At 35.4% G+C, this 66787-nt stretch overlaps 12 protein-coding genes, 1 long non-coding RNA gene and 1 other non-coding gene across 22 annotated transcripts; 9 read left to right on the plus strand and 5 right to left on the minus strand.

The window, feature by feature from the left end:
* Nucleotides 1-1773: 1773 nt before the first annotated feature.
* LOC116163509 (sulfite oxidase) lies at nt 1774-5843 on the plus strand. 2 transcript variants are annotated; one of them, XM_031477472.1, is made up of 11 exons: nt 1785-2204; nt 2254-2414; nt 2464-2584; nt 2628-2809; nt 2859-3018; nt 3948-4137; nt 4188-4316; nt 4475-4667; nt 4713-4913; nt 5437-5609; nt 5658-5843. In XM_031477472.1, the coding sequence occupies exons 1-11, from the start codon at nt 2188-2190 to the stop codon at nt 5784-5786; spliced, it is 1656 nt and encodes a 551-aa protein (XP_031333332.1). In that variant the 5' UTR covers nt 1785-2187; the 3' UTR covers nt 5787-5843. The 2 variants fall into 2 exon arrangements, with proteins under 2 accessions (XP_031333333.1, XP_031333332.1); XM_031477473.1 differs by lacking the exon at nt 5658-5843 and having other exon boundaries at nt 1774-2204; nt 5406-5542.
* A 2136-nt stretch (nt 5844-7979) lies between these two features.
* Nucleotides 7980-9104, minus strand: LOC116163511 (protein preli-like). The gene is made up of 4 exons (XM_031477476.1): nt 8746-9104; nt 8463-8676; nt 8263-8418; nt 7980-8217 (listed from the first exon to the last, which is right to left on the minus strand). The coding sequence occupies exons 1-4, from the start codon at nt 8835-8837 to the stop codon at nt 8041-8043; spliced, it is 639 nt and encodes a 212-aa protein (XP_031333336.1). The 5' UTR covers nt 8838-9104; the 3' UTR covers nt 7980-8040.
* A 207-nt stretch (nt 9105-9311) lies between these two features.
* Trnaq-cug lies at nt 9312-9383 on the plus strand. Its single transcript has one exon. It is a non-coding gene; the product is annotated as a tRNA-Gln (tRNA).
* A 3690-nt stretch (nt 9384-13073) lies between these two features.
* LOC116163512 lies at nt 13074-22079 on the plus strand. 6 transcript variants are annotated; one of them, XM_031477479.1, is made up of 5 exons: nt 13074-13256; nt 13311-13529; nt 13587-14020; nt 18604-20190; nt 20272-22079. In XM_031477479.1, the coding sequence occupies exons 2-5, from the start codon at nt 13340-13342 to the stop codon at nt 21907-21909; spliced, it is 3849 nt and encodes a 1282-aa protein (XP_031333339.1). In that variant the 5' UTR covers nt 13074-13256; nt 13311-13339; the 3' UTR covers nt 21910-22079. The 6 variants fall into 6 exon arrangements, with proteins under 6 accessions (XP_031333339.1, XP_031333338.1, XP_031333337.1 ...); XM_031477482.1 differs by lacking the exon at nt 20272-22079 and having other exon boundaries at nt 13075-13256; nt 18604-18859; nt 18916-19046; XM_031477478.1 differs by having other exon boundaries at nt 13299-13529; nt 18604-22079.
* Nucleotides 22080-22267: 188 nt separating this feature from the next.
* On the plus strand, nt 22268-22844 carry LOC116163518. The gene is made up of 2 exons (XR_004143753.1): nt 22268-22631; nt 22685-22844. It is a non-coding gene; the product is annotated as an uncharacterized LOC116163518 (long non-coding RNA).
* Nucleotides 22845-24066: 1222 nt separating this feature from the next.
* On the minus strand, nt 24067-24756 carry LOC116163517 (V-type proton ATPase subunit e-like). Its single transcript, XM_031477488.1, has 4 exons — nt 24580-24756; nt 24484-24531; nt 24344-24431; nt 24067-24290 (listed from the first exon to the last, which is right to left on the minus strand). The coding sequence occupies exons 1-4, from the start codon at nt 24672-24674 to the stop codon at nt 24258-24260; spliced, it is 264 nt and encodes an 87-aa protein (XP_031333348.1). The 5' UTR covers nt 24675-24756; the 3' UTR covers nt 24067-24257.
* A 995-nt stretch (nt 24757-25751) lies between these two features.
* LOC116163515 (probable proline--tRNA ligase, mitochondrial) lies at nt 25752-27715 on the plus strand. Its single transcript, XM_031477486.1, has 7 exons — nt 25752-25970; nt 26020-26197; nt 26245-26318; nt 26374-26635; nt 26877-27061; nt 27107-27322; nt 27375-27715. Exons 1-7 carry the CDS (start codon nt 25833-25835, stop codon nt 27678-27680), a joined length of 1359 nt encoding a protein of 452 aa, XP_031333346.1. The 5' UTR covers nt 25752-25832; the 3' UTR covers nt 27681-27715.
* LOC116163513 lies at nt 27671-30947 on the minus strand. 2 transcript variants are annotated; one of them, XM_031477484.1, is made up of 7 exons: nt 30753-30944; nt 30572-30689; nt 29292-29489; nt 28948-29245; nt 28689-28902; nt 28434-28643; nt 27671-27928 (listed from the first exon to the last, which is right to left on the minus strand). In XM_031477484.1, exons 1-7 carry the CDS (start codon nt 30863-30865, stop codon nt 27685-27687), a joined length of 1395 nt encoding a protein of 464 aa, XP_031333344.1. In that variant the 5' UTR covers nt 30866-30944; the 3' UTR covers nt 27671-27684. The 2 variants fall into 2 exon arrangements, with proteins under 2 accessions (XP_031333344.1, XP_031333343.1); XM_031477483.1 differs by having other exon boundaries at nt 28689-29245; nt 30753-30947.
* A 437-nt stretch (nt 30948-31384) lies between these two features.
* Nucleotides 31385-32813, minus strand: LOC116163516 (protein ARV1). The gene is made up of 5 exons (XM_031477487.1): nt 32681-32813; nt 32072-32191; nt 31869-32019; nt 31588-31815; nt 31385-31538 (listed from the first exon to the last, which is right to left on the minus strand). Exons 1-5 carry the CDS (start codon nt 32780-32782, stop codon nt 31417-31419), a joined length of 723 nt encoding a protein of 240 aa, XP_031333347.1. The 5' UTR covers nt 32783-32813; the 3' UTR covers nt 31385-31416.
* Nucleotides 32801-36663, plus strand: LOC116163514 (O-phosphoseryl-tRNA(Sec) selenium transferase). The gene is made up of 9 exons (XM_031477485.1): nt 32801-32946; nt 32990-33119; nt 33164-33307; nt 33356-33514; nt 33569-33833; nt 34119-34240; nt 36087-36272; nt 36319-36450; nt 36503-36663. The coding sequence occupies exons 1-9, from the start codon at nt 32833-32835 to the stop codon at nt 36658-36660; spliced, it is 1410 nt and encodes a 469-aa protein (XP_031333345.1). The 5' UTR covers nt 32801-32832; the 3' UTR covers nt 36661-36663.
* Nucleotides 36664-38253: 1590 nt separating this feature from the next.
* On the plus strand, nt 38254-46859 carry LOC116164207 (WD repeat-containing protein 34-like). Of its 2 annotated transcripts, none has more exons than XM_031478350.1 (10): nt 38254-38447; nt 38533-38662; nt 38715-38799; nt 38852-39198; nt 39253-39365; nt 39416-39623; nt 46003-46187; nt 46238-46392; nt 46438-46637; nt 46684-46859. In XM_031478350.1, exons 2-10 carry the CDS (start codon nt 38604-38606, stop codon nt 46775-46777), a joined length of 1446 nt encoding a protein of 481 aa, XP_031334210.1. In that variant the 5' UTR covers nt 38254-38447; nt 38533-38603; the 3' UTR covers nt 46778-46859. The 2 variants fall into 2 exon arrangements, with proteins under 2 accessions (XP_031334210.1, XP_031334211.1); XM_031478351.1 differs by having other exon boundaries at nt 38254-38393.
* A 5385-nt stretch (nt 46860-52244) lies between these two features.
* Nucleotides 52245-53443, plus strand: LOC116164950 (NADH dehydrogenase [ubiquinone] iron-sulfur protein 2, mitochondrial-like). Its single transcript, XM_031479208.1, has 3 exons — nt 52245-52918; nt 52975-53138; nt 53320-53443. The coding sequence occupies exons 1-3, from the start codon at nt 52259-52261 to the stop codon at nt 53441-53443; spliced, it is 948 nt and encodes a 315-aa protein (XP_031335068.1). The 5' UTR covers nt 52245-52258.
* Nucleotides 53444-59978: 6535 nt separating this feature from the next.
* LOC116164843 lies at nt 59979-62105 on the plus strand. The gene is made up of 2 exons (XM_031479069.1): nt 59979-60679; nt 60740-62105. The coding sequence occupies exon 2, from the start codon at nt 61263-61265 to the stop codon at nt 62088-62090; it is 828 nt and encodes a 275-aa protein (XP_031334929.1). The 5' UTR covers nt 59979-60679; nt 60740-61262; the 3' UTR covers nt 62091-62105.
* Nucleotides 62106-63684: 1579 nt separating this feature from the next.
* LOC116163733 lies at nt 63685-66025 on the minus strand. Its single transcript, XM_031477825.1, has 5 exons — nt 65076-66025; nt 64801-64983; nt 64607-64744; nt 64458-64538; nt 63685-64395 (listed from the first exon to the last, which is right to left on the minus strand). Exons 1-5 carry the CDS (start codon nt 65261-65263, stop codon nt 64047-64049), a joined length of 939 nt encoding a protein of 312 aa, XP_031333685.1. The 5' UTR covers nt 65264-66025; the 3' UTR covers nt 63685-64046.
* Nucleotides 66026-66787: the final 762 nt, after the last annotated feature.

Raw genomic sequence — 66787 nt, forward strand, 5'->3', positions numbered from 1 at the left:
GTGATGAGGAAAACAATTTCGCACAACCTCTTCTGTCCACATACGTAAAGCTTGGCGTGATGAAAACGTGAGGAAATAACTGCAAGAAAGAAAACAAAAGAATGACATGAGCTACAACTGACCTGGAAATCGTTTTCAAGTATCATCCAGTGGTACCAATGCTACATTCATTGGTACTAGTAGGTAATAAGTGTATGATTAGAATGGTGTACATGGTGCAAGAAAATTGGATCGTCTAATATGGCTTTTATAGTAGAGTACAATTCGCATTTTGATGTACAAAAAGTTAATTTTGCTATCAACAAACAATTTTTTCAAATTTCAGGAATCAAAATCCTTTGATAAGTCAGATGAATACGACGCTCAAAACGTCGTTTTTGGAGAAGGAGAATTTTAATATGTTTTTTGAACATTTTTTTGTTGCCGCGCTGTACCACTAGTTAACTTTGCGCCCCTGATACAATTCTAAGTACAAGAGGCATCATAGACGAGATGTAAGCCAACGATCAGTGACATTTCGACCAAGAAAGAGGCACCAAAAGTGTTAAAAGTTTGTAATTATATTTATTAACACTTCAAGATAACAACTAATGGACATAATAGCGAAAGTGATACGTTTTCAAGTTTTTGGATTTGACTTTCAATTTTTGGAAAAAATGAAATAAAAAAACAACTGCAAACCATTTATTTTTTATTTAATTAATGTTGAATTACTTATAAATTATAAGAGTCAATAATTAAGTGGCACATGTTTTAAAGTTTGAGTTATACCAGTTAGCAACTGCAATGGAAGGGCATCTATTATATGGTGCCTTAAGAGCACGGACCCATCTTTCCCGGAACCTCGGTATGGTTACATAACACTAGCAAAGACCTACCTAAGTATGTATAACATTATTATGACGCTCAAGAGTTGGAAAAATTTGTAGGAAAGACTTGACACCCTCTGGGACAGCCTAGAGACCTTTAAAAAGACTACATATACCAACATGCGGTCTGAAACGTGCTTAAAAGACTTTAAAATTTTGAAGCTTCTGAAGGAACTTCGTTCCATTCCTATGTAGGAGTCCATAAAAGCCTGGACAGTATTTAAAATTCCCTGACAAGTACCTATACACTTTTAGAAGGGACTAAGCTCTCGAAAGGGCCCTGTTAGGTGCCTAAAAAGGTACAGAAAAAGTAATAATCGTAGGTACAATGAAAAGGCGTTATAAAGCATTAGCAAAAGTGTAAGGAATGTAGGAAAATCTAGGAGAGGCTCTGAAATGGACCTGCAAAGTGCTTTAAGAAGGATTTCTTTATCAACGTGGTTGAAAAAATAGTAAAAGCCGGACTCATACAGTCTGAGTGTAAAGTCTGGAACTATCACAACAAGTCTTAAGTAAACGTTTTTGAAAAAATCAAGACTCTTAATTAAAATTAATGTAATTCATATTTCTGACCTTTTCTTTCCCATGGAACAGTAAGTACGGTTGTCACAATTCGTGACGTGCAAAAGAGAAACATGTGTTGTTCCGTGTGAAAGAGAAGGACGCAACGTAATAGCTGATGGTGTTGGTGTACGCATCGAATGTAAGAGAGTGCGCATGATAGAAGCAGATAAAAATATCAATTACATTAACTTAATTCACTTGACTTAATTATTTTTTGGCAACCCATTTCCAATGTGTTCGTTTACACATATACAATGCTTTATGTAAAGATTTATTGTGGTAGTTCCAGTTTTTACACTCGTACTGTATATTTTTCTTTTATAAAAAGGGAAACAAAAATAGGTTTGAGTTGAGTTGAGTCATTGAATTTTTACAAATTCAATGGTTGAGTTTAAATAAATTAATTAATTGTGGTGCTCCCGTTGCGACACCACTGGATTTGAAAGAAATCAGCTGTTTATTGTTTTGATCTTGAACCTTAGACTGAATCTTGAACAACAAGAAAAAGTTTATTATTTATTGATATCGCAATTTGGGCGCTTTCAACTTCTGCCTTAATGTTTCTTAAATGTTTCGAGTATGACATGACCTCTATAAAAACTGTTTGAACCAAGAATCAATACAGTTTATAAATTTTAAGTCCCCTCATTCATAAAGATGAATAGATAAAAGTTTCTCAATTAGATATTTTTAATTCGTGCTTGACCTTCACGTTTGTGATAAGTGTAGTCTTGAATTCTGGCAAATTGAAAGTATGTACAAGTATATTAGGTATATTTTTTTAACAGTTATAGCTAAGGTAATAACTGTTACATTGTAGGCTGACAAACACCCTGCGATATTCAGGTGAACGCATAAATAATGGGATTCGGTTGTGTTGTACACACGAATTCAACAGCAATAAACATAGAAGCAGAAGTCACACAGCAGGTCTTTTGTTTGGAGCAGCTGTTTCTTCACTTTTAGCTTATAAAATTTACAGTAAGTAATTGTTGTTTATTCTCACTACTTTTATTTAAATGTTTTGCAGAAGAAAATAAGTTTGTATATCTAAAGGAAGCAGAAAAGCAGATCAACACGGACAAATATGGTGCATATCAGCCGAATTTGCCCGAGTACTCTCTAGAGGAAGTTACTAAACATGCGACAAAGTAAAACAGTATTTATCTTATTATTTTAAATGTTCAATTTTAGATCGACAAAGATTTGGGTAATATTTAGGCGTGGTGTTTACGACATTACAAGTTTTGTCGAGGAACATCCAGGAGGTGATCAAATTATGTTGGGTGCTGGTAATTCGATCGAACCATTTTGGTTACTGTATGGCGTGCATAATCAGATTCAAATTTACGAGATGCTTGAAAAGATGAGAATTGGTAAAATTTATACCACTATAAGTGATAATTGCTATTCTGTATAAAATAGGAAATATTTCTGAAAAGGATGCGGGAGAATCGGTTAAAGATATGTCTGATCCCTATCATAATGATCCAAAACGTCATCCAATCTTGAAACCAGCGTCAGTGAAACCGTTTAATGCAGAAGCACCTTTATCATTGCTTGCTGACAATTTCATTTCTCCCAAGTATGTAAATAATTATTTTTATTATATGAAGTTTAGTGGCGTAATTTGTCATACCTATAGATTTTAAGGTGGCACTACCACACTTGGATTTCATTTCAAAAATTGCATTACAAGTCTATGAAAATCATACATACAGGGTTTGCCTATGGTAGGTCCAAAATTATGTTTTGGTGCTAGTGAGCAAAGATATTAAATAAATTAAGCAAATTAGAGACGTGTTCCTCGGGTTTAATTTTTCTTACGCTTTTTGCACTATTGTCTTGTTATGACTTACAGTGGGTTTATACCTACGATCATTATTATGTGTTCACTATCATTAGATCATTAAGAAATAACCAATAGATAAGATGTTGTTTTAAAATCCAAACGTAAGCACAACAATAGCCTATGCTTTTTTCATTAAACTCGAAAACAGCAACGTTTATTTCTTCATTTTTGTATTTAAAGGTGAAACCACCTCCATTGAAAGTGTTATATCGTTGTTCCCCGCCGTCGCTCGCTATTTCCACCGCCATCGCCCGCACTCCAAACACCTGCCTTCGTTATCTTGTACGTGGCGTTGTTGATAAACATAGCCAATTAATTTGTCCGATAACCGCCTTTTTACAAAAATCTGACTAGAATACACTTTTACCTTACGTCGAGATTACGATTATATGTTCCCTTACTTATGTGTTCCAAAATTTATAATATAAATACCATTAAATGACTAAATTTACAATTTAAAAAATTAACATGAAAATGACATGACAATTTAAGTTAAGTTTTTTTTCTGTTACCATCAAATTTTTCATACAAAAGCAATGCGAATAAATAAAATTGCTTATTTAAAATTCCTTAAATACATGACGCCAAAATGACTACAGAATTGATTACTTAGTCAACGTGTAACACTACCTTCTTAGCACTAAATTTATCATTTGTGACAGCGAATTGTTCTACGTCCGTAACCATCTACCTGTCCCAGAAGTTGACATCTCAACCTACGAACTAGAGGTGGAAGTCGAAGGTACCAAAAAGAAGTTGGTACTGTCGTTCAAGGATTTAGAGCGTCTTCAAAAACATACGATAACAGCTACAATTATGTGCGCTGGAAATCGTCGTTCTGAAATGTCCAAGGTATTCATTTTGATTGATGTTATTATTACAAATAAAGTGTTTAATTATAGCTAAAAACCGTCAAGGGATTAGATTGGGGTTGTGCAGCCATAGGTAATGCGACGTATACAGGGGTTCGTTTGCGAGATGTTTTAGATAAAGTTGGAATAAAGGAAGGTTCCGATTATAAACATGTGCAGGTACCTCAAATGGAAGTTGTTTTGCATTGTATCATTATTCGATCCACATAAAAAAACAGAAACACCACACTTTTTTGCCATAAGCATTTTGAGACATCTCATTTTAATTAAGTACAATCATAACTTTCTACCTTGATGAAATGTATAAAAGCTTATAGTTTGAAGGTTTGGATACAGATTCTACAGGCAAATCATATGGTGCGTCTATTCCATTTTGGAGAGCAGTAGATAAAAAATGCGACGTTCTTCTCGCTTACGAGATGAATGGAAAGCCTTTACCAAAAGATCATGGATTTCCGATTAGGGTTGTTGTACCTGGGGTCGTGGGGGCGCGAAATGTTAAATGGCTTGGTAGGTTTATCGACTTAGGGGAAGCAACTGACATATTGATTTCAGGCAAAATAGTCGTTTCTCAAAATGAAAGTGACTCCCATTGGCAGCAAAACGATTATAAAGGTTTTTCACCAAGTATCGATTGGGATAATGTGGATTTCAGTACTGCGCCTGCTATTCAAGAGTTGCCTGTTACGTCGGCAATTTGTAAACCTGCGCCTGGCTCAACTGTGAAGATTGAAGATGGGTGCATTTTTGTACAAGGTACGCCAACCCAAGGTTTCATTTTGCAAGGTGTGGATAGCAAATTGTAATACAGATATTTTTTCTGAATTTAAGACCCCGTCAATATCAAAAATTGCGCATTTAAGGCACAGCGTCAGTATCATGCAAAATTTTAATTATTGCGCCAACTTGAAAGAGCCATAGCTTACAGGTACAATCATGAATTAGGAACAAACGCTCATTCAAATCACCAAGAAAACTGTAAGAATGCAGGAAGAATAGTTATTTATTATATAAGACGATAAAGGGATATTTTAACCATTGTGTGAAAGAGATGGTTAGTTTCCCTTTATCGTCGTGTATAATACAAAACTATTTTATGGCAGAAGCCATACAAATGAGACTCGCTGAGTAATATTTCAGATTTTAATTTACATACAGGTTGCCTGCCATTGGTTCTTAGACTATTACTGTAATGTAGGTGCACAAATAAATTTAATGCAAAAGTTAACAATGTGAAATTGTCTGTAGAGTTTTCCCGTGAATAATGGTTTACTTAAAGGTTATGCCTGGTCAGGGGGTGGTAAACAAATCATAAGGGTTGACCTAACAATCGACGGTGGTGATAATTGGCACATCGCTAACATAGACCAACAGGATACAAGTTCTCCACCTCAACATTGGGCTTGGACGTTATGGTCTGCAAAAATTCCTGTACCAAAAGGAAAAACAAAGGTATATCACGATATTTTCCTCATAATATTAATCGATTAATCCTTTCAGCTCGATATACACGTTAAAGCTGTGGATTCCGACTACAACACCCAACCAGAAAGTTTTAAAAATATCTGGAATTTAAGAGGAGTGCTCAGCAATGCCTATCATCGTGTGCCAATTAATGTTGAATGGTAATTTCAGTTGGGAAATACATTGTAATGTGTAATAAATAAAAACAAAGTGCCAAATGATTACAAACTTTATTGACTATTAACACAATTAATTGCACTGTGGTACCACTAATATAAAAACTATAAAATACAATAACAACATAAATTTAATGGCAGTTAAAGGCTTCAATAATTATAATGTCTATACATTTTCACTTGATAAACAGAGGAATTGATTATAATTGGAATTATACTTACTTATAACTCATTCTCCCCCAGATTTATTACATTACATTTAATTATATACAGTAGGCGCTTGGTAATCCGGCACTTTTGAATATTCCGGGCTAGTGGATTTGTATGGGATATAAAGCATTTTTTACAAATATTTCACATCTTAACTAGTGGCGGATTATAGAATCGATCAGCTGAGTCACTAAATGCCGGAGTACTGTTTGTGCTGGACTGCCGAGAGCGTACTGTACTGACAGGAATCATGGTTAACAAAAAAATATTCTGCCATTTTTTTTTACTGTCTGGTTGTTGATTGTGGACTATGAAAAGGGTAGTTTCATTACGACTCTACTTTTATCCAACTGAAAACTTTCATACATAGCCACTATTTTAAATTGTTCTTTTATAGAGCTTGCTATTTTTAGTTAGCTGAATATTAATCTAACACATCTAACTATCATATGATTATACTAACTAATTTGAAGTAAGTAACACTTTAAAACGCACCAGATTTCGAGATCGCATCAAAATTAAAAATTGTGTGTTCAGACCTTGACCCTCGATAATCATAAACATAGTAATCATTTTAGATTGTCTTCTTTACACCTTTTTGTGTAGTATACACATGCAAAAAAAAGAAAAGTTAATAAAAAATCACCAAACGCTAAACCAATAAAAAATGGTGTGTGTGGTTTAGTGTATAACATCAAAATGAAATTATCCAATCCTCTGTACTAAATAATGGTTTGCAATTGATTGACGTTGTTAAGTTTGGTTACTCATGATGCAGTTACATAATTACCAAATGTTCAGGAATTTGATAATCTGCTTATATGTTTTGCAAAGTGACATTGACTGATTTTCACTAACCGGTGGAACTTGCATAAAATAAAAATAACATGTAAAAAAGACTAGCAAAAGGAAATGTTCTAGAAAGAGAGAAGCAAACTCAAAGCTCCTAGAAAGTGGTTTTAAAAATAAGTGGCCAACGTTTTTTGATTTAAATGATAAGATAAATCCATAGATAAGGAGTATGTGTGTAAAACTGGTTATATCCACTTGCCAAAAATATTAAGTAAAACAAACTGCCGGTGTTGACTTTTCACTTATGTACTTAGAAAAAATGATGACTGCATTTGTTTCACTTAGGCCCGGTTATACGTCAGTTTAGTTTAACTGAAGATTTCAGAAACACGATTGGTCAACTTGTGAAATTTTAGCCAATCAAATCCTTTAACCCACAATTTAACTATAAACTGAAGTTTAAACTGGCATGGGGCTTAGTGGTTAGCCAGAAAAATGTGGAAATAACCGGTTTTGCAATGCAGGCTCCTTGGATGACCTTAGAAATTATTGGATATGCAACTACCCACAAATATAGTACCCAACAATAGTGATGTCACGTTGGACAAATACCCTCAATATTTAATATTTACCTACCTATAATAGAAGAAAAAAATTTGGCAACTCATTATTTATTGAAGACAAGATCGAGGACAAGATCAGTTGCTGAACATTTTCGCGTGGGTTTGGTAAATGCATCCGGCAAGAAATGTACATTTCAGACCATGTCAAAATGCAGATGTGCTCCAAGTGTACTTTTTAGAGGAATTGGAATGTAATTGGAGTGGACATTATTTTTCTTGACTGAAAGTACACAAATTCAAATTAACTGGCAGTATACTTATTCACCAAACCCAACTTTTACATTTACACTGTGTTGTTTATGTCAAAAGTGGTTATTTTTTTAAGAAATTAGTAAGATATTTTATTTCAATTGAACGAAGTGTTTCTGCCGAATAATGTCTTTTTTTTTCAATTGACCACTTCAACAACAGAACTTTTTTTGAAACATTCTGTATATACTTTGTTTTGACTCTACATTGCAGGAAAATTGTCTTTTGATTCTTCTTAAATTGTGTTAATTCTAACTCGGCCAACTAAAAATAGCTCACTTGTGTCCTACTTTACTTGAATAAAGATATACAAAATACTGATTTTTAATGTTGTCATTGCTTGCTATGTACACGAAACTCAAACAGCTTTTAAGATTGATTTGGATGTAAACTTGCATAAATCGGAGCAGCTCTTGCTTTGGCGAGTTCGGATGCACTTTTAGCAGCGTCTTTTAGTTTACTCTTTGTGGTTACAACATTATGTGCCGTTGACGTTATCGTATGTGGAGGGAACATATTGGCTAAGACATAATTAAATCCTCCGACCTATTTAGAAACATTAGAACCGTAAAAGCGAGCAAATTACCTTACCATCTTATTACAGTTCTTCTTAAACCGTTCATATCCGAACGCGCAGATTGCACGGCCGAAGCCCTTTATTTGTGAATCGATCCAAGCAGACCGTATGGCCACCGTCTTACCTGGATGCTCATCACTTTCCTTATAGATAACTTTCTCAGTAACGCTCTGAAAATGCGCATAACTTATGATGTTTTGAGGGCAAAACGTACCATAACTTTTAAATATCCTAAATTTCGTGTGTAGGTAACCAGTGTTTTGTTTATGGGATCAACAATCGACTCCTCTACAATGTTGACATTTTTTGTGGTAACGAATCGTTCGGCCCATTTCGGACTTGGATTAGTTTTCCTTATCAGTCGTTTGGAAAACAATTTGCCAGATCGCACCTCGCGTATCACTGTGTCCTCGGTCAAAACATGCTTACTAAAAAAAAAATAGGTTACATTTACATAACCGAGGATCCCAATGAAAAAAAGCTGCATACGAACATACCTGTTAGGATTGGGATACTTTTGCCAAAAGCCGCGTGCAACTTGGTCCCATGTAAAGTTGAAAACGGTCGTCGCTTCAAAATATCGTGGCATTTTTTTGTTTTTGATTGACCAACAGTTTGAATTTTGTTAAGGTTAGAAAATGGTCTCCTTACTTTTATTGTCTTTTCGTTGCTTATATGAATTAAGATGCGGTTTATAAGCTCTGGACGTCTAATTTAGGCATCATTTGTGAAAATTTTAAGCAATTTTGTTGACAAACATTTAACAGACACAAATGTGCGGAATGTACTGCTGATTACCTAAAAGGGGAAGGGGGGAACCCGAGATCATATGGAGTATGTTTTATCTAGAAAATCTCAATTACATAATATGCAACATGTTCTCTTAGATACATATAAGTAAAACCAATACGTTAGTATGATAATTATGTATAAAATACATATTTATATTATGTATTTTATATTTAACCATTGAATAATAATATTATTCAATGATTTAACTCAAAGAAATCTTTTATAATGTAAATTACCAGGTTAACACAAAATTTTATGTTACTCATAACAAGGTCCCATGGTGTAATGGTTAGCACTCTGGACTCTGAATCCAGCGATCCGAGTTCAAATCTCGGTGGGACCTACTTTTTTTTCTTCAAATAAAGATGTCCATATTATTGGCGATAAAATTGTTAATATTTAATTAATTCTAATTTAGTGCCCGAATTCAAAATTGCTGGATGAGAGGGTCCCAAAAAGTGAAAAGATTGTGAACTGTAGTGCATAATGATTTAGTTCCTCAGCAAGTGTAATATTTATATATAATACAAAAACTTACTGAAGTAAATGGGCACTGACAGTGTACAATTGACTGACTTGACGATCCAGACACAGTTCTTGGACGTTTTCCTACCGAAATAGATATAGGAAATCAAAAAATCCTGGGATTTTTGAGAGTCAAAAACATTTTTAAGATTTTAACAACGTAAAAACTTTTCAATTCTAAAAATCTAAATATGAGTCTCGATACTGAGTATTAAAACGTTTCAATATAGGAACATGTAAAATTATGTTTGTGGGATCTGATTAGCATCAGGATTTTAGAACCTTTATAATTTCAAGATTTATAAATCGTAATAGTTAAAAAAAAATAGCTACGATTACAATAAACATTTTTTAATGTGAGTATTTGAGCCAAGAAAATTCTAAGCAATGTGGTACTTTAAGACAAAAACCTTTACATTATCAGCTCTGATTGTTTAAAGACCATTTATAGCTGGTCAAACTACACATATAGCTTCACAAAAAATAAAAACCTCTTGAAATTTCAAATTTGAGTATTCAAAAGGGTTGTGCTTAATATGAAAAATTCTTTACGAAGATAGGTATGCAATTTTCCGTAAAATTGTCGAGTGAAAAATTTTGTTTTTGTTTTTTCACTCTAATTGTTTAAATATTAAATATACGGAAAAAAGTTTAAATTAAAATTTGTAGCTGATGCATTTATCTACAAAATTTGTCTGAAAAGTTTTTCTGTAAATTGAAAAGTGTACGAGATATAATTGATTTCAGCGGAAGTTGATTCGTGGGTGCGCGCGAACGTCCCGTGAGCCGAATTTATTAAAGGCTTGATTTAAAAGTTAATAATTTAGGTTGTGATGCACTGAAAAAACTGACAAAGTTAATATATTTCAATGAAACTTTATCTGTAAATACTTTGAAAACTTAATACAGTTTTTCTGTAAATATCAAATTTTTTAAATAAATAGACAATTATTTATAATAAGTGCTAAAATCAGACGTCTTTTAGAAAATCTAGCATAACTTATCCAGACTTTTGGCAGCTTGGTATTAATTGTATAGAGAAGTGATCGCGATACATATATGAACACACCTATGCCTCAGCTATGAAAGGGAGTATGAATGAAGATGAAAAAGCAGGTTAAAAGCCGCTGGCAGCTGCTTCTATGAATGATACTGATTGATTTCGATATGATTAATAAATGAAAACTCTACGATTCTATGTGTCATTGTTTATTTACTATCTTAAAATTAAAAACTTGAAAATTGATGATGTTTAAAAATACTCTTAGGAAAATTTGGTATATTTCAAAAACTAATGAAGATATTAGAAAACTTTTCAGACAAATTTTGTAGGTAAATGCATTGGCATTGGTATTCTCATTTTCATTATTTAAACAATTAGAGTGAAAAAACAAATAACAAAATTTTCGACCATGGTTCTTCCGGAAAATTGCTTACCTAAATTGGTAAAGATTTTCTCATATTAAGCACAATCCTTTTAACTACCTAAATTTGAATTTCCAAAAGGATTTTACTTTTTGCTGCATTTTACGGATATTTTGTGTACTTTGACCAGGCTATTAAGAGAATTTAAGGTTGTTAAAAATCTTGTGAGAACTTCCCAGTCCTCTGGTCCGTCCGAAGGGTTCTAAGCCATTCAAAAATATCTAGGCGTCACTAAGGCTGAAAGTGAAGTTGACCCCCGCCGACCGCGATTCAATTCAAGGAAAATTGATTTTCTGAATCAGCACAAATTGAAATTGGATCAGCACAATTTAGCACAACACCACCACTGTTTAAAAATTTGCATTGCGAGGGCTAACTTGATGAAGCTGCATTCTATAATAATTTTTCCTTAGGCCCTTGGCTACATATGTATAATAGAATTATTAATTAATTACATTACTTAATGTTATGTAGGTAGGTATTAATCTTTGATAAGGACCGAATAAGGATAAAACTCAGATGGAATTTCAGTTTATTATCGTGATGCTTGTGATACAAGATGCTGTATAAGAATGTTGAATTTTCTAAGGACCCTTCGGTAACTTACAAAAGGTTTACCGCCCTTACGTAACTTGATACATTATATTGTGATTATATTTAAAACATAAGGTTTGCCGCCTCGTAACTCGATACATTGCGAGAAATGGTCAGAAACTTACAACTTACACTTACACCATGGACTTTGAATATAAAATTTTATATTCAAAGACCATGGAGCAATTACAACGCGCACGAACTTTATGTTCTGCAAGTTCTCGCGCGTTGTATTGCTCCATGTCAAGCGGGCCCTTATTACCTACGTAAAATTTGTAAGGATACGCAAAGGCTGTACATTATCTGTTATTAAGTCGGCTTTAGCGATTTGATGTCAAAGGGATGGGAACGGCTTTAATACTTTCCTGTAAAATGTAGATCTGTAGTAGTTCGCCCGTTTAATCCCTTTATGGCTTAATTATATGTGACTCTTGAAGGGACACTTAGGTAGGTATATCTATTGGAATTTTATGACATCTGATCTGGAAGTCTCACCGCGAAAACCGTGCCCTTTTTCATATGCAGAATTTTAAGATATTTTAAAGCAGATGTTATGCCCTATGGATATAAAATATCGTTATGTCTTTGCCATTGCTTGCTAAAAATCGCAGCCACGTCGCATCAAATAATGAACACACTGCTTATGTAAGAAACGTGCATCTACTATGGGCGCGCGTTTGCCTTATCGAGTTCACACGGGCAGACAGACAGATGCCATCTATCTATTCCATTTTCAATAGGTTATTTGTGATGTAGTATCGGTCAACTATGCAAAGTTTGAACCAAATCGGCCCAAGCGTTTGGCGGTTATCGTGTTTACGGACAGACAGACGGGCACCGGCGACTTCCCTATAAAGCTTTAATAGCTTTGCTCTGTCGACTGTCGATTAATAACAATTTGTATTGTAGCGATTCTTCTAGAACACCTTGATATACACGCCATTAAGTCAATAAACGATTAGTACCGACGATAAGGAATGAAAGCGGATGTGACTCTTTTTTCTTTTCATGAAATATGGTATGATAATTTGAGGCTGTTCCCGTGAACTTTAATAATTATAATTTTACATAAAACTGTGTGTGCATAGGTAATATCATCATCAATTACTCGGACGAATCAAAAAGATATACCTATATAAAAAATCGAATCAGATTTCCTGTATGAGAATTACCTGATAATCAACAGCTAATTATAAATTAGGAATCAAGACACTTTTATTATTCTTAATTCACGTAAGCCCTTAAATGTGTCATATACAACTTAGTTTGAATTAGGTAAAGTCTGCGTCTTAATTTTCTGCTTCAAAAATCGCGGTAGTCGCATACTGTCAGTGCTAGAGAGTAATTTTGTAGTGCAGGTACCTTCATTAAATGCATTTCTTTACAAGTGCAATTTATGTTTCTTTTTGTTTATAAAAATATAAGCTACATAAATACCGCAAAGCAATACAATGGATGGACATAAAAACACGTGGATTTGATGGCATTGCGCATCCCGTTCTGCGCAGAATTATGGCATGTATTCCTCGTGAAGAGATTCAAATGTTAAAATAAGTGTCCATTTTTGTGTTCGTTAAATTACGTGTTATTGTTGTATTAACCGAATTTGTGCATTATCATGTTGTAATGGTTTAAATTGTATGTTCATGATCATTTAAACATATTTCAACAGGTGAGTTTTCTCCGAATAAAAACATCTACTTTGCAAATGAAGTATTATCTATAGATTACAATATACAAAAAGGTTTTAACGATATGCAAAATTTAGGCAAGGACATTTGTCTAAAGATCGACGAAGCCGTTCAAGACACAATAAATTTTTTATTAAGTGTCACACAAAGTAATATAAATCAAACTGCTTTTAAACTTATAAGGCAAATTACATGTAAACGAAAAAATAAAGTTAAAGGCACTTTACATGGGAAATCACTCGAACTAATGAAAGGTAAGACACGATAGCGCTAGGTATTTAATCGGCTACACTTTTCTCACACTTTTGCAGAGCCATCCGATGTGTCAATACTGTTACCGCACAAGTCTGCAGACGTTCTCGATGCATGGAAAACTCTTGCACCTACAACGACTTTAGCAAGAAGAAACTTCAGAAGTTCGGTGTTAGAAATTGACGACCATGATATTGTTGTAGTGCTGGATACGACAAAACCGAGTACGGAATACAAATATCCCATCCCAAAACCGACATACGGCTCTCAACGTCTAGATATTGATTTATCTGAAGTTTCTTTAAAAATCACGCTACTTCCACCTACAGCACCGAAAGAAGTAAGCGATGATTCTCTGTATTTAAACGATAGGTATCTTACAACCGAGATTAATAAGGAATATAACAAAATAATGCACATCGAAACAATTTTCAATTCGCCAAATCGGATTATCAATATTGGAAATTGTGAGGAAGCTGATAATAAGGAGCAGGTATGTAACATTTCTTTGTCCTATAAATTGGGTGACATCAAAATCAAGGTAAATTCTTTGAAGGCAAAGGGATGCAAATACCTGCAAACTTGTTTTGAAATAAATTCATAGAATTGTTTACAATCATAAACCTACTGACTTATCCTTTTGGTATAGTAACTAGCAGGTAGTTGCACCTTATATAAAAACAGATGAGAAAACAGGATAATTAGGTATACCTGCTGGTGTCGGTATTTGCAAATTGCATCAGCTGCAGGTTGAGATGAAAACTTCTGGGAAAACTTTGAGAATTGTGTTCAAATTACTTTTAAGTAACTTTATAATTATTGGAAGTAAGTAATTATGACGACGAGGATAGCGCCAAAAATCCTCTGTCCACAGATCTGGAGATTGCAGACAGGCATCACTTTCATAAGATGTCATTTCTCATAGGAAATTTGTGCCCTAGGTATTCTCTCACGATTAGAGCGCGGGTGCACCATTCTGTTGAAACCAACAGTTTCCAACTTTGTTTTTTGTACTCGACTTTGTATTCGTAATCAAAAATGCTACTCAGTACAGTAGGTATGTACTTTTTTTACAGGTCATATAATAAAATAAAATTTCTCCGAAACGAATTATTAACAATGCTGTCTTGTATAGCTCATAAAGTAGCAATGAGGTCTCGAATGAGGTGTTTTTAATTTTTTTGTATCTAATTCAAATAAAATCAGAAAAAAATAAAAATGAAATCAGCAAATTTCAGTTTTTCTTGCATATCTTCGAAGAAAGTATGCGGCAAATGGGATGTCATGTTTTGTCATGGAAAGATATGCAGTAAATATCCATTGCATATTCGCATGTACGGTCTTTGACAAAAGTAATGATCGCCTAATAGTAAACTCTGCAGCTTCCTCCTATCACATCGGGCTCTGTCGGTTTCTTCAAGAAGGGGATACCGTTATTTATTGATTCGCATTTCCACGTTGCACAATATAAGTATTCAGCACGTTTACGTATTAATTATACAATATAAAAAGAGCGCCTTTTGGGTTACGGTGGTAGAAAGAATTCATCGTGTTTTTTCATTATTGGGCCATTGTATCATATTTTTAAAGAAGGATCATATTGCGGGATCTCACATAATTCAATAGCATCTTTTGTTAAATGCTAACATGTGGTTGGTGGATATCATTATATGGAATTCGCGACGGGTAGATAATTACCTGTCCCTAATGATCAATTGCATTTAGCTAAACTATTTGAATTATGTCATTGTTTATTAATGAAGTGGGAGATGGGTTTTAGTCATTTCATTCAATCCTTTGAAGGCTTTAGTTGCCGATTTTCATAAGATTTTTATCACTTGACTGTCAATAAATTGTTATAATGTGTAGATGTCTTTTATTAGTCTGTACACTTTTGATGTTATGGAATCTTTCTTTCAAAAAGGTATAACATACTTTCTGAAGCAATTGTGATTAAAAAATTGCAATTAATTCTTTTGGTTAAATCTAAACAAATGTAAAATAAAAAAGAACAAGTAATAGGTACTTTTGAATAAAAGGACTAGCAAACATTCGGTTGTGTAAAGTATAATCCTCATAATAATAATAATAATATGCTTTATTTTGTTGCAAGCTGGTAAACAAAATAACAAATTCAAAGTTATAGAGGGAATCACGCAAAAAAAAAGGATTAGAAAACAGTTAAAACTGATCTAAGTTCTAATCCTGAAGAACTGAGTAATAGTATCATGTGTGAATAATACTTTGAGTATACGTAAGAACTAAGAAGTGAAAATATAAAGCGAAAATTAAAAAAAAAAATGCATACGAAATAAATATTTGGGTGCCTTTATATCACTATCTGGTTGAGGCTAGTTCACAACTGTCTTTAATCTGAACCATTGAATAAGCACTATAAAGAAGTACGAGTATAACTACATAGGAAAACCTGAAAGTGGTGTAACATGTGTTGCATACACTGCAAAGCGGTTAATTACCACAAATATTGAAGGATATTTGGCCTCGGGCGGTAAATAATGACTATTTTAAACAGGGAAACCAGTTATACTTAGGGGTCCTTTGTTTTCCTTGTTTATCAGAGTTGAACGGTGTTGTCATATTTACCAGATCCTTATATGGAGCTAGGTAAAGTTTGATTGTTTATTATGTAAAGATAATGGTCCTTAGAACAGTTCTTGTTGTTTTCTTATTAGATTAAACTACATTTTTTACTTTATTTATTGTTCCTTATGGCCTTACATTTCAGATCGATCTTCCCTTACATAATATTGTTATTGGCATTGAATAAAAGCTTATTCAATATTTTAATCTAGTTTATTCAAACTCAAAGCGCTTGCCAAAAATCTGGCAACGTTGGAATTTTAAAGAAGTAAAGAAATCTGCAGTCGGTAACTAGTTTTAAATTTGTGGTTCACTTTCCCCCACAACAGAGGGACGACAGAATCCTGGGCAGATTTTCTTATTTCATCAGTTAACACGGGCGTTATACTTCTTTAAGGTGCTTATTCAATGTCTGAACATAGATTCAATCACATCCTTATCTAATATTGTTCGTTCTTTCCAGAAATTGGAAAAGATATTCGGAAATAGATGTGATATTGGCCTCACGTCTGGGTTGGAAGTTGAATATAAAAATAATTGCATGGTAAATTTAAGATAAATTCATATATAAATAGCTATTCTACTTCATTCATATTTCTTGATAATAACGTAATTATAAAATAATAAAACCCCAACATCAACAAATACAAAAGTTGGCATTGCGCATGCGCAAAACAATATTTTGAAAATGTCGTTAGGTTTAATTATATTCATAGTGTTTACATATAAACTTTCATTGAAATGTAAATGAAAAAGTTAGCATTGCAGATGTTGCGCATGCGCAAAACTAACAAGTTCAAAAGTAATCATAAACGATTTACATAAAGCGCATTTCCACTTGCATTCATTTCCTATTTGTAAGATGCAACTTTTGTTAAAATTGTAAAAATCCGGACACAAATATGAAAGATAGCGTTGCGCATGTGCAATCCATTTTTGACGTGCTACGAGTTTAATTTCAATGCTTTTCTAAATAAGAAAGTTGGAACTGCGCATGCGCAAACCTAAATTTTGAAGCTAACGTTAGATTTTCCTTTGTTCCAAGTGGCTATGTATCGAATTTCATTTAAATCCTTCCATAAATAAGAAAGTTGGCACTGCGCATGCGCAAAACCAAATTTTGAAATTGGCGTTAAATTTGCTTTTATTCCAAGTGGCTATGTATCAAATTTCATTTAAATACTTTTATAATTAAAAGAGTTTGCAATTCGGTTTATAAATGCGAAAAGGGCACTGTGAATTTTGAATCGATTCGACTCAACTTTTGGCATTGCGTATTATATGGCTAAAGCTATGCCCATATTGAATTTCATGCAATTCAGTTCATAACTAACGGAGATGTCAAAGCGATCGGACATTTCTAACCAAAGTTATCGTTCACACGGACAGATAGAGAGACAGGCAGACAAAGGAACAGACGGACAGACCAACAGACAGACGACAGAGAGCAATATAAAATTATAAACGATCTCTAGGATCGTTAATAAACGGCAAAACTGTAAAATTATGAAACATGTAAAAAACGGTTTTTTGTTTTTTTTACAATAACTTTTTTTGTAACCGGTACAGAAAAATTCCTTTCAAGACTGGACACCATAACAAACCAAATAGCGAAAAAAGTAGAACAATAGCTCTTAAGATAAAAAACTAGTAGCGTCTCAAAACGAGCGGTTCAGTCGTGTAGAAGTACGTGCGACGGACAAACGGACGGACGTACGGCAAACTGCAGCCAATAACGATTTTTCACTTTGAGGAGAATACGCTAAAAATTGGGAGGTTAAAAAATGACCCCCACTTTTTTGACGCGCATGCACGTTTGAAGCACCAGGATTCAGAATCAAACAAAATCTCTATGATGTCGGTCTGTCTGTCGATCCGTCTGTACTTTCATTCCTGGCTGAACTGATTGGAACCAAATTTTGTAAACATATTATGTGTGAAGACCTCGAGGATCGTTCAGTATTCGGTTGTATCGGATTTTTTTTAATGAGGTTGACACCTCTTGGTCCGGCCACTTCAGCCAAGACCCACCACATCGTCGTCCTTGAGACATGATTACAGACGACCGTGTTGCATTGTTTTCCGGCATGGGTGATCTGAAGTAGATCAGTACCATGCCGGCGCTGCTCTACCTCATGCAAAGTCTTTGGCAGCGACACGACAACCTGACAAGGTAGTTGGTTCACGATGCTGTATTGGATACATCTAACAATTTTGCCTGTTCCGCAGTAACCCTGTGATCATTCATAAAGTCATCCCCCTATCCGCCACCTGGAGGCGCGTCCGGTAGGGGCTACCCTCCACATACAAGAGGGGTACTGGATTACTAAAATATTCAGTCAACATTTAGAAACTTTTGCTAATTATATGTATCTTAGTATTGAATCTATTCTGGTACAATGACAACTATAGTGTGCGTGCCCTACATAATAATACTAACTCTACATTCATGATCATAAGCCAAACATGTTTTAGGAAGGTGTAGCACCAGAAGAAATAATGGAACATTCTTCTGTGGCTTTTGAAGATGTGGGTGCTTCCAATCACATGACTACAATACCTGACCCAGTGAACTCACCAAATAAATCGCCTTTTTTCATTATACACGAAAAAAATAATAATACACCCTCAGTTGTGAATCCATTGGAAGTTTCGTACATCGATGCACATGAATTTTCATCTATCTGTGATCGTACAAATGATGCCAATGAACGTTACTTGTGTAGTTTAGGTAACAACAATTTTATTGATAGTGGGATAGATGTTAACAATAGTATTATTTCAAAGAATTCCATCCATCTTAATTGTGATGAAGTCAAAGCTGGTCTTGATTTTCCGCTTAGTTCTGCATTTAGAAATGACAATGACTTAATCCTAATTGCTGATCCAAATTATGATTGCATTTCAAAAGGTGACAACAATCAATCTGTACGAGAGTTCATTTTCAGTAACAATTGTACAGATCAAACTGTCTCTACCGACACTTTTTGTCAGCATTCAAACACTGCTAACGGCCAACCGGATGATCGAGAATTTATTTATAACAATCATAATGTGTACATGGGAGCCTCTCATACTAATGATTCTTCTGAATCTCTCTCAATTTCTCTGAACCTCAAAGGTGCAACCAAAAATGATAATTCATGTGCATATGAAATGGTGTCCGGTCCGTTTACAAACATAGACACTAATACGCCTGCAAGTTTTGACTGTGTTGAGTTTTCATGTAATAACAGTCTGAGCATTATCTGTGAATGCAATAACAATATTGACATTCATTATGATTATGAGGTGTTTCCTGAATATTTACTTCCAAGTGGTGTTTCCGAAATAATATCTAGTGATGACATTCCAACAGAAAATGACAACTGTATCAATAGCGTGGTAGCTGATGGTGTATTTATTCTAAATAGTGAACAACATTTCTTAGAAACTGACATACAAAAAATAAATGAAGTTCATGATTTTTGCCCCGAATTTATGCATGTTGAAGAATTATTCCCCGGTGACGAACTTCCACAGACCGATCAGCTAGTTCCTTCTCAACCTTTACTCAATGTTGATCCTTTTGGTTGTGCTACTAATGGCAATACTGATATTTGTACCGGAACAACTGATCCTGGATGTTCTCTGTTGGAATCTGATAACGGTAACATGAACACCAATGATGATGTACCAATGTTGGTAGGTATTAACAGTAACAAAATTATTTTATCCGAAATTACACCAGAGAATAATATTCCCGAAAGTAGTGTTGATTCAAAATTAAGTAGTATAATGGAAATAGATGTGAATCAAGGTTTATCCCTGCCAGCAGATATTATCAAAAGTCCTCAGCTTGAATCCTCCACCGTTTCACCAATTCCCGTCAATCCTCAATTAGTACGTGTACTCCTAGTCGATTTTATTAAGTATCCATTTCATTCTGAACTCCCAAAGTATCTATTACATGATGCCAGAAAAGAGGTTAGTCACCATGACTTGCTTATTGAAACAGAAGTTTCATCCAATAACACTGAAGCTTCTACTCTTCCATTATCTTCTGATCCTGAAATTACTACCCCAGACTTATTTATTGAAACAGAATCGAATAACACTGAAGCTTCTAAACTCCCATTACGTTCCGACCCTGAAAATACTATACCAGACTTATTTATTGAACCAGAAGTTTTGTCACATAACACGGAAACTTCTGATCTTCCAATACCGTCTGACCTTGGAATTACTAACAAAGACTTATTTATTAAAACAGAAGTTCCTTCCAATAACACTGAAGGTTCTAATTTTCCATTACCTTCCAACAATGAAACTTCTAATTTTTCTTTACCTTCCAACACTGAAACTTCCAATTTTCCATTACCTTCCGACACTGAAGCTTCTAATTTTTCATTACCTTCCGACCCCCAAATTATGAACCAAGACTTGTTTATTGAAACAGAAGTTCCTTCTAATAACATTGAAGCTTCTAATTTTCCATTACCTTCCGACCCTGAAATTAGTGACCAAAACGTATTTATTGACACAGAAGCTTCTAATCTTCCATTATCTCCCGACTTTGAAATTATTGACCAAGATTTACTTATTGAAACTGAAGTTCCTTCCAATAACACAGAAGCTTCTAACCTTCCATTATCTCCTGACTTTGAAATTATTGACCAAGACTTATTTATTGAAACAGAAGTTTCGTCTAATAACACTGAAGCCACTAATCTTCCATTACCTTTTGACTCTGAAATTACTTGTCCAAAAATCTATAATGATCCTTCAGTTTCATCTGACCCCAAATTAACCAAAGCTGATCCTCTGACTAGTCTAGATTTTGCAAAGGCTAAGCAAACCTTATCAGCTAGACAATGTAGTCAAAACTGTGCGAATATTTTTTGCGCTCATAAGCCAGGGTCACATATCACTAGTTTGGATATAGATAGTCAGATAAGGCAAGATGCAATTACTTCTAGTCAAAAACATATTGAACCTGAAAGCGAATCTGGATTTATTATATTTGGTGGTTCTAATGATCAGTTGAGTTTTCTGGAGGAAACTAGCGGTAAAGAGTCAAAATTACCTTTTGAATGTAATTCAAGTCAAAATAAACAAATACCTAATTCTACCACTAACTCTAGTCGATCCAGCAATGTTACAGTTATTAAACAACAAGAACAATCTAAGACAGGTGTCAAAAGATCTGCGGAACCAGATAATTCACAAAATAAACGTCAAAAGTCAGAAAAAACCCACAAAAGTGAAAGTAAAACAGCAAATCACACATCATGCAGCAATAACAAGTCACGTTGGCCACTGTATAACTTTTCAAAACCGGCAGATTGTTTCCAGGCTGTCGAAAACGCCTGGGATGGTCTGCCATTACCAGATCCACATGAGAATCTCACCACTCGTTATCACGACATACCTCCTAATTTTTACACAAATTTCAGTATCGCAGGCAGTGACTTTCGCACGATTGATTGCTTATGCATATATGAAATGCAAATTGAAAAGGTAGAGCGGAAAATTAGAGATATAGAGTATAATCTCGACCAGTTTAGCTTTAATTGGAGCTACAGATGTATTAGGCAAAATTTAAATGAGCTGGAGAGGTTAAGGTCTATTCGCACTAAGCTTTCGAGTGCCTGTGAGGAGGCGCACAGATTTTATGCGTACTATAGAAATCGCCGCACCGGTTGGAGTGCATGGCAAATTTCCGAATATCAAAAGAATGAGATGGAACATATCTTACGTAATGCTATAGATATGTATCCTTCTTATTATGGCACTGTGTAATATGTGAGTTTTTCTACATTAGAAATGTATAATATTATCAACACGCACAAAATCGAAAAATGAGTATTTTTATTTTGTGAGTGTTAAATTTCTATTTTTTATATTTATATAGCTTTTGTACTATTAGGTCAATACAATGACATTTATTTATATAAATAAAAATTAATAAACGGAAGGTTTAGTGTTTAGTTTATTTATTAACTGTCGCTGGAGAAGTTATTATTTAAATTTTTTATGTTGTGTGCAATAAATTTGGTTCTTTCTGTTATTTAATAATATCCATACCTTTTCGATACTTTCCTCAGTTTCTCAATAATTCCTGAAATACCTACCTATATTATTTATACAATTAAGACATTTTCAAAAATGTACATATATGAATATGTCACAAATGTACAGGTATTCACAAACAATACCTACAACGTACAAGAAACAAATACTATAAATCTTGGTAACAACGTAAATAACTATAGAGTCGACTCATAAAACTCGTCTATGTTGTAAAACCTACCATTTAGAGGCAGAAGTTTGCTTTTACTTTTGAATTTTTTTAAATTAACTATTTCCTTAATATCATCTGGTAATTTATTAAAAAGCTTTATGCCGACATATACAAAATTTTTGTGAAAAAACTGCGTCCTTGTAGGATTTTATTCTTGCTTCTTGTGTTGTGCTCCAAAACTGTCGCTGCAGTGTTCCCGAGGATATGCTTTCGTTTAAAGGTATGGGTTAAACATTCTTGTATGTACAAACTTGCTAATGGCATTATTTTCAGGTCTTGAAATAATCGTCGGCATGATGTTGCTTGTCGTACACCGCATCGGATTATTAATCTTTTTTGGAGTAAGAATATCGACTGGTGAATTTTCCCAGCAGATTAGTCCATACTTTAGTCTGCATTGAATGTGCCCAAAATATAAAATGATTTAATACGTCTAGTGTGACATGTTTTCGTAACCGTATTATAGAGTAGCACCAGTAATTCAAGGATTTGGATGTTTCTTGACAGTGCTTTCTCCATGTCAGAATTGAGTCAAGATGCAGTCCTAGAAATTTAACTTCCCTACACATGTTTTCACCACTGATTAGATTAACCCAGTTTTCGATTGAAGATCTCTGTAGTGAAATTCCATTCCAAGATAATTGTTTAAAAAAATTCTCAATATTTTTTCAAACAATTAGTTGTCAGATGTCACAAACGAAGGATGACCTTTTTAATTGAGCTCTACTGACCTTATTACTTCTTACTCTCAAACTGTTTGACATAGAGATATGAAAATGAGAACGTTTTCATTTGAAATTATTTCACATATTTTGAGATTAAAAAATTTTTGCGTGCAACCGGAATCTTGAATTCTGTAAATTACAACGTAGGTCATGATTTTTTTACTACGTTAAATATGTATGGTTTTAAATTGGAAAATAATGCAGAGAAATTAAAAAACCTTGCCATACGCTTGGCTGGCTAATGTGACTACTACTATTACTCTGAACATTTTTGTTGCTCATAATTTAAAAACTAAGAGTGTCAATTTTGAACTGCCATCACTGACATAATTATTGGTTGCTATGTGTTCATTTGTTTCAAATCCAATTTGGATGAATATAAATATTGCAATTAAAATTTGTGAATGTTCGTATTTTCGCCATGAAAAATTGACACTTTCATCCAATAGGTCCAAAACTACTTATCGACTTTCAGAATCATTTTTATAAATCAAAAATTGTTTAGAATTAAGTCAACCTACCAATACATATCCACTCCATTTTTGTGGCATCCACCACCAGTGTAAAAAGTAACCTCCTGCAAAGCGTAACTAATAATCTCCGGTACAGTGTCAAGAATATAGGATGGCGATTGAATGGGCTAGAAAGGAGACATTGTCACAAAGACGAACATCCCTCTCAGTGGATTTAGGCCTTTGCGTATTTGTTTAAATGACGAATTGCTGGAATGTAGGCTTGAAACCTTTGTGCATTTTAACATTAGAAAAAGTTCCACATTTCATGGAAACTGCTGTAAAAATGCACAGGCCTGTCAATGGTTCTCAGTTTCTTTAAAATTTGGACAGTTTATGGGAAAAGATTGTTGACAAAAGCTGCGGAGTTTTAACCTTTGATTTAGAGTTTGGTAGGCCAGTGTTTAACCTCACCGAGTTCGAACCCTACAATTATTTATTAAAAACAATACTATGATTTTAAATACACAATATGCAACATCATTTCTCTAACAATATAGAAATCAAACAAGAAATGAAAGTACCTATAAATAAAAATTACACATAAGTAATTACATTTAACTAATAAAACATTGCGTTTTTTGCTCTGGGTATAGAGACAAGGTGACACTAAATGGTTACTGAGGAATTGATTTTATCTCCCTAAAACGGTAGCAATTAACAGAACTTACACACATTTACAGGCAATTTCTTACCCATTCTCTAGCCATTAACAATATAGCGTGCCTATTTAGTCTGGGCCCAATCAAAGGGTTTAACTGGGCTAAGTAGCAACACAACCAACTACAATCATCAAATGTTATCTAACAGTATCGACAGTCTATTTTATACTTACAACAACCAACAGGTTGCCGCTGTTAATATTAAGATCACCTGTATAATGCTGAAACAAGTGCATAAGTTATAGGATTGTTATTTTTTTTTTATTTACCCTCTATTTGGACCTTTTGGTACAACAAACGGTAAGCCAATTCCTACTCCTCCCCACAGAACCGTGAAAACTATTAAAGGTATTGCTGTGCTCATTTTACAGGTTGTTATACCACTTGCCCTAATCTGAAAGGGTGCTGCCTACTGCAAATGACTGATATCATATGATAGACGTCACGTGAGATTAGTGTTTGATTTTTGGTGGACAGCCGCTGACTGTGGATACACGACTGCACTAGATATACAAGGTGCAATGAATATTTTAAACAAATTTATGAAATCCACCGTCTTTCACTAGGTTTCTAATGGACTAATTTAGGTTAAAATCGGCAAATTTCGGTTTTTCTGGCATAACTGCAGAAGTAATTGGAATTTTCTAGTTTTCTTTAAAGGATGATAATAACATTTAATTGCGCATCTTTTTTCTAATTTGGTCGTCGTATCTTATATGGTTTCGGAGATCCCCATGATAAGACATCCTTATCTTGAACACGGTGTATATTGGTTGCCGGCTGTCCATATGGCGTTTGTCGATCATAAATAAGTAGATGCGAGTTGATTAAATTGACTGCTTGTTATATTCAGCACATTTTTCATTGGAATAAAAAAATAGTCATTGAGGTGAATGAAAGTCTAATAATTTAATAAATAATGGGCTAGAAATGATATATTTCAGGGTTTTTCTTTCTTGGGCATTTGCGATTAGCACCTATGTAGTATACCTACCTGTAATATACTTTATCACACATCGGTCTATAAAAATTTTTAAAAGCTGCACGGCTCACTGAAGACAACCAATTAAAGGAGACTAGTTATCTTCTTCCATCATTATACCTAACAGCTACATTGATTTCCTCGTTCAATTGTAACTAACTTTTCTAATCCTTTAACGTTTAATTTATCTTTGTTGTTATCATTGAATAATAAATCTGAACTTTATTCAATGTTATTATCAAGTGTATCCTGAAAATGTAATAAATGGATTGTTACCTGAATCCTGTTCTAAAAGTATTTTTCACGGTCTCGACCCCGTAATTCATTAATTAGATTGAGGGGCGCCCACAGGTATTCAAGGAACCGATAAGTCATGGAAGAGATACGCAGAGTAGCCGGTGAAGGTAAATTTTCATCATCACACTGTACGTTATGCAATTAATGCATTCTATTGACACAGTTGTAGACAATAGCCACAGATACAGATTCTAACCTACATTATTTTAATTTAGTAGTTCGTTCGCTAAAATTTGTTGAATTATGAATGCTTATCAAAAAGCTAACTCAAAATTATATTTAAGTGTTAGAAACCGTCTAACGAGAATATTTCAACCAATCAACATTGTACCAAAGGATGCAAAACGTAAAAATCAAGAAATTCTATCGAGAAGTCAACGCGTAAGGGTGAACAAATTGTAATTCCTACACTAAAGTTATTATGTTCCAGCTTATGTTAGAATTGGGAATTATAAGACAAGCAAATCCTGGCAGTTTTCATTTTTTACCTTTAGGCGTTCGTGCATTAGATAAATTACTCCATATAGTCGATGAAGAAATGCTTAAAATCGGCGCACAGAAAGTAATTTTTCCAACGCTTACACATTCCAAACTCTGGAAATCTACAGGTTCTTAAAATGAGTAAATTGGCAGACTCGTTAATATAAATGTTTAGGTCGGTTGGAGGATTTTGGGTCGGAACTCTTTACATTAACAGACAGACATAATCAGATGTACATCTTAAGCCCAGTAGGTAAAGTGTTGATGTACGCGATCCGGATGAGTACCAATAAAAACTTTGTAGACCCACGAAGAGGCAGTAAGTGATTTGATTGCGTCCGTCTCACAGATCTCTTATAAAGAATTCCCTTTAAAACTTTACCAAACAACTAATAAATATAGAGACGAAATTAAGCCAAGGTTTGGGTTGATGCGTGGCAGGCAGTTTTTAATGAAAGATTTATATTCTTTTGATATTGATCTGGAAAGTGCAAAACACACATATGATGAAGTGTGCGATTGTTATAATGCAATTTTTACCAAAATTGGAGTGCCGTTTCATAAAGGTAAGGGGTGTCTGGTTTTTTAGAACCTTGTAGGGGACTCGCAAAGTTATTATTATATACTAGTTCTAATTATTTTTGGATCTTGACGCATCTCAAAAAAATTTAAGAAAAAATACAAAAATTCAAATCTTTATTCCGATAAGCCGATTTTCAAGTGTCTTAAGGGCCTGAAACAATTGGAACAGAATATACAGGTGAACACAATATGAATTATCCTGTTTCATGTGACCAAATGTTTTAGTAATGGGCTCAGTTGGAGCTATGGGAGGTTCACTTTCACATGAGTACCATTACAAAGCAGACATAGGAGAAGATCAGTTAATGCGGTGTTCTGATTGTGGATTGCATGCAAATATTGATTTGGTAGGCCGTGATAAATGCTCGAATTGTAATAGTACAAATGTCACCATTTCTAATGGAATAGAGGTTCGTAATCTGTAGCTGTTGACAATATTAAAAATGAAGTTGTAGGTTGGGCATACATTCTTGTTAGGTGATAAGTACTCCAAAGCTTTAAAGGCAAATTATCTTAATGAGAAGAAGAAACCTATTTCTTTGCAGATGGGGAGTTATGGGTTAGGATTAAGTCGTATTTTAGCTGCTGTTGTAGAAGTTCTCTCGCAGGAAGAAGAAATGCGATGGCCGCTGGCTTTAGCACCTTACACTGCTATTATAATACCACCAAAAGTAATAAGTAACATCCCTACTAATAATTCGTTGTCATAGTTGGTGATTGTAGGAGGGAAGCAAAGAGGAAGAGGCAGGCTATCACTTAACCGAAAGAGTTTGCAGTCTACTTGAAACATTACCATGTCTGGAAAACAACATTTTGCTCGATGATCGTATCCATTTCACTATTGGTAGGCGAATAATTGATGCTCGGAGAGTTGGCTATCCATTTATAATAGTTATTGGCTCCAAGTGTATGGAGCAGATGCCACTATTTGAATTAGTGGATTTGCGGCGAAACACATCTATCAATTTAAATGAAGAGCAACTTTTATTATATTTTAAAGAGATGTTTAACAATGTACATGCGAGCTAAGTAATTACATTGTGCATTGTTCCACTTGTATCGAACGTCTTGTTGCCATTGAAATGGAGCTTCGTGAACTGAGTAGGGCTTGTGATTGTGTTCTTGATAAATCCAAAATTGACATTTCTCTTACTTCGCTTCCCCTCTCCCAAACTTTATTCCACATATCAAATTGTTTTTTTCGTGCAGTTATTTTTTGCGACGTGTCTTTGTATAACGGAGGCTTCTTGGGGAATGCTTTCGGCATGTCGGCAGTGCTGTAAGTAATATTTATGCTGTGTCATATGGTTATATTATATTATATTATATGGATAGTATCTGAACAATTTCTACAGGGTGTCCCATGACGAATGCCAGGAATCTATAACTCAAAAAGAAGACCTCAGAATATTTTGAAAATTTGACAATGCACTGATGTCGATATGAATTGATCTAAAATATTTTCAAGTTGGTGGCGCTTCAAGTTATACCAGAAGTTGATGCTAACTTACTTATTTTAAATGGAACACCCTATGTATTACTTCATTTTTAGATTTTAAATAATTGCCAACAGATTTTCTGGAAAGGGAACTTCCCTTAAACTTTTCTTTTTAAATGGACACTTTTTTTAAAACATGCACTTAGATTGGTTTCCACGTTCAAGATGTGCATATATAAAATTTTCTGTATGAGCCAATGATGTTGCAAATAAAAAAGATTTTATGACTAAATTAAATTTATGCGGTATTTTGTAATGGATAAAAGTTCAAAAAGTTTCAGTACCTATGGTGAATGGAAGGTGGAATCTTAAACTCAGGTAAAATTCTAGGCTTCTTTGCTAACCGCTTTTTAGCATTATGAGTCAGACTTATCAGCATAGCATCGTAATCACTTCTGGGAAGACCAAGTAGTCCGACAGTGACACCTTCTTTTACTAGCAATTCCTCAGGTGCTGTAAAAGCGACCTCTAAGTATTCCAAACGTTCATCCGTTCTAAGGAGCAATACATATTAATAAAAACTTATTGCATAGTCTTACGGTTCATATTGTTTAACTCCAATCATGAGCAGTCTATAATCATGCTGACCGAGCATTAATTCTTTTGTCATTAGTGAATGTTGCAAGAGCTTTTTTTCCATGATATTTGCAGTGCCGTATAAAATGTTCTCTTCCTCCTGTGATTTGTGTAGGTCTTCACCACAAGCTCTTCCATTAAAGATCTTAGTGCGCAACAGCTGGTTCATTTCCGTTTCTAAAATGAGCTGATGGTTTCCCGCACATCTCCCAAATTTCTTACCGATTAAATTGAGATTCTTTCTGTGCAAAGCAATCCATACAATTCTGACCGACATACTTACGATCTCCTCAAAAAGCTTACGATCTTTATCCGAAAGTGAAATGTTATTTTTATTACTAAGCATATGGTGAAATTTTTTTGTTTTTTCTGCTCCTATAAGAATTGTACCATACTCCCTCGAGACTACACAGCGCAAGTCGGCCAAGTCATTTCGTAAACTATCTTCAATTTGCGTAACAATGGGCTGATACAGTTTACGCTTCTTTTCTTCTCGCCTCAGTAATAACTTCTCCCATATCTGCCTTTGATTTAGTTAAGAAAGAGCGTGCGATAATACCTAATACCAGTATGAAGAATTGGAAATAGACAATTAGAGCCCGTAAAAATTTATCCATCGTCACTGTATGAAGAAGTTTTAATAAATCGCGTGATAAATTCCTCGGATTTGCTATGTATATTGCAACATCTTTCACATCTTGAATAGTAATTACATCGGGTTCATTTGGTTTGCACCTTCTTTGGTGGTATCGACGGAAACGAGCCTGTAGATGCACATCATCACATGTTTTTTAAAGAGCAGTGTGAACTAGGAAGTATAGGAACCCTCTTGATCGTAATTCATCTAGCCCATCTCACCTTGACTTCACAGTACAGTACATAGGGCAATTCAATCGTAGGAGTTATTAGAGCGACGATGCCAAATTTATAGATTATAAATACGCCCATTTTCTGCAAATCATATTCTGATGACATTTGACATCATTCTTAACCATATGTGCCTGTACTGTAAAATCAAGGTCAGAAGGACTATGGCTCATTACTGTCACTGTAGCAGTTGTGGTGTTTAAACATAGGAAGTGTGGCGACGCGCCGCATCCACACCCGGCGTTACCATTACCCAAATAATGCCAGAGCCTGCCGGAGCATTTTCAAAATATTACTTTCATTTAGCTAACTACCGAAAATTGTTTTTTTTTCTTGATAACGGTCGCAAATATGAAAAAGAGACCAAAAAGCTTCCAAAGAAATCACAAAATGGAATTATTTTATAATCCATCAGTGGCGCACCGAAAAATGTTCAGGGGTAGAAAATGAAACATGATCGTCAAGAACAACACCCTGTAGATTCTTCTCACTAACATTGACATGACCTCCTTCAGCGTAACTTATATTTCAAATTTGAGCACAAATATCTCTAAAACTGCAGAAGATATAAAGAAAAATCTTTACATTGTAACACATTGTAGAGGGCAGTAAGGAAGCGTATGCGGATCTATGTTTATATAAACATGAAATAAACTAAAGAATTAGCTCCTTCCATATTTACATAGTATTTAGGACCACCCTGTATAGCGCTCAGACGGCTTTCAATTTCCTTTTCGTTGAAAACCTTTAGATTTAGATGGTATTTATCTTATACACTTCATAAACTTTGTGATATTACAGTGATAAGAATCAAGAATGTTTGAGTTGTTGTAATTGCAATAATTCATCAAGAAATTAGATCTAGATGAGAGCCTTTGCATGTCAAAATATACCTACATCCTCAACTGGATTTTGGTAGGAAGCTACTTATCTTAGAGAACCATTCATTAAATTAGCGTTGTTGTGATGCCCATAATACCTTGTCCAAATGATCAACGGTTTCTCGAAATTTCATTTCATTCCGGGTTACTTTAGTTGCCGCAGCTCTTATCGCATTTACATTTAGGGTTGATGGAAGTCTTGGACTTATATCTTTGCTAAAAGCATAAAGGGTTACGTGTTTTGTCCACATGAGTATTAATGTTAGTACAAAGACATACTTAACAAAGAGTAGTCCATTGTTCACTTCATCCCACATCCAAAATCCATTCTTAAAATTGCTGGGATGACCAATATTCATTTTCTTACCTTCGTTCACATAACAGATAGACATGACAATAGCAACTGTCACAGACCAACTACGGATTGTTTCTTATACGAACTATCAATTTGTAATAGAATTCAATACTTACAGAACTTTTATTTTTGCCTTTATTTTTAAGTGGGCGGGGTTTCAGCCGAGGCTGCTCTACCAACCCAACCCACTATACATTTACAAATATCCATGCCCGAACCCGGATTCGAACCAGGGACCCTGTACCGCAGTCGAGCTTCCATTGAACTGCGCTACACGGGCCGGCCTACTTAGGCCTGGTTTTTCCCCCTTCCAATAACACGAATAAATTTATCAAGGGATGAAAAAACTGACCCTTAATGTAATATAAAACATGTAAGCAATTCAATATAAAATACTAGAGGGAGACACACATACTTTACATTAAAAGATGCTAATTATAGTGTACAATATGCCCTACCAGAAGGTAGGAAACAATGTACCAAACAAAGAAAGAATATGGTAAGGCAAAAAATTATAATATAAAGTGCGACATTTTCTTATTTATATTTAGGCTAATTTTGTGATTGACAATTTGATAAATCAATTGATTACGTTAAAAAGTTATATAAAGTGCTATACATAATATCATACAGTTCATTTGCATACATTTTGCCATTATAAGCTATAACGATCACAGCAACTGACCATAGCTTCACACAGTTACAGACAACTGAAATTTTAAAAATTAACTAGAGAAATAAGTAAAAAAGGTAATTTACCAGTATACGCCAACAATTGGGACAATGTGGTGTAGAGCGCCACAAAAATAATATGCAAATCTTGTAAGGTGCTATCCCAAATTAGTGAAGGGAGCAAAAGAAATGACCCAAAGTTAGACAGGACGATAGCTTTCCAAACAATTGGAAATGATTTGGAGATCTTCTGCTTCTTAACTAAATTGTACACTGCAGTTAATGCTAGTATTATCAGCAGGTAGCAAATACTTCCTACAATGTGTGTGCAGTATGAATGACCGGCGTGTATGTGTACTAGTACTTACTGAAGATTACTCGAAAGCTCAGCATATATAATTCAACATCAGTTGTTGCATATTCATATGTTAATTTATAATTACGTTTGTGCTTTGCAGTACGCACCCAGTCGGAATATGCTTCCATCATTTGCAACATTGCAGCAAGCTTCCAGTGGCTCTAAAAAATACGCCATAAGTACAGCAGGTAGTTAATGTTTAATTTATCTTACAGTAAATTCGGAATTATATAAAATGTGACGATACGCTTCCTTTTGAAGTAGTATTAAATCAATAATTACAATTACGATGTCATACTCAATATATTTGTCGGCTACAAGTTTACATTTTGACTGAAAAAGAAAATGTTAACAGTCGGAAGTTTGTAAAGTGATTTGGTATAACGCTTAATGAAACGTGTAGGTAACAGGACAGATTTCTGAGAAATTCATCTAAATTTTGATGACATTTTTTCTGCTTCTTCAAAATAATTTGTAAGGATTATAAAAAAAACATTTATAAGAATATTTAACGATTTAGGAGCGATTCCAAGAAAGAAGTTAAAAAAAGTCCAATTAAAAGACAAAAAAGGAAACATAAAAAATGATTCCCTTTAAATCTAAAGATGCGATAAAAATTACGGGAAGGTTCTGAAAGATTTCAGTGAACTCATAAAAAATGCCCATGATTTTCAAAGCAGCATGAGCTAAAGGTTCGTTCGATTTCGGAATACATGACACTTGTGGAACGCGACCAACGAGTGCTAAATCGATTGTTTGAACGCACCTTAATTGATACCTAACCTCACTTTACATTTTCAAATTAAAGAAACGTTTACTTACACAGTTCACAAGTTTTAACACAGTTTCACTATATTTTTTACACAATTCCACTGTGGGAGTTCCACAATTAATGCAGATATAATTACGACTTTCCGTGATCATTCTGAGCCTGGGGATACTCTTCCAGCAAGTTTTGGCGCCAAGTTCAAATAATGAACGCAGAAGCTTGGTGTTTAGCTGCGAAATTTGTACCAGAGAGCTATATAAAACAGTCAGAGAATGCGTGCAAAACTAGAGAAAACGTTATCAGACAACTGCTGCAACATGTAAGTCTTTTTGAAGTAAATGTAAACTTCTTTAAAAATTTAGAAAACGTTGCCCGACATAGGCTGGGATGACATAACGATTGAAACGTTTCTGTTTGAACTATCTGGGATGGACAGCAATAATTTTCGAGGAAATTCTGGTACCGGTGAGCGCGAGGCTCGCTTTGCATCTGGTGGGTGTCATGTTTCAAGTCGAGTCTGATGATAGATATTTCAGAGTTGGTCCGCAGACGGCATTATTACTTTGGGCACGGTATTGGAAGGTCAGGTGATTTGACAGAGTCTCAACCTAAAGCAGCAGGTTCTTCATTAATGTATAAATTGACAAATTGTTTGTTTCACGATTTAATAAAATTTATGGGTAGGTGTTCCACTTTCTTAGTGAGTTACGAATTGATCCTTTTTGTAGGTATCAGTGCAAGGTGTGAGTGCTTAGTGGTACCTGTAGCAACCGGTATGGCTTTGGTGCTAAGCATGTTAAGCATACGTGGTGTCTTACCCAATGCTAAATACGTGATTTGGTCCAGAATTGACCAAAAAAGCTGCTTTAAGAGCATTTTGTCAGCCGGTATTTATGACAACTACAGGTTATATTTGTTATACTTAGCTAGGTATTTTTCAGGGTTTATACCAATTGTAATTGACACCATTAAAGTTGGAGATCAACTTCAAACAAACCTTAACTTGCTAGAAGAAAAAATCAAGGAACTCCCAAGAGATAGTGTGTTATGTGTCATGTCCACTACCGCTTGCTTTGCACCTAGAGCATGCGATGACATAGAGGGAATTGCACTTCTGTGCAATAAGTATGATATACCTCATCTAATAAACAATGCCTATGGATTACAAAGTAAAGTTATTATGAAGCGAATCCAGAAAGCACAAAAGTAAATTTGTTATTTGGAAATACTTAATACTTGGACGAAGGTGTAGAAGGGCCATATATAACTTCTTAGTCTTTGTTCACATATTTTCCATCACACTTTCATCCTTAACATCTTTTTCCTCTGACTTCCTTCGCTGTTCTATTGCACTTTTTCACACTTTCTTCGTTCCTGCTACAGGACCCTTCCTGTCTGAAGTCTAAACATCTCATTAAAATGTGAATAAAAAAACTGTGGCCCTGCTACACATTCATACATTTGAGTAATTTGTTAAAATTACATTTTTAGTAAAGGTCGCGTAGATGCATTTGTACAAAGTACCGATAAGAATATAATGGTTCCTGTAGGTGGAGCAGTGATCGCTGCTTTCAATGTAGGTCTCCTTGAGCAGATTTCCAAAACATATCCAGGTAAATATATCAACACGATCAATGTCTAGCAAAGTGGTACTTCTGAAATAATTATTTTTGGACCATAGCTTCTTGTGTATGACATGAACTCACTTAAATAATACGTCAAACTAAAGTGTGCACCTTTAGCTTTTTGCAAATGCAACCTCTCGACAATATCTTGATATGTAAATACAGGAAACTCGTTACTATTTGCATTTGCGTAACGTGAGACACGGTAAAGAGCGCCATCTACATGACCCGGTGTGGAATTACGAAAACTAAAGAGAAAATTAATTATATTACCTAGGTTATTTAAAATCTAAGATATGTGATACTCTTAAATATCTTAATGGTATTAATTCATCTATAACGATAACAATAGAAAGCACGTAGAACCACCAAAAAAGTTCAAACCAAGTATGACGGCTTACTCTCTACACTCCATACCGCAACGTTGTGGCGCTGTAATTTGCGACCGATTTTGTTACTTGTAAAATAGCTTATTTTACAACGTATAATTCAAGGTTTGAAATACTTTACAGACAGTGGGGATACTTTATTGAAAAATTCTTCTTTTTTAAAAATATGGTCGTTATTTATACACGGTGTCCATTTTTCGAGTGCCACTATGGGGTTCTCGCTTATCTTAAGAGATAGACATTTGGTTAAATGATGGCAAAGTTGCGAATTTTCGTGTTGAATAATAATCTGAAAAGAAATTTAAAATATCTTCAATAGTTTTGAAAATATCACAAAAAAAAAGAAAATTTCTGATTTTCGTTTTTAATTTTTTCATAGTAAACTAATCGTTCTAGACATTTCTAATTAACACATTATTCAGACACTTTTTAATGGAGATTTCGAATATGGCCTCTCTTTTTCAATAACTTTTAAGATGACGGAGAAACAGGTGGCAACTTTAATTTTTCTTATGGGTTTTTGGATTTTGACATTTTGAGATTACGTCTTTTTTTCTCTTTACAACGATATATCACACATGGTGGTTCAGTAACACATTTTTCCTAAAATTACAATTTTAATTTTCTGCGAAGAGTGCTTTGGAAAACAAAACGTTCTTTTGTTGTGAACAAAAGGTTGACTTATTTCAAGTAGTGTAATTTACGTTTGTGCTAGATTTATTGGGAAAATATTATTTCTTCTTAAGTATTTTGTTCTAATTTGAATTATAATTTTCTTGCAAAACGAAGGTTCAATTATATTCAGATGAAAATCTCAACTCAACTAGTTCCCTGCCAACGCTCTAACCAGACAGATGGATCAAACTGTCATACTTTTGTTCACGATAAAAGAACGTTTTGTTTTTCCAAAGCACTCTTCCCGAAAAATTAAAAAGTGTCTGAATAATGTTTTTTTGCGATATTTTCAAAACTACTAAAGATATTTTTAATTTCTTTTCAGATTATTATTCAGCACGAAAATTCGCAACTTTGCCCCCATTTAACCAACTCTCTATCTCTTCAGGTAAGCGAGATTCCATAGTGGCACTCTAAAAATGGACACCGTGTATAAGTACCTAATAGTGGACAGTATCATTGAATAGGTAATTACAGGTACCTACTTATTCAATTACCATATACTCGACATGCTGCTCAACGTGATAATGATAAAATATCAATTTCTAGTTTATGGTCGGCCATTGAAACTATAAATTTACCTTTTTTTCAAAGAAATTGAGCTTATTTATAAACACAACATTTCAATGTGGAGATCAAACTAGCAATAGGAAATAGCTTTAGTTTAGGTACTTGGGTGCTTTACAAAATTATTGCTTAAGAAAACGGAATGCCTATTTATAAAAATCGTTATTGTATTTGTACAAGTTTTTTAATAGTATTCATAATAGGTAGAGCTTCATCTTCACCAGTTATGGACAGCTTTATAACACTGCTTCATTTGGGTAAAAATGGTTACAGAGATTTAATTATGAAGCGGGATGAGTTGTATACATATCTAAAACAAGAACTCTTGGCGGTTTCAGAAAAATTCGGTGAGACACTACTCAATACCCCGGATAATCCAATTTCATGTGGTATGCACTTTCGTTGTATTACCTAATGTAAGGCCTAGTTTTTTAGCTATCACACTTCGTACCATTGAGCCAGAAGATTTGACACAGCTTGGTTCCATGCTTTTCTGGAGAAATATTTCTGGCACACGTGTTGTAACAACCTTAGAAACTAAGACTATCGGAGGTCATACATTTAATGGTCTTTCCACATTCAGTATGCAACTAGGATGGTTTTAAAAACGCTGTTTTAGGTTGGGGTGCTCATTCTGAAGCTACAAAAGTTCCATACTTAACTGCAGCCGCTTCTATTGGTGTTCGAAAAGATGAAATTGATACGTTCATAAAAAAATTGAACAAGGTATTTTTAGAATTACAAAAAAAGAAATGTTGCAATAAAGATTGCACTTAACAACATGTAGTTTTTTTTTAGTTTCTAAAGGCGATTTCGAAAATGCGACCTGTGTTGAATTGGGATTATCACATTTTTCAAAAAGTGCGTCAAGTAAAAGGGTTTGAATCTAATAATCGTGTACAACACTTAAAAAAACAAAATTCGGCGCATATTAGCAGAAAAATGGATTTGAAGTTTGAATTTATTCGATGGCGCGCAAACACACTCGGACGTCATCGCTCTCATGTGTCATGTCAGTACACATAGCGCGCGAAATTCTCCGTGATGATTACTTTGGTTCGTTGTATACGCTACATTTTGTTGTACTTATTTACATAAATATCGTGCGGAATGAGAATAAAACATGTTTTGTACCATAATGTGAAAGCACCAGCGTAGTATTCCCAAAAAAAAATATTCGTAACAGTTTCCAGTGACTGGGAAAAGAAAGGGAAATGGTTTCAAGCTGGCAGGCGGGCTGCGCCTAATCAAAATCACGGTTTTTCTGTTGTGAAAATCTATTTGTGTAGATAAGCTTTATATTTACTTCTTTATTGTCACATTTTACAGTTTTACAGTTACAAGATATGGCGAATTATAGATTCAAACTAATGGGCAGAATAATAAAAATGAACCCAGAGGTAATTCCGCATATTTTTGACTATTAGCCTAATAGAAAAAGAGATGCAAGTAGCTGCACCATCATTCGGTGGATGGCTCTTAAAATCGTTCATCATGAAAATGTCTATGGATGGCAGGTTATTGGAGGATGCCTTTGCAAATCCTTCTGATGTCATGTTATGCGTTTCCTTGTGTTATAACTCGTGAAGAAAAAATACAAGAATAAGCACTGATTGCCACACTTTCAGAAAACAAAATGTGGATCACACGTACACGAATAAAGCCCAATTCTTACATAGGGGACGCGTAGTCCACTTCCATTAAACACTCGTACAATAAATGGAATTTGCCTTCAGAAAAACGCGCCTCATAAATTGGGTAAACCTAGTATGTCCTCTTCTTTCCTTTATTAGTGTCTTCTTCAACATCCACCGTCCAATGATCACTAGATGAACTACTCGATGAAGCAATGTTAACACTGAACTGAACCAAGGGATTTGTTCCCTCCGATCCGACCCAAAGGGACAATTTGTTGAGCCGCGCTGCGCTGTTTATGTGAGAATTGGATCTAGAAATTGCCCCGCGATGCGTCGCGACGTGCCACTTCGCGCGTGGCTAGTTATGTACAGTGGGAATTGGTCTTAATGCAACATCTGAAACGCACACAACTAAGCTAACGATGGCGTTTGCAAGAAGGATGATTGTAACCTTTGAATTTTTAAACGTGTAACTAAGGATATATGTGTTGCTATGAGAGCGATTACGTCACTTTGCTGACCGCCTATGAGCAGTCGTTTAACGTCCCTCTCGTATTATTCAAATTTATTTGTTTAATTATTCGCTGATTTGTTAATAATAATTCATAGCATTAAACACAAATGAACTATGATGGTTTAATAGTGTACTAACAAAAAATTAGCTTGATTTAAAACTTTTGATAATACCCAATTGGATTGTGTTAGTAAATGTTGCCATGGTAACAATTATTAGCATAATTGTTTTCAGCCCACCAACTTGATTAAACCAGTGGATTTTTTTGAAAACTTCATTATAATATTGATGGATCAATTTTAAAAATGATTAGTAATGTTAAAGTTTGGGAGTAAATTCGATTCAAGAGTGCCTAAAAGGTGGTGGTTTCGGTTAACTAATCAATTCAGGATCGGTGTAAATTTAGATTTTAGGTATGTGTAATATGAAAAATGAAAAATTTTTCAAAACAAAGTATGTAATAAATAATAGATCAGGTATATAACTTGATCTTTATAGAAAATGTTATTGTTTGCTTCGTGTTACCCTGGCGACCACATTAAATCTCTGTCAACAGTAGTGTGAGAAACATGTTCTCAGTAAATACAAGCGAAAGTGTTGGTTTTGAGTCGAGATGGAAAGTAAAAGGGTATTTGCTTGGTGAAGTGTATTCACAGCAATTAAAATTTCCTCTTTCGCAGAGTGTATTCTGAATCGTCTTCACAGACATCGGACCTAAGCGTAAACAGTGTTTCTACTGAAACTGCAACTAGTGTGGAAGTTGACGTACCGTATATAAATCCAAAATTATAAATAAAATAAAATGGTTCGATTTCAGACTCAAACATCTGACATTTCCACACCAAGTTTACAACCTGAAGTTGATAATCAGAAGTTATCAGAGTGGCTGATAAAAATCTGTCCGCTTGTCGAACGAGAATTAAACGAAGCCGTATACTCAAAAGCGTTTTACGGTTCCTATGCTTATGAGGAATCCGATACACCTAATGCGAAACTGTTACAAATTTTAAATGTCTCAAGCAGCTCAGGTGATGGTGATTATGCTAATAGAGTGCAGGCAATTTCTTGGAATTCAACCGGGAATACCCTAGCTGTTGCCTGCAATTATTTCCATAAGTCCTGGTGCCATCACACAGGACGAGTATGTTTTTATACCTTTAATAGGTAATAATGGAAACTTTCCAAATTATATGGCATAGGTACAATTTAAATTTTTAGAGATGATAAACTACCCGAAACGCCGCATAAAACCTTAAATATAAATGGCTGTATTAACACATTGAGATTCCATTTGACCATGCCGTTCATTATAGCATGTGGAACATATTCTGGTATTTATACTATACAAATTTTTCAAAGATTCTATAAGCTGATTGTTTAGGCGAAATTGTAATTTGGACTGTACAGCACAATGACGCCGATAATATTGTGGCCAAAGTAAAGGGGCACGAAGAGGCAGTGATAGATTTGTCATGGGTTTATGACGTTGGTACTGCAAGGGCAATCTTATTAGCGTCGTCTAGCATAGATGGTTTGCTAAACGTTTGGAATTGTAATCTACCCTTATCAACGCTTACAATTAAGGCAAAGTATGAGTTTTATTAGAATTTGTTATTACCTCTAGCTGTGCCTCTACATATTTGTCTTGTTTTATGGATGGTCTTAAGCCGGCTACAGACACACATACTTTTCTTGAGATATGTACGCGCGTACATATTCTTCGGTGTGTAGACAATATCTCCCTAAAATATCCCTCGAAAATGTATTCAGTCAATGCTTGAGTTTTTGTACACGGGTACACATCTCTAGGAATGTACGTGTGTCTGTAGCCGGCTTTATAGGTTGCCAATTTTTAAGACAGCTAGATAAATGCAATCCGCAGTAGGTAGGTACATACCTATACAGGGTGGTGACTTGCGCAACGCATCATAGGGACTTCAATGTAAAATTCATAACATGCGATTATTGGCTCCCCAAATTATTTTAGAGCAAAAATGTATTAAGGTTTTTTGTGGAAAAAAATTTTTTACGTCAATCAACCGTATTAGTTTTCAAATTTTTGCATAATACAGACGGAAAATTGGAGAAATTAAATCCCCATCTTTTTCAATAATCTGTGATGCCATGGAATTTTATAATACAAAAACTACGCCAATATCCGTCATGCCATGGAATGTCTGCTATGCAACAAATCAAATTCTATCAAAAAGTATTATATTTAGAACAGCGAATTCAACATAAAGAAAGACCAAATTACTAAAAAGGTTTCCTAATATAACAATTTACAATAAATGTTCGAATGAGTCACCATTAACTGCAATACAGTAACCAAGTCGATCATAAAATCCATTTCGAACGGCTGCTAATTGATAACTGGATGTCTTTTTGTTTTAGAAAATTCCATGGCATCGAAGGTAATAAAAAGATGCGGGTTTTATTATTCCAATTTTCTGTCTTTATTATGCAAAAAATTGAAAACTAATACGGTTGATTGACGTAAAAAATTTTTTTCTACAAAAAAACCTTAATACATTTTTGCTCTAAAATAATTTGGGGAGCCAATAATCGCATGTTATGAATTTTACATTGAAATCCCTATGATGCGTTACGCAAGTCACCACCCTGTATGTATAGTAAAAAATTTAACAAAGATAATACATACTACAGGTATACCCAAACACCAATTTTAAATATTGGATGTTTTTATTTTTATTAGCAGTTGTACTCGTATAACTTTCTAGTATTAAAAGTTGGTTTATTAAAAAAGAATTACCTAGTACAAAGATAATACCTACTACTATCTTTGCATAGTAGAGATTGCAGGGACAGTTGTTCATCAAAACTATATCTACGACAGTAAGTAATGTATGTAGGTATATCAAATAGTTTCAGTAATGAATAATGAAGACGTGAAATGCGGTTTTGTGAAAGTTATAATTTTTTGGGGAAAGTTATTTAAAAACCATTGGGGGTTCTATGATTTTAAAACTGATATTTTGTATCGAGGACGAACAATGTGGCTATTATGAGGAGTCTGGAGTTTGATGGCCGAGGCGTAGTCAAACAAGACCAGTAAATTCACAGAGGCAATTTTTGTTAGGTAATATTGTAATATTTAATCGATACCCTAAGATTGTATAAATAATGCTCTGTATGTAATTTGAACATTTTATGTTTATTACTAACTTATTCTAATTTTATTGAATTTTTTAGAATGTGTGATTAAGTTATTCGGTACTTTAACGAAATTGAATTATGCAATAGGATGTTTGCCACCAAAGTAAACTAATATTTTTGAAAAAAATTTTGCATTAATAAGGATAGACTATTAAATCAATTGTTACTTCTCACACTCGCTGATTTCACCTGGTTAACTATATATACCAGTGAAAAGTATGCAACTTACAGTTCTCCTAAGCCTAACCTTCGGGGCTACATACAGAAACCTTGTGTTTCATTTCCCTGAGGAAGGTCCCCGGATCCGTGATAGAAAGTATCGCAAATTGAGTATGTCAATTACATTGCACATTGCCATGTAGGATGGGAGTTATCGATCTGTGTATGGCATGCGTGTGATAATGGTCATAGCAAAGAAATGGTTAGGGTCACCTATCGGTGATAACACAACGGGGCCCACTATGGGAGAAATTTTTGCGTTATTTTTATTTTATTAGTAGACGTTTCAATTAATAACTGCGGACAGGATTTTTCCTTGCGATCCGCAAACATATCTACTATTTTTAAATTAATTCATTAATTGCATGTCATAAGATTTTAAAAAATGACCAAATTTTTACTCATTTTTCTTTTATTTTCGGTACTTATCCTTTGGATAAGTACTTATTTTATCTGAAACATCCATGCCTGTTAATAAATAATGAGTTAAATATTATCGTTAATTAAGAGTCCATTCGGTCATGATGTTATAATTATTGATAAGGGCTAAGGCATTGTTTAAATACTTTTAAAGTATTTAAACACTGACTAAGGCCTGGTGCAGTCTATGGTCACCTAATCACTTCTAGTTTTGGTAACTTTCCCGACTGGTTTCTATAGAGTATCTTTAGATCATTGAAGAACCTAAGACCTACTTTGGAATTTTTTCAGTATTTTGTTAAGGGTTAACTTGTCTGAACCAAAGACGTTATGTTTGCGCCTATCGGCGGCATCACAGTCACATAGGACATGTTTTGCCGTAACATCCTCAGCTATATCCATCTTGCATAAATGATATGTTAGTGAACCTCGAGAGAGCGAAAATATAGCTTCCCCCGCGCGGCTTGTTTTATACAGATAAAAAATGTGCATAATTGGACTAAGTTTATGTTTCTACCATCGAACACAAATCATATATAACCAAATATAACCAAATTTGGGGATTGGCAATAGGCAACTTTACATACTCCGTTCTGTATGTACTGTCCAGCCTTAATAGGGGCATCCCGCCTTCATTTTTAGCGCATTTTTGAAAAAAATACGCTATTATATTCGTCATTGCTGGCAGGCCGGCTGTCCGCGTTAGATCTCCACAACTACAATAGCTAGAGACTTCGAATTTTCACTAAAAGCTTTCTGCTATAGTGTAGATGTGCAGGCACTACTCTATTTTGAGTTAGATTACTTGTGAAATCGATAATTGAAGAAAATAATTTCGATATGGCTTTCGGAGGTGCTATAATTTTACCGTTAGATAGCGCTACCAGTATAAAAACTTATTATTTACTTTGTGATTTGTTTTACAAAATGAAGACGTACCGTCAATTGAAATTAAATAAAATTAATTATTTAACGCAGCCAAAATTACTCGTGAGATCGATAATTTTAAACTTCGCTAATAAAATACTGACCTGCATTACCAAAAATGCGCTTTAATCATGCATATGCTGATTTACAACTTGTTTATTTCTGATCTACAAAGTACATTAAGAATGTACATTAAATGAAGCAAATTTTTTGCTCTTAAATTTTTTTCTTGGAACTGATCGTGGAATGCAAGGTAAACGTTTGGCAGAAAGAGAGAAAAATATTTTTTTCCAAAATCATCGACATTTATGTAATATGCACCTTTAACTTGTTCCGTTCCCTTACCCCTGCGAAGAAACTACAAGGGTAAGTGCAAAAAATTTAGAATTATGGATATAGTTGTTCTACAGCTTTATCATGCATTGTGGACGATATCATTACAGCAACCGATAACAACATGCTCACTGTTAATGTCCTGGTAGATTATTCTAAGGCATTTGACATGTTGGACCACGAATTACTAATTTCAATCTTACATTTTTTGGTTTTAGTAAAGACGCGTTGGAATTAGTAACTAGCTTTTTAACAGATAGAACTCAAAGAGTAAAAATTCAAGACTCACTGTCGTCAGAAAGGAAAATTTATTCGGGGGTTCCACAGGGCTCCATACTCGGCCCTTTATTTTACACTATGTACACTGCTAACTTACCAAATTGCATAAATACATGCAAACATCACCTATATGCAGATGATACACAAATTATATCTCTCATTTCCACCTTCTGACGTAGATCTTGCTTTAAATAAACTTACCAGAGATTTAAATAACTTATTTGAAACATCCACAAAATACTCCCTGATTATTAATCCGTCTAAATCTGTAGCGCTGGTGTTCGGAAAGGCTCACCACCGAAACAATGTTCAGCAGCAGATTTATCTAAATGTTGGCAATCACGCCATTCCAATAAAAACGGAACACAAGAACTTAGGACTAATCATGGATAGCGATCTTCGTTTTAAAAGTCATATAAACCTATGCATTCAGCGCGCTTTCAGCAGTCTAAAATCTTTGTATATCCACAGATACAACTTTAACTTTGATACCAAAGTAAAACTAATGAATGTGCTAGTTCTATCTCATTTTAATTATGCAGATTGTGTATATGGACCTTGCTTGGATGGAACCAGCAGGAAAAGACTACGAGTGCAAAATTCTTGTCTACGGTTGATTTTCGGCTTGAAAAAATTTGATCATGTCTCCCATAAGATGTCTGAAATAAAGTGGTTGAATATGGAAAATCGCCGTTCCCTTCACTTTTTGTATATGTGTCATCAAATCGTTTTAACTCATAAACCACAGTATCTTTATAATAAAATTACTTTCCGTACAGAGGTACACCATCTCAATTTACGTAACAAAGGACTCATGACTATTCCAGCTCATAGGTATCATCTTTTCGAAGGGTGTGTTTCTTATCAAATTGCAAAACAATACAACTCGATGCCAGCTTTTATCAAAAATCTTTCCTTGAACCCTTTTAAAACACAAACGCGACTTTTACTTTATAGAAGTCAAATCCAATGAAGTTAACCAGTTCTTTTAACACTTTAAGTTTTTTTTTTATTGTGTTTCTACATTATTATTAGTTTCATTTTCACATTTTTTGAACAAACGCAGGTATACCGTTTTATTTAAGAGAAACATCACTCATTTCGCGATAAAAAAATGAAGTGTATATTGGGGTAAAGTGGAAGAGCAGACCAATTAGTCTGAACTTCACCCTTTCACTATTATATATTTGATATATCGTTATGCCTTATTTTTTATTTTTGTGTTGTTACTTTTGTATATAATATGTGAATAAAGGTCATTATTAATTACAGTCCATTTCATTATAAAATAATGACACCCGGCTTGCTAGATTTAATAAATGGTCTAAATATTGAATCACGAATAGGTACCTCCATTTTTAGCGCATTATTCAGGCATTCTTTAACGTAGAAATCAGTGCCGTCAATTGTTTGTTTCTAGCCCTTTTAGTAACTGCTAAAGTTGATTTTTTTAAACTGAAATTATAGTTGGCCACGGTTTTAAAAGATTGCTTATTTTACGATGGTTTCGTACTTATAGGGGATAATTACCTTTTTCTGCCAATTGACGATGCACATTTAAGATTCTTCAATCAGGAAACCTCCGCTGATATATCCTCACTAGCTGTCGGTCTTGAATTTCCGTCACAGAATCCGTAAATAAAGTGAATATCCGCATATTCTTGATTGGAAAACGTACCTATAGCCATATTACAACGTCAAAGAATAAACGTTGCCACCATATTAATATAACAAAACAATCACACGGCCTACTAGATTGATGTATTGTTAAATTTAATATTGCCCGTAACTCCTTTTAATTATTGAGTTTTGGACAAAATGTATAAGCAAATTTCGACGTAAAATTGACCAATGAATATGGTATTAAGCTATGTCCATCGAGTCATGGGACACCCTGTATGGGTACAAAGATACAAGTTTCGTTTAAGTAGAAAAGACCACGGTGTCGTATCAATCACGATACGGTATTTGCTTAGGAGTGCTCAATTGTTTTGGTAATTCCAATCTAAAATTCTCGCACATCTCCTTTGATAGTGTCCCGCCATCCCCATTAAATGAAGTAGATTGTGGACTACCGGTTTTAAATCAGAAAGTCAATACAAGTTTTTCCAAAATGCCATGGATGTACAGATAGATATGTAAACTATCAAAAATAGGACGAATGACCTAAACTTTATTTGCCTCAGTTGGGGTTAGAATACAGATTCGGTTTTCAATGAAATTCAATGAATATTTCCAAATGCTCATAGTTATTCCTGTAGCAGTGAAGGGAACGAAAGTGCCTGAATAAATACTTATATGGCGCTTCGTCGAACTTTTCACCCCCGTCATTCTCATCTCGAATACCTTATATAAAAGTATGCTGTTGACTAATTGCTTTAAATGACTTCAAAAATCGATCCATATGGGTCAACGTGTGAGTGAAGTATATAGATGGAAGATATCAAAAATAGAGTGGAGAGTGGGGCGGGTATACAATTTGGCTCACGCTATCAATTAATGGGTTGACAATAAGTTTACCAAGGTGTATGAGGATACTATTCCGAAATTCAAAAGAGAAATACGAACCTTATCTTTACAATGTCACCATGCATTTACAATGTCTTATTTCAGATACAAGATCAAATCCCCCGTCTTAGCTCGTCTCCAGAAATCCACATCAGAAGAAATATCCAAAAAGGTTGTCCGAGGTATCTTAGCTTTTGATTTCTCCACTCACACGCATGATCTATTTGTTGCTGGCGTGGAGGGTGGCTTGCTTGTGTTGGGTTCAACAACTGCGGCTAATAAATTAAAAGGTATTTATTTATTTCCCGCATGATTAGCGGGTTCATCTCTCCTTTTTCAGGTTCTACCAAAGAAGTACCTATATTCGATCCGGTGATGAAGTACTATGAACCACACGAAGGTGAAATTATCACTGTACGTTTTTCTCCAAATCGTAAGGACATGTTCATGTCTTGCGGCACCGATGGTGAAATACGAATTTATTTAACCAAGCAGGTACGCTCCTGGGTAGGTGATTGGAAGGTTAACATTTTCTTGCAGGAATCTCCGGCTAGAGTTATTTTTGTGGAAGAGTTATATCACGTATCGTGGGTGCCATTTCATGAGCATCTTATAACGGGATGCGGCAAGAAAGGATTATTAGAAATATTTCATTTAATTTCCGGTCAACCGATACCCAACGTATCTACTGATAAGGTATTGCCCACTTCGTTATTGCAAATTGAAGTGAATAAGCAACGGTGAGAACTATTTATGTTATACCTAATGAAATCCATTCTTGTTTAGTTGTACAATTGTTGCAGTAGGCAATAATCGAGGAGAGTTGCAGTTATGGTCTGTTCCTTGGGGACATTTTTCTTCAGTTAATTCGGTGGAATAAACGACTTCTCAAAATTCAGGCAATGTTTATGTTCAAAGTGTAATTGACTTTTTGGGAGGGGGTTGCTATTTTAGTAAACAATAAACACCCTGATAATTACTGTTTAATATTTCGCTTTGAGTTTTCCCTCGCAATCCACTTTAGTTAGGAGTGCACCTGTACTCGATTTCTTTGCTTCTCAGTGCACCTGCTTGTGCACGATAAACCCCTACTATTAAAATCGCATGTCGATGTTCAGCACCTAATATTGAAGAAGTGGTTCCCAGTCCTAAATACTTAGAGCCAAATTCAGAGTCCTTCCTAATTTCAAACTCACACTCAGATCCTACTAATTTCAACCTAAACTCTGACATTGGTATTCAGAAACAAATTAGACTGAATGAGTGACTAAAATCTTACTAACTAGTGAGTAAGAGATGAGTACGATGTAAGTCAGCTTTGGACTACCCTTAAGTGTCACTAATTTAAAATAACTTGGTTATGTCAAATGTGTTTCCTGTGTTTGTTAGAATATTTTATTGCAAAGTAGTTTTTAAGTGTGTTGTTATAGACATTGGCCCGTATATGAATAAAAGTAAGCAAATGCTTATACTTGAAAAATTCAAAGTAAATACTCGTAAGTGCTCCTTCGCACTGGGCGACTTAGCAGCGCTTCTAAGCAGAAGGACAGGACGCAGTGCAGCGCTGCTAAACCATGCTAAACAGACCAGTATGAAGGGGCAGTTGCGAGTATTTACTTTGAATTTTGCAAGTATAAGCATTTGCTTACTTTTATTCATACGGGCCATTATCTTAGTAAGTAAGGACTAGGACACGATTGCCTGCCAGACCTTTTTTCGTTGTGACACGGACACAGCATCGATCTTCTTACATTCGACGATGTTAATATACCGGGTCACAATTTCTTAAAAAAAATTCACAGATTTCGCAATCCTTGCAACCATCGGAGGCATTGGAAATAATAACCGTACAAGTATCACTTGCTCCACTCGCTCGCAAGCTTGCTCGTGTTTAAATATATATTTTTTTATAGATTCGAATTAACAAAACCCTTGCGCACTGTTAAGTAAGTACCTACCGTATCGACAGTATCCGCGACTTTTCCTGAATCTACCGATTGCAGTCAAGTACGGGACAATCATCACTTGATGCGACACCAATTGTCTTCTTTTCTGCTCGACTAACCAGTAACTTCAAACCCCTACAAAACATAAGCATTTCCAATGCTAAAAATCTTCTCATCTCGGGTTATAAATGGTTTTTTATTGGCGTTCATAGTTATGACGATAAGAACAATATTAACAGTAACAAAATTAATAACCCCAATAACATAAACTAATAAGAAGACTAACAAAAACTATGAGATTTGCGAAAACGTCAGAAACAAGTTCAAATTAAATATCTGTTTATGCTGAAGTTAGCCTTTCCAGAGCGGTTTGTTAGTTACTTGGTAAAATTTCCACTACCAATCGTTCCCCTAACAATATTTTTGACAGATTCCATACTAAAACCCCACTCAAATTAGTCACTCAATACAGATGTTCTCTGAATACCAAAAGTGAGAATGAGCAGGATTCTCACTAACTTGAGTTAGAAATGAGTGACTAACTAGTTGAGTGTGAGTTTGAAATTAGGAAGGACTCTGAATTCGGCTCTTAGTGGCGTAGCTTGAAACTTGAAACTTTGACATATGCCTGGCGTCGCCGCCTCTCCCAGGATTTAGGGCCGGTATTTCCATTTTCGGATAAAGTACTAGATTCCTACCTGCAAAATAACTTATACCGCCCGATATCTTCCGTTTATCTATCTGCGGGTATTTCCATTGGCGTGCGGTATAAATATATCCCGTAGATAGCTACTTAACCATAGCCAATGTTGCCGATTTTAGAAGTCTGTAATAGAAAAAGATAGCGAACGGCAGAGCCATATATTAGAGAAAGATAGCTTACTACCTGACAATTTGAACGAATGCTTTTGTTTTTGAAAGAAATTCAGTGACTTATAATATATTTGTCAAACGTAAATTACAGAATAAGCCTTACTTATGAGTAGGTACTCTGAACATGAACCAAAATCGTGATGTAAATGCACCTCGTAGAAAGAAAAGAACTGCTAATTTCAGCACATCTGAAAATCGTGTGCTTGTGGATTTGGTTATCGCGTACAAGGACGTCCTGGAAAATAAACGCAGTGATGGGTGTTACTTGAGCAGAAAAAAATAATTGCTGGGAGAATATTGCCCAACAATTTAATGCAAAGTCTGGAATAAATAATCGTACAGCCGAAGCTAATCGTATGCAAAGATCACCTTAAATAATTCTTCGTCATCGGATTCGAATAAGTCAAGAAAATCTTGATCCATTTGGAATCTAAAATAGGTTACCTATATCCTTCAAGAAAACATAGTATGTATTTGAGTACTTCTACTTGCATACTTCCATTTCTTTCTTCCTATTTAGTATAAGTACGGTTGGTAATTTCGCAAATTTTTAAAACGTCACCAGTCTACTAGTAGTTTTACGCAATATCTAGGGGTTATATTGATAACTCCAGAAAATCTACCCAATAACTTTATTTAGAGTTTATCCTGCCGATAATATTTAAACGAGGTTCGAAATACCCGAAGCGACGCTAACTGTCGGTTTACCTGGAAGATATCTTATACTTGACTTTATCCCGAGATGGAAATACCGGCCCTTAGTAAACTGTCGTGGGGATGCGTCCCTGGTATAGGTACTATCAGGGGCGTTTCACCACTACTTTTATTTGGGGCCCCTTTGTGTCTTGTGAGGTAATACTTGTAAAATCCTTTAATTATATAAATACTAACGGTAACGGTAGCTCTAAATTTCGATTTATTTCTTCACAGTTTAGGCATTAGATTAGTAATCATAGAACGTCTTCAGGGTGTAAAAATTAGAGGATCCAATAAATTCTATTTGGTGGAATTGTAAAGATTGGTAAGTAGTTGGTGGAATTAACTGTTGTTTCTTGTTATACGTCAGTGAACTGACCAAATAACTAATTCCGCAAATCGGTGTCGCCTGTCAGTCTGGAGTTTGGATTAGATTCGGTATCTTACTTAGGGCTACACGATTAAAATTGCGAATTAGGCATTAGGCCATCTGCATATCGTGGGATTTGCAAAAGAAGTAAGAAATGAAGTAGCGGTTATTGCGGAAGACTTTAAGCCAATTCGCGTTTGAGCCATCGATACGACCAGTGTGTGGTCCATAGTAAGATTTTGCATTCATTCGGGCTTGGCGGTCTGTTAGAAAAAGTGATTACGACAATTTACGCGGAAGAAAATATCCGCGTGTGTCCGCAGTTGGATAAATAAAAACACAGAAGCAAGTATAATTGAATGTGTCAGTTTATTACACAACAAAAGAGGATTATTCTGGAATCGGACGCAAAAATACACACGATTCTCTAGCATAAAAAATGATCCTATTTCGACAAAGGATAATTGGCGCTAGTGCTAGTGCGTAGTTCGCATTCGTAATCGTAATACTAAAATTGTTCTGCAAAAAATATTGGTGGAGAAGTAATCTATAAAACTTTAATACCAATAAGAATCTTGCTTGCTTACAATCTAAACACAGAAATGCATCGTTCGAAAAAACTACATCCAGAGAACAATTGATTGAGAACTTAATGCAGTGCCATTTCCCAACGGGAAGCTCCAATCTACAGCTACATTCTTTGATTTTTTCGAAATACTGTCAATGTACGGAGGGCCGTGCGAGCTCGTTCTATTTGCAGAAGAAGGTTCTTTTTACGAGATTCGTTTATTTATGTAAAAAAATAAGGGTTGTATAATGTATATCTTTCACAAAAATCATCGTAACTTATAATCGCTGAAAGTTTAAATCTGTGTTTTCTTAAACCTCTGGGTAAATTTGAAGCCGTTTGTATTGCATGTATTTTTACTATTGATGAACCCATTTGAATTTGATAGAGAAAATCAGTTTCCCATTTAAAACAAGAAAATCTCATGGGTTGATTATCATTATTTATAAGGTCACTTGATCTAGTTATTCTTTGATTTTTTACATCAATACGTCCAAACCTTTACAGTAATTTTATGTTTGATTCTAAAAGCAAAACAGGCGTTCAAGTAACATTTATGGTACGTCAGTTATTTTGCTAAAGAATTTTTAAATTCATTTAGAACGTCAAAATTTTATTTTAAAGAAGAGACCCCCTTTATATGGAAACCCATTGCAACTGATGCCAAAAAGGCCAGTGAAGTTGACGCAATCGAAGGTGCTGAAGAGTGCAATGAAGATAAGCTAAAGATTCAAGGCAACCGAGGAAGCTGAGAAATGGATGAGTTTACTTTGGGGATCTCGCTCTGTACTAATGACTCTGTGGAAACAATTAAAGGTAAAAGTGAGAGAAGGAAAAGGAACCTAAATACACGAATAAATTAGAGACAAAAGATTCCGTAAATCACGAAGAAAAAGAAAAAGCTGCCGTGAAACTCGGGAGAACCGATGAGCAGAGGGCGTTGATAAAATAAGCCGAAGTAGTCGAACAAGCCGAAAAAATGTTAAAGAGGACGAGGTTCAGAGGGATGTGGAAGAGGTCGACCTATCCAAAGAAGGTGAAGAAGGTCAGAAAGCCAAGAAAGTAATTAAGAAAATTTTGCAGGTAAGTGTTTGAATGAAAATGTTATGATTTTCTTTTATTTCAAATATTGAGACACCCTGTAAATATGGCTTGTAAGTGCAAACCAAACTTATTCGGTGTATCTTTGCGCCATAACCGATCCCTGCACAACTTGATCTCTAGGGGCCACTTTAACATATGGAACTTCTCGGCCTGACTATCCGAGTGGCAAAAAAGCACTACTCTATGTCCTTAAGTGCTGCACATATTTTTTTTTGTAATTTTCTAGCATATGTTAAATTCACATTTTAATAGGTTTGAATACGTAGACGAAGTGTCGTTTTAACCGTAAGGGCAGATAAAATGATCACTTTAACGAAAAATGTAACAAATCATTGTGCATTCTAACGACATCTGTTTTATTAAAAATGGGACGCGGAGAAAGATATAAAATGAAGTTCAGAATAGAATGCAATATTCTTTCCTTAAAAACGACGAGGGAACCTAAGCTTGCTATGTTGGAGGTCTAAATTAAATACTTATAGAATTTTCAGAAGTTTTGTAATGATTTCTTATGCTTCTGCTATAAAATAAGGTTTTGTAATATACATGATAAAGGGAAACTAACCATTGTCTTGTATAATAAGTAATTATTATTTAGGTAGGTACCTTTATAAACATATTGTATTTTTACTAACCTTCTGAATGATACCTTTGCTTAGTTTTTCAATACGTACTTCAATGCGGTATCTACTTATAATTAGTTAATTTAAAATGAAATTCTATGTTTATATGAACGCGTTGCCCAGTTTGGTGTCAGTGGACAACAACGTACTTAGACACTGCGCAAAAATATAATTTGACAAAATGTCATTGCTATCACGTATTTTAATGAAAATTTCTTCACGCCCAAATACACGTTTTATGCAAAAGTGGTACCCCGATGCGGAATGGTTTCGCCAATTTGATGGACCCGTTATGTTCAATCGAGAAAAATTCAAGCACTGGAAAATTCAACCATGGAATGGAAAATTACCTATGGTCGAGAAGAAGGTTAGAAATATGGTAATTAATTTCGGGCCAGCACATCCAGCAGCCCACGGCGTCTTGAGATTGATTTGTGAACTCGAAGGTGAAGTAATTCGAAGAATTGATCCTCATATTGGGCACTTACATCGAGGTACCGAAAAACTCTGCGAGCATAAGACTTACTTACAGGCTTTACCATATTTCGATCGTTTTGATTACGTGTCTCCCATGTGCAATGAGCACGCCTTCTGTTTGGCACTTGAAAAATTGCTAAACATCGATATACCGAGAAGAGCAAAGTTTATCAGAACCATTTTTATTGAATTAACTCGTTTGTTGAGCCATGGGTTAAGCGCAGCATCTCAACTTTTGGACGCGGGTGCAATAACACCAGTGTTTTGGGTATTTGAAGAAAGAGAAAAAATCTGGGAATTTTGTGAACGGGTTAGTGGCGGAAGAGTGCATTCGATATATTTTCGGGTAGGAGGTGTTGCACGGGTAGGCATACATTTCATTCCAAAAACTCTTGCATACAAATTGCTTTGTCACTTCAGGATCTACCAATCGGGCTATTGGACGATATACAGCTCTTTACTGAACGGTTCTGTCAGCGTCTAGACGAAATTGAAGATGTAACTACAAATAACAGAATTTGGTTAGCGAGGAATGTAGGCATTGGGGCGATTAGTGCGGAAGATGCAATTAACACTGGTTGTTCGTAAGTGTACTCTTTTATTATTGAGATTATCTGTTACACCACTCCATGGTGATTGTTTTCGGCAAAATAATTCAATATTAACTGGTCTAACAAGAAAAATACTTCCATATAAAATGAAACATTAAACCAAACATTTATTGGATCTTAATCAACGACGTAAATCACCTACATATATTTTCAGAGGAACTAATTTACGCGCGACTGGAGTAAAGTGGGATCTCCGAAAAAATCTTCCTTACGAGATTTATGATGAATTGGATTTTGATGTTCCTGTGGGTGCTAACGGTGACTGCCATGACAGGTAAGCGTAACATTGTTTACTTCTGGAATTATCAATTAAACAAAATTTGAATTTTAAGTTTTGTATTTACTTTTGTACCTACCTACCGATGCTTACAAACCTTGTGTCCTCGATTCTTTCCACATAAGTATTTCCTCAAGCTTGCCCATTTTATAAATTACATTTCTATTTTTACAAGTTCATATGGTAATGGTTGGGCACATGATATGTGGTAACCCATGGAGCGTCAAATATAGTCAGTAATTCTTTACATTGGTTATAATGCGTTCCGTAAAATGGAAATGCCCAAAATTACTCTTATAACTTAGAGTTTTTACAGCCAATAAAAGCACGAATTAATTGTCTATAACGTTTTTACCGGTTGCCATTTTATTTATAATATTATTAACTCCTCGTACAAACAAATTATCTGCATAACTTTGATTGCTTTTTTTAACGAAACGTCATTCCAAATACAGCGCAACAAAATGTTCTCCACCTTAGACCCCAACGATTTCATGGTAACAATTCATTTAAGCACTAGCACAATTATCCAATAATGTACCGAAACGAAAATGTTCGCTCACGGTTCATACACGGTAACGATTCGCAATATTATTAGACATGGATTTGTCCATCACTTCATAGCAATCATCTTTTTAGGATTATGCAAAAATTAAAACAAAATATATTTATGAATTCTGTGTATAAGTGTAATATGAGGGTGCGAATCGAATTAACATCGCACATCAGTTACCAGGAGGTACTCCCTGAACATGAAAAAAATCCATCTTGTGATTTTATGTTGTTCTTTACAATTAAAAACTTAGTTGTGCTATCTTCGTTCTTCTTTCGTGTGTTTCTTTTTCAGGTTCCTTCGCGCTATCGTTATATCTTCATGGCACTTCTTCCTCCACGCTCTGCATGTTGTTTACGCGTGGTTCCTTGCAGAGCTGGGCAGAATACTTTCAAAAAGTATTTGATTACTAAATAGTAAATACTTTACACAAATCAAAGGTATTTGAATACTAAATACTTTTACGTCCAGCACAAGCGAATACTAGATACAGATACATAGAAAAGTATTCAAATACTTTAAAAAAATAAGTATTCAAATACTTTAGAATGTATTCGAATACTTTCAAAAGTATTCGAATACTTTCAAAGGTATTCGAATACTATAAAAAGTATTCGAAAACTTTGAAAAGTATTTCATTAACTTACTTTGAAAAGTATTTGAGTACAGTAAAAAGTATTCAAATACTTGTCACTCAAATACATTAAAAATTTAAAATAGTATACTAGATAAAAGTCTTAATACTACTTAAAAAATCAAGTTATACTTTGTATGGGGTTAGCTTTTGTTATATTTCTATTGTTATACCGGGTGATCGAAAAGTAGTGCGGACAATTTGAATTTTCCGTAAAACTAAACATTTATAACGTTGATAACATACCGAATGTCATTTATGTAAAAGCAGTGGTGGATCAATTTAATCACTAATACATAAATAAACTACCTTCTAAACATGTTTGCCAATTCCTTAAGTAAAAAATATTAAAAACTTAAAGCGCCCAATTTAAACTGTCTGCAGTTCTTTTTGATCACCCGATATACAAATTTAAGGGGAGTAAAAGCGTATTATTATTATTATATAGGAGGTACCTACCAGGACCTTTCTTATACCAGTTATATCCTTAAGAATACGTGTACCAGTTTTCAAACCGTCGTGCACATGATACGTACGCCTTTCTGAAATTAATCCTAGCGATTTTGGAACAGATCCATTTTTGACCATCCGTTTGTCCGTGTGCATGATAACTTGTTTAGAAACGTGCGATCGCTTTGAAAATTGGTACACATGGTCTTAAGGATATAAGAAAGGTCCCTATTGTTTTTAAGTTACGTAAACTATCGAGTCAAAAAGTTTCACTCCAGGATCGTTCGGTATTCAGTTGTATCGGATTTTTATATTTGATTTTGTGACAATGGAAACTTTCCCTAAACATTTCTAAATTGTTCTCAAATATTTGAATAACTTAAAAGTACTGCCCTTTTTTGAGGCTCGAAAAAAAAATTGTCTCAGATCGACCCGAAATAGTTATTTATATAACAAGAGCGCGAAGTTCAATTTCGCGCATTGAGACTGAAGGTATTTTGACGAGGCGAAGCCGAGTTAAAATATCAGTCAAATGCGCGAAATAACTTCGCGCTAGCGTTATATACAATATTTTTTCTACAACTGAACCGATTGTTAATTAAATTTGCTGTTTAAGTTCAACTTTGTCCCGTGCGCGAAATACTTTTTTTCACTGTTGACGATTTCGCGCACGTTGTCAAGAGCAACCTTACTTATTAATTAACCGATTAAAAATCTAGTACTTCGCGTTTCGAAATCCGTCAGAAAATGACAGGTTTTTTTGACAGTTGTAGAAAAAAAAAATTTTCTTATAGAATGTGGCCTGTAGAGTCCATAATTTCAAACAGTTCCAAGATTGAGCTACTGGTTCAAAAGTTACAGCCCTTTGAATTTTCTTTCGAAATTGGTTTCTAGTTTATAACTTTTGATTGAGAAGTCTGATCGAAAAAGTACGAATTGTTTTGGATTCTACGCACCAAAATTAATGAGAAATAGTGTTTTCCCGGAAATTTTGGAGTAGTCGATTTTTGATAAAAAAAAGGAAGGTTAAGCATTCAAATGCTATGCGAAGTATTCGAATACTTTACGAAGTATCCAAATACTTTGCGAAGTATTCGAATACTAAATATTTGTGAAAGTATTTGAGTTACAAATACAAATACTGCTTCCATAAACGTATTTAATTACAAAGTATTTGAATACTTTAAAGGATTTGAATACTAAAAAGTATTTACAAAATCGAATACTGCCCAGCTCTGGTTCTTTGATGTAGGTATCGTTCCGTGAAGATTTATTTTACACCTTTTTCCACGGCATTTTTGAACTTCTTCCCTCACGGCCAGTTAATTGACAGCTTTTCTCTTCAAGTCGTTACGATTTTTGCCTCCACAATCATTCACACATTCCCTTCCTTCTCCATTTTCGCGTTCTTTTTTCACTCCGTCTCGTCCTTTCAAGTGTCTCTTTTTCTCCACGCCCTCTTCTTTCCTCCTTTACCCTACCTTCATGCACACTTACCGCATCCTTCACTATATTTTCACCTCCATAGTGGTTCTCTTTATATACAATTTCCTCACGCCTACTTTCTTTAACACATCATCTGTCTTCATCCTTCTTTGGTGCGTTTTAAACCTTTTTCGTTAACGTTTTTATCACGGATTTTTCACGCCAGCAGGTCGTTTTTGGAGGTGATAAGGGTGTCGATGTTTGACCAAATTTTGCAGAAATCCCTATTCACTATTTAAGATTTAAAAGTTGGGGTGACTGGGGCGCAGGGGGTTGGAGGGGGTGCGTCGTCAACTATGTCATTGTGATTCCCCCTCCGAATTACCGAAACGGATTTTGATTTTTTTTAATATCTCGTTTATTTACTAAGTGGTAACTAAGGGCGGTAAGTTTTCAAATTGCCACCCTGTATCCCATAGCTGAGTCGTTCGTAAGCTTAGTCCGTAAGCCCATCCTCCATTTTGGAGCACACTGACAATTAACGTTTGCAAAACGTTGCATGTCCTGCATGTCTTATCATTTAAAGAAAAACCATTGATTTGTTTAACGTTTATTAATGAATAAAGGCATTTAAGAGGTAAGATTTTACACATTAAACAGTTCTTCTGTTTTTGGACTGTTAGTGGGAAGGGAAAGTAGGTCTGTGCTAAATGAACAGTTGACATTCCTCGTATAGGACTGAAAATTTGATATCTGACGGTAGTATTTTAGGGTTCAGAAGAACTTTTTGAGAAGACGAACTTTTTAGCGCATTTTTGCAAATTTATTAGCGCATCTTTGCAAATTTATTTGTAAAAAGTAGCTTTTAATCTCACTTTGGCTGGCTGGCTGGCTGGTTGGCTGGCTGGCTGGCTGGATGGCTGGCTGGCTGGCTGCAAATGTGGGCGCGTAGAAGAACTCTTGTAGAAAGGCAACGGGTGTACATGGCTACATGATGTGGGGTTGGCGACATCTGGGCCTCATCCTCGAGCGTAGTATACTAACGTGAAGGTTTTTCAGTTTTTTCCTATCTTCTACTACAGTTTTGGTCCGATTCTTTTCAAATGGGTGTCGTCGGAAAGATGTTGTAAACGCGCACAACTCCTGCGTGGCGGAATTTTGTTTTTTGTCATAGGGGCGAAATTAACGACCTTTTGCGAGGCGCGCGCGCGCGTCTTCTAGAAGTAGTCAACTTCGGGCGCCTTTTACCTTCCGTTGCGAACTCACGCGGTTTAACGTTTCGTAAATCTCGAATCGCTGTCTCTCTTTCTCGTGTCGCCAATAGAAGCGAATTGCGGGTGAACGGGACGTCGGAAGTGGCTACCGTCAAAGGGAATGTGGTAGCCCCCGACACGATCTTACTGATGGTGGAGTCAAAACTTTAAAAGCGCATTGCGGGTGCACGCGGAAAGTGGGAAGCGGTTAGTGAATGTAGTAGCCTTCGACAAGATCTGTTATTGATGGTTGAGTTGAAAGTGGCTAATAGAATACTGATCTGCCACACAAAAATGCGCTGAAGTCCCTTCGATCTCACACGGGGACTTTGTTAATTTTTTTCGTAATGTTAATAATAAAAATGTTTACCATATGCTACGAACCTAACTGGACACATTGTATATTAGATAATTCCCTAAAAATTGAGTACGAAGTTTAAAAATGAATAAAATCTTCTCTATCTTTGAATATAAATTATTTAACTCTTCTTTATTTTTCTTTTTTTCAGGCCTCCATTTCACTTTTTTTTACCTACGTTATACACCCTTGATGCGGCCTGTCCGAATATTTGCCCTTTTTCGTATAGGTACACACTTCTTTTACTCCAGCTTCCCTTTTGTTCCACGTGGCCTTCACAGTTGGTAGCTGGCCACTTTCTTCACTCCTACTTTTCATCATCAGTTCTTTGCGTTGCAGATCATAGTTCTCTTCCTCCACTCCGTTCAAAATTGTGCATTCTTCTTCATTATTACGTACCTTCCTCTCCCTTCGTCTCCATCCTACTTCGCATCCATTTCACTTTTTCTTCCATCACATCGTTATCTGATGCCAAATAATTCCATGCTATGTTTCTTAACCAGTAACCGATTTAATTGTATAAAAATGACTAAACTGATGATTTTTTACCACCGAAACTTTAGTAAGGGGAGTAATGTTTTGGGGTAAAAAATGACCTCCCACTTTTTTTTAATGGAAATCAGACAAAATCTCCGGCCGGTCTGCCTGCCTGTCTGTCTGTACTCGAAGGTGCGCGGGTGGTATCTGTGCTAGCTACAGTAATTTTTTTATTATTCGTAAAAACCAACGTTCTTGTATTACAAATTGCGCCGTTTAAGTGCAAGTTAAGAATAGAAAGGCTCTTTACGTAATTTATTATTTATTTATTTATTTATCTTACGGGCGAGGCCCCAAAAATTAAAGTTTTCTGTACAATTCACATTACCCAAAAGGTAATTATACTTAAATTACTGGAAAAAAAAGTTACAATAGTTATCTACATAAAAGTTAGGAAAATGACACATTACGGGGCAAGGAAATATTGAAGTACGAGGCCCCTTTGGGGCAGAGTATTTTAATTCCGAGTTTTACTGACGAGTTTTGTTTTAAATTTTACTCAAAATCGAATTTTAATATAAAATTTCAGTTTTTATATAGAACTTTTGAGTAATGTCAACCTGTCAGTGATGACAGGAGTTATTATAGACATTTAGAAATGTCACAGATGCGGCCGGTTAAGTGACGGTGTGGCCGGTAAAGTGACAGGTGCGGCCAGTAAAGTACAAGTGGCAGGAAACGGAGTCTGTTCTGCCTCTGTAATGCAAACTAAAATTTCCTAACAAAAGTTTCCTGACAGAAAGTAGGCATGAAAATGAACGTTTCACGTCCTGAAATGTTTACCCAAAATCATCCATTTTGGGTAAACATTAATTCTTTTTCTATCTCTTCGGCATTTTCTACTTCAGGTGTCTCTAAACCATAGCCTTCTTGGTGCAATCTGTCCACCTCCTGATCGGTATTCCACACGGCCTCTTTTCTTCAATCATCAGGTTCAACATTCTTGTCCACTGAACTATAATTATACTGGAACGCGCGCTCCGTCGGCCAGCGCGATCCGATAGAGAGGACCACAAGGGGGATCTCTGTCAGTAGATATAGTAAGGCCGATCCTGGCTCACTTTACATGGAAAAGTGCCATATGATTGAAGTGTTAGCGTTTCAAGGTCAAAGTGGTGTTGAAGGTCAAAGTGGTATTGCGTAAGTGGGGGTGGGTGGGTTTCAAGGTCGAGTGTTGAGAAGAAAGGGGTGTATTGTTTGTGTTTTTCGGAGGGGGGGTGATGGCTGAAGGCCATTGGATTTCAAGGTCGAGTGTTGAGAAGAAAGGGGGGTATTGTTTGTGTTTTTCGGAGGGGGTGATGGGTGAAGGCCATTGGATTTCAAGGTCGAGTTGTGAGAACAAAGGGGTGTATTGTTTGTGTGGAGGGGGGGTGGCGGCGGCTCAAGGCCATTGGATTTCAAGGTCGATCGCTGAGAACAAAGGGAGGTTGTGTATGTTGTTTGTGTGTAATCAAATTGTTTGTGTTTTTCTGGGGTGCCGCCTCAAGGTCAAACGTGTTGCAATTTAAATATAGATATTAGAAGATGTTAGCTTGAAATGTGGTTAGTGTTAAGGGGGAATATGCGGCGAACGGCTGTTGAATGCCTTCATCAAACCTTATTGGTATTGCTATCTGATGCTGAGCATGAGGCGGTCTATGGACCTGAGACTTTTAGGGAACAGTGTCAAAACATTGTCCAAACGTATGAGTTGGGGATTGAACTATGTAGACTCTTTTTAAATTACAAAATATGCGTTGATTGCCTTATAAACGGACTGAACGAGACTCAGTTGGGTGAATACATAATACGGTGATGAAGAAAGTTACATTTGACGATAGTAACAATCGCGTGTATGTACTGATCGCGTGGTCCTTTGCATATAGTGCGGCACGAAAAGGGCCTTGGGAAACTATGGCCTTGGATAGATTTCGCTTTAGTACAAAAATAGAGCAATTTTGTAAGATATTGTCTCCCGTCTTAGCAGAAAATCATCGTTTATCAGTTTATCTGACTAGATTTCAAGGTCACCAGAACTCAATGTAATGGTATATCGCACTAGATTTCAAGGTCACCAGACAGTAATGTTTATCGCATTAAATTTCAAGGTCAACAGACAGCAATATAATGGTGGTAGAAACGGTGAATGGAATCAGTCGAATAGTGTTCGCTAATCAGTTAAAATGGATCTTAATCAACTCAACAGTAGCACCTACTGCAAACCTTTCAAGAACGTCAAGGATATGAAGGTCGGTGAAAAGTATAAAGTGATTGGTATCGACCTAATCAATACCAAATATGGCGATCGAATACTGATCGATACTGAGAACTTTAAGTGCATCCTTCCTTTGCGCTTTTATGACTACTTCAAGAGCGACAACCGTCTGCAGATCTTCAAGGACACCTTGTCCAGGGAAGAAGTGTTTATAACAAGCGCCGGAACGGCGGGGAAGACTACTAATTTAACATTTATGTAAAAAAGTTGTAAATGAGATAGAGAGAAATAATAAAATGTTGTTGATGAGAGAGAGAAATTGTGTCTCTTATTTAAATGCATATCCACCCTTAGAAACACTTTAGTTGTTCTGTGATCGTGGGGTCGAGATCATCTCAACGAAAAAAAGCTCCAAAATGGATACAATCAGTTGTACTAATAATTATTTCTCGTGCTCGTGCTGGTGCTGTAATAACAACAAAGACACTAGTGATGATTCTATCACCCAGTTTGCCGAAAATGTGCATAGTAAAGCTGCCGACGAACGTTTAATCGATTGCTCATCATATGACCTCTACGATGGTGAAAGCAATTCGAAGAAATATATTGAAATTGGCTACAGTACGCATCTTAATTTGGCCCCAGTTTTACGAATTGTGCACTCTCCATTAAATGCGATAGTGATGGTGAAAGAAGATTGGGAAATGCTTCTAAAGCACCAAACATATCTCGAGATGAAGTTCTTTAGATCTCAAGAGCTCGAAAATTGGATCGACTGGTCCAATGTTAAGGAAGAAGATATTGAGCACGACAAAAGTTCTGAATCGCTTAACGCAAATTTTACTATTCATTATAACAGGAAATTTGTGCGGGATCCCACGACGACTGAGAAAATATTAGAGAGCGTAACAATACAACGTGATAAGCTGCATTATTGCACGATGAGTAAGTACGTCGTTGAAGAATTGTTTAATCTAAAAGATATAATCAACTATCGTTTGGATTTACTGGAATCGTACGCTCTGTCCTGTTTCTATCAGGATGTTATCGAACAGGGGATTAACTACCGTCATTTTCGTAAAATGGAGTTTGGTAACGAGGACGAGGGCGACGATGACAACATCTATCGCGATATTGAAGACGTATTAAACTATAAGTTTAACGTCAATTCTCATAATACAGTTTGCATGATGGAATTATTATACTATCGACCTACTTATTTTATGTATCACATATGTCAATAAACGTACTTTATTTGAGCATTTTTGTTTTATTTGATGGAAGTGATGAAGTGTACGGATGGGAGTGGCTTGGTTAATAATCTCATAAACAAACTTCCAGTGGAACTACATATTCCTGGCTATCAGTATTGCGGACCTGGTACTAAATTAGATAAAAGGCTAAAGCGAGGCGATCCCGGCATAAATGCCCTAGACGACATTTTTTTATAATAAACAGCTTTCAAAATAAACAGGCTGTTCCCCCTGTTTGTTTACCTATTCCCTTGATTGCATCATCATGGATACTAAAGAAATGGCCTTGAAACGACGAATAGTTTAAGCGTGTAAAGTATAATCGTCTCAAAGCGGATCGTTTTATTAAAGAAGTGGAGTTTGTACGAACGTATAAATCGCTAATTCAACCGCTATCCCAGATCGTTAAGTAAATCGAACCGCCGCGCCGTTAAGAGTCTTCTTTACCTAAGCGCAACTTTTTTTTACATTATAGTGTATAGATGATTATAGCTGCAAGAGATAAGATGATATTCTTGCTTTGTTAAGTCCTGTCTTGGTCCTTAGTTAGTTCCCACCGACACTGTGCAGCGGCGCCACTTGTTACACTCAAATTGTTGATTTAACGCCCGCCAAGATACAGACTTTATTTACAAAAATTATGACTTCATTTTTTGGGGTCATGTTTAGAAGTAACTTATCTAAAAAACTGTCGGTTTACTTTTTCCATAAATCGTCTTGATCGAGAGTAAAAAAATAAAACAGATTAGCGCAATAATCGGTGCGAAACATATAATCTTTAAACAATCGGTATTCAGTTGGTATAAACTTAAAAAAAAATAGTCCGAACATTTTGTAGATAAAGGTCTAAATTTATAAAATAGTTCTTAAAAAAATTGTCTTTGAAAAACAACTATAGTTTTTATGGCGGGCGCTCTTATGGAAATTTACATTGGATGCAGTGGGTACAGAAGACCATTAAGGTCATATCGATTTTGGCTCACTCAAAGCTTAATGCGTGCCGATACTGGCTCACTTTCAAGGCCATGCGGTGTTTGTCTGTCGAGCGGAGTTTGAGAACAAAGGGTGTATTGTTTTCGGGTGATCAAGGCGACTTAAGAATGGGTGTGGTTCAGATTAATATAAGTGTTTGTTGTAATGGGTCTTTGCTCAATAATTTATAATTCTATAATAGGCGAGATGTCAAGAGCCATTGTTCATCATCATCCACAGCAGCAGCAGCAGCAACGGAAAAAAAGAATTGACGAACTGTTACTGAAAATTAGAAAATTAAAGTGGGATGTTGAAATGCTGGGTTGTCAGCGCCGTATGAAAAAACTGATTTTGTAATGATTCATACAGTGGCAGTTAAGGCAAGGATTATTTCTTTGTGTGTGAGGCAATGGCATAAATACGACGACGATGGTTATTTCTTGTGTACCAATTAAGACAATTTGTATGTAAAGTTTGCGAATTAAAAGAATGTATAAAGGGTGCTTATTCATTTTCCCCCGACATCCATCCTTTAGAACCAGCCTCTTTAAAAAAATTTGGGGATTGGTGTTTAATGAACTCTCAATTTTAAAAACGAGTACACTGTACCTACCGTGAATAGACGTTCTGCATGGTATCGCGCATTTGGTAAAAATAGAAAATTATCAGCTCGCATTATGCCGACTTGCGTATGCACTCATTTCATTGCACAGTGATATTCGCCGATTCGCGATGTGTTGTGGAAAATAATTTTGGTGTTTCTTTGTGATAATGATTAATTCGGATTAGTATTTTCACTCGAACTCAGGTAGGTACGTAAATATTACATTTCCGTGAATGTTTGTGGCAGATAAACTAAATTAATTAATATCAACAATCGCATTAAATAATCCATGTATTTTCTACAAATTAGGTACATTACATTAATGTTTTACTTATTAATTACAAATGTGAAGTTAAATTTGAAAAGAAAAATTAATTATTTTTTAAAAATTCCATGTAACTTATAATAAATTTCATCTCTCGATGCAGGTTTTCATCTTGAACTCGTGATGCATCCAACTCCCGTTCTAAACGCTCCGTCTGGAGTTGGGAATTTCTTTGTCTGGCCTGGAAAGTTGTCAGCATCTTCTCCAGACACCCCATTGATAACATCGCCAGCTCTTGGGGTGTGGATGGCTCGCGCCATCTGGGCGATTCATGAGATGGCGGCGGTGGTGGTGGCGCCTCTTCTTGGTCGATGGCTGCTGAAGACGGCGGAGAGACGTTTTCATAAAATTCTCTTAGTAATTGCATATCTTTTTCCCCCCTAGGCAACGGGGCACTGTAACAATAAGAAAAACACAGTATTAAAAATAGATTGTATGTATAATAAAAGTAACTTACTGAAAGTGATTGTTGCCGCCGTTATTTACAGGTAGCTGTAGTGGTAAATTTGGTTGTTGTTGTTGTTGAGCTGGATTATTTCTGTAACGTAACATTAGAATAATTAGTATTTTTCATATAAACGGAGGTACAGTAATGAGTAAACTTACGGAAATTGATGCATGCCACCCCATCGAGGATTTGTGGATGTAAAGCTACCATTTTCTGGTGGCTGCGTTTGAGTATTTGCCTGGGGTAGCGGCGCAGGAATTATAATGTGCTCCAATATTTGTACTGATGGATACTGGCTGTAAAAAACATATATGCATTAGAAATTTTATTTTTCGTGAACAATAATTTGTACCTTAACTGTTGTTGTTGTTGCTGTTGTTGTTGCTGGCCATGTCTGGGATCTATCACCGGTGGTCTCATGGGAGGTGGAGGAATCGTTGTAATTGGAGGAGCGTAAACATGATTGAAATTTCCCTCATATTCTTTTAGAAAATCTTCCAGTTCATTTGTGGTGGTGGTGGTGGTAGCTATTGTTCTATAAAAAAAATAAAATAATACCTACAACATTAGTATCTATATGGATGGTGGAGAGCGAGTACTAAATTATTATACAAGTTTACAACTTACCTTTCCCGATGTCCTTCTTCATCTTCCGTGACGAGGTTGATCACATCACCATCGGATAATTTTGTAGGTTTTTCTAAGGCGGTCTTTAAGATTGAGCGTCCACCACCCCCACAGGCATTTATGTAAGGCTTCTTACTCGTTGCACTTTTTTTTAAAGTCAACTTGTTGGCGCGTTTGGTTGAAGACATGACGATAACGTGCAGATTAACACTTGTGCCGCAAAATGTCTACCCCTAGGTATATATGTGGAGGTTTTTGTTGGAGTTAGCAAAAGAGTGATTCTAAAATAACATCAAGGACGTTCTCACACACACATATCAACCATTGTCCCAAATGATACCCGTGAAACACCTGCAACATTGAAGATTCCCAGAAGACGGCAGAGACCATTCACCTCAGTTTAACAATGATAATATTCATTAATGTACTGGGAAGATGAACTTTAAATGAGCTTTAATCCGTGAGATCTCATGACTTCTGTGCATCATTGACGTAGTATCTGTATATCGCATTTCGTCAATTTTGCATAACCCCTAACAAGAAGTGTGGGGTGTGAGTGTCTGGGACAAACGATTATCTATGTAAGATACGATAACGAATTTCCTGCCACTCTTGGAATTTGTCGCAGCACCGTGTTATGGGTAGATATGATGGAAAATGGAATCTGATATTGTTCGACATATTTCAATAATCACTTCTAACAACAATTGAAAAATATCTCGATAAAAAAGGAGGGTGGTGGAATAGATGACATCGAGAAAAAGAGACACTAGGAAATATGTTGTATGGTGAATTACAATAATAAAAAGTAAATATTTAAGTTTTTAGTTATTTATTTATTCAAATCGACACATCATAACCTTATAGAACAACATTATTTTTATCAATCCACGATTTCTCGTCCAGACCCAACCATTTCACGTACACTTTGTCTTTCTTGCGACGCAGGACTTTTTCAACCAAATATACGTCCGAATACTTGGCCTTCTGCAACTCATGTTCGTAAAATCCACCTAAAATCGGTTTAGCCTTCATGTCTTCCAACAAATACGTGACCGGATTTGTTATTTGTACTTTTATAATTTTGAACAGCTCACTGGACCAATTGGGGGTGTAGCCCTTCGCAAATATGGATTTAAATTTGCTAATTCGAACTACATCGCCGACATTAAAACGGCATTTCTTATTGTTGAAGAGCTTGATGTGGTTGTAGGCGTCCAGCTTTGTATCGGCCTTCACTTCGATCGGTTTCATCCCCGTTGTTCGATGTTTACGATTATTGTACTCGCTCGTGATCGATTCGATTGCATCTATCCATACATATTTTCCGCGTAAACTAAACTGCCGGTACAAGGGGTTTTTTATACTTCTTATAACCCTCTCGGCCAGTGCGGCCTTTTTCGTACTGTACGTGGAATAGTGATTAATGCGTTCTTGCATCATTAATTTGGCGAATGATTTGTTATAGAATTCCTTCCCTGCATCGGTCTGTAGATTTTTCGGTCTGCGTCTCGTAGATTTGAAAATAGCCTGTACGGCTTTTGTCACCTCCTCACCCGTTTTAGTCTTCAACCCTCGCGTCCATAGATATTTTGAAAAACAATCGATAACTACTAATATGTATTTATAGCCTTTATTCTCTTTTGCGTAAGGTATAAATTCGGCTAGATCTGCTTGCCAAAGATCATCGAAGCCTTTAATGATGGTACGTC

The sequence above is a fragment of the Photinus pyralis genome, unplaced genomic scaffold, assembly GCF_008802855.1.
Source record: "Photinus pyralis isolate 1611_PpyrPB1 unplaced genomic scaffold, Ppyr1.3 Ppyr1.4_LG2, whole genome shotgun sequence".
Lineage (NCBI taxonomy): Eukaryota > Metazoa > Arthropoda > Insecta > Coleoptera > Lampyridae > Photinus > Photinus pyralis.

What these genes read in the sequence shown, in the direction of transcription:
- LOC116163509 (XM_031477472.1), top strand. An exon ending in GCTTGAAAAGATGAGAATTG is followed by an intron (nt 2,810 to 2,858) that starts GTAAAATTTATA and finishes TGTATAAAATAG; the next exon opens with GAAATATTTCTGAAAAGGAT. An exon ending in GCGAAATGTTAAATGGCTTG is followed by an intron (nt 4,668 to 4,712) that starts GTAGGTTTATCG and finishes TATTGATTTCAG; the next exon opens with GCAAAATAGTCGTTTCTCAA.
- LOC116163511 (XM_031477476.1), bottom strand. Translation starts at nt 8,837, where the DNA reads ATGCCACGATATTTTGAAGCGACGACCGTTTTCAACTTTACATGGGAC. An exon ending in AAGTATCCCAATCCTAACAG is followed by an intron (nt 8,677 to 8,745) that starts GTATGTTCGTAT and finishes TTTTTTTTTTAG; the next exon opens with TAAGCATGTTTTGACCGAGG. An exon ending in AGAAGAACTGTAATAAGATG is followed by an intron (nt 8,218 to 8,262) that starts GTAAGGTAATTT and finishes GTTTCTAAATAG; the next exon opens with GTCGGAGGATTTAATTATGT.
- LOC116163512 (XM_031477478.1), top strand. Translation starts at nt 13,340, where the DNA reads ATGCAAAATTTAGGCAAGGACATTTGTCTAAAGATCGACGAAGCCGTT. An exon ending in ATCACTCGAACTAATGAAAG is followed by an intron (nt 13,530 to 13,586) that starts GTAAGACACGAT and finishes ACACTTTTGCAG; the next exon opens with AGCCATCCGATGTGTCAATA. An exon ending in AAGCTGATAATAAGGAGCAG is followed by an intron (nt 14,021 to 18,603) that starts GTATGTAACATT and finishes AACATGTTTTAG; the next exon opens with GAAGGTGTAGCACCAGAAGA.
- LOC116163517 (XM_031477488.1), bottom strand. Translation starts at nt 24,674, where the DNA reads ATGAGCACAGCAATACCTTTAATAGTTTTCACGGTTCTGTGGGGAGGA. An exon ending in CCAAAAGGTCCAAATAGAGG is followed by an intron (nt 24,532 to 24,579) that starts GTAAATAAAAAA and finishes CACTTGTTTCAG; the next exon opens with CATTATACAGGTGATCTTAA. An exon ending in GCGGCAACCTGTTGGTTGTT is followed by an intron (nt 24,432 to 24,483) that starts GTAAGTATAAAA and finishes TGATGATTGTAG; the next exon opens with TTGGTTGTGTTGCTACTTAG.
- LOC116163515 (XM_031477486.1), top strand. Translation starts at nt 25,833, where the DNA reads ATGAATGCTTATCAAAAAGCTAACTCAAAATTATATTTAAGTGTTAGA. An exon ending in CAAACTCTGGAAATCTACAG is followed by an intron (nt 26,198 to 26,244) that starts GTTCTTAAAATG and finishes ATAAATGTTTAG; the next exon opens with GTCGGTTGGAGGATTTTGGG. An exon ending in AGATGTACATCTTAAGCCCA is followed by an intron (nt 26,319 to 26,373) that starts GTAGGTAAAGTG and finishes AAAACTTTGTAG; the next exon opens with ACCCACGAAGAGGCAGTAAG.
- LOC116163513 (XM_031477483.1), bottom strand. Translation starts at nt 30,865, where the DNA reads ATGTCTATCTGTTATGTGAACGAAGGTAAGAAAATGAATATTGGTCAT. An exon ending in AATGGACTACTCTTTGTTAA is followed by an intron (nt 30,690 to 30,752) that starts GTATGTCTTTGT and finishes TTATGCTTTTAG; the next exon opens with CAAAGATATAAGTCCAAGAC. An exon ending in CCACCTTCCATTCACCATAG is followed by an intron (nt 27,929 to 28,433) that starts GTACTGAAACTT and finishes TATTACTTACAG; the next exon opens with CACTGCCGACATGCCGAAAG.
- LOC116163516 (XM_031477487.1), bottom strand. Translation starts at nt 32,782, where the DNA reads ATGATCACGGAAAGTCGTAATTATATCTGCATTAATTGTGGAACTCCC. An exon ending in GAGCTTTCGAGTAATCTTCA is followed by an intron (nt 31,816 to 31,868) that starts GTAAGTACTAGT and finishes CACACATTGTAG; the next exon opens with GAAGTATTTGCTACCTGCTG. An exon ending in CCAATTGTTGGCGTATACTG is followed by an intron (nt 31,539 to 31,587) that starts GTAAATTACCTT and finishes TTAAAATTTCAG; the next exon opens with TTGTCTGTAACTGTGTGAAG.
- LOC116163514 (XM_031477485.1), top strand. Translation starts at nt 32,833, where the DNA reads ATGAACGCAGAAGCTTGGTGTTTAGCTGCGAAATTTGTACCAGAGAGC. An exon ending in TAAGAGCATTTTGTCAGCCG is followed by an intron (nt 33,515 to 33,568) that starts GTATTTATGACA and finishes GGTATTTTTCAG; the next exon opens with GGTTTATACCAATTGTAATT. An exon ending in CGGAGGTCATACATTTAATG is followed by an intron (nt 36,451 to 36,502) that starts GTCTTTCCACAT and finishes ACGCTGTTTTAG; the next exon opens with GTTGGGGTGCTCATTCTGAA.
- LOC116164207 (XM_031478350.1), top strand. Translation starts at nt 38,604, where the DNA reads ATGTTCTCAGTAAATACAAGCGAAAGTGTTGGTTTTGAGTCGAGATGG. An exon ending in CAACTAGTGTGGAAGTTGAC is followed by an intron (nt 38,800 to 38,851) that starts GTACCGTATATA and finishes GTTCGATTTCAG; the next exon opens with ACTCAAACATCTGACATTTC. An exon ending in AGCATGTGGAACATATTCTG is followed by an intron (nt 39,366 to 39,415) that starts GTATTTATACTA and finishes CTGATTGTTTAG; the next exon opens with GCGAAATTGTAATTTGGACT.
- LOC116164950 (XM_031479208.1), top strand. Translation starts at nt 52,259, where the DNA reads ATGTCATTGCTATCACGTATTTTAATGAAAATTTCTTCACGCCCAAAT. An exon ending in GGGTAGGAGGTGTTGCACGG is followed by an intron (nt 52,919 to 52,974) that starts GTAGGCATACAT and finishes TTGTCACTTCAG; the next exon opens with GATCTACCAATCGGGCTATT. An exon ending in GCAATTAACACTGGTTGTTC is followed by an intron (nt 53,139 to 53,319) that starts GTAAGTGTACTC and finishes ATATATTTTCAG; the next exon opens with AGGAACTAATTTACGCGCGA.
- LOC116164843 (XM_031479069.1), top strand. Translation starts at nt 61,263, where the DNA reads ATGGATACAATCAGTTGTACTAATAATTATTTCTCGTGCTCGTGCTGG.
- LOC116163733 (XM_031477825.1), bottom strand. Translation starts at nt 65,263, where the DNA reads ATGTCTTCAACCAAACGCGCCAACAAGTTGACTTTAAAAAAAAGTGCA. An exon ending in CAACAACAACAACAGTTAAG is followed by an intron (nt 64,745 to 64,800) that starts GTACAAATTATT and finishes TGTTTTTTACAG; the next exon opens with CCAGTATCCATCAGTACAAA. An exon ending in GGTGGCATGCATCAATTTCC is followed by an intron (nt 64,539 to 64,606) that starts GTAAGTTTACTC and finishes GTTACGTTACAG; the next exon opens with AAATAATCCAGCTCAACAAC.